We start from the raw sequence: 60,948 nt of genomic DNA, 5'->3' as shown, positions 1-60,948 counted from the left end.
CTGGGGCTGGGGCTGGCCAGGGTCTGCTCAGCCTCTACTTTGAGCGCTCTGCATCTCCAGGGCTCCCTTTCCCGAGGGTCCCGGGTGAGGTGTGGGGGCGGGGCCATGTGCAGGTTCAGGTCTTGCTCTCACCTGCCCTCCATGGAGAGTATCAGAGGGGGTACAGGGTGAAGGCTACCCCAGCTCCACACCCTCCTGGTCTCAGACCCATCTTCTTGCCTGGGCAGCCGCAGTGCGCCACCTCCCCAGGTGAACCCCAAACCGGAGCACTTAGGGAAGGGATGTAGGGTGCTGGAGTGTGCGTCCCGGGACTCCGGTGCTGGAAGCCTAGTGAGGTCTGGAATAAGTGGGGCCCAGTGGGAGGTGGTCAGGTCTCTGGGGGTGCCCTTGGTAGGGTTCACGCTGGCTTCCTGTGACATGGAATGTGACAGAGCAAGGCTGGCCCCTGAATCTCTCCTTGTGATCGCTCCTACTCACATGTGCCCCCACCACAGTGCCTCCCACCAGGCTGGGGAGCAGCCAGAAGACCCTCACCAGAGTCCAGAAGATACGGCTGCTTGCCCCAGGCCTCCCGCCTGCAAGATTAGAACCCCCGTGAGCCTCTTCTCTTTATGAAGTCCCTGGCCTCGGTAACACAAGGTGCACCTGTCCATTGGGCAGGTCTGCTCTGGGCTTCTGCCCACAGCAGGGCCTGGCTCCAGCCTCAGGCCCTTGCCCAACTCCAGAGGTCTGGGAGGAGCAGCCAGTCCCCAGAGATGGTCCCCTGCTGCTTCCCACCTCCTTCATGAACCTTCCTCCCCATGCCAAACCAGGGCCGGGCCACAGAGCAGGGTGGACGCCATGGAGACACCTGAGGCTCAGGACACAGCTGGTGCAGCCTTGGGCCCTTGAATCCCCGGCTCCAGAGGCGCCATACTGGGAGGAGACCCACAGAGGGAGGAACAGAGCCCTGCAGCCAACAGCCAGGCCAGGCTGCCAGCTGTGTGCGTGACCATGGCACACGCAGCCCTCAGCCCAGTGCTAGGGTCTGAGCGTGTCTCCTACAGGTCCATGGGATAGAGGCTTTTAGAGGCGGGGTCAGGTTCTTGCAGACCCCAGTCGGCTCCCCCAGAGCCTGGCTCCCTGCCTCCTCGGGTGCCCCACACGGCGCTGCCTGTCCCGGGAGCTGTTCCTGGGGTGCAGGGTGAGTGTCCACGACCACACCCCCGGGCTGTGTCCCCCCAGTACTGAGTCAGGGAGCGAGATGGCGGGGGGTGGGTCCGGACACATGCACGCAGATTCAGACAGCCACTGGGCAACACCATGCCTTTTTCGTCTTCATTTTAATGAACACTTTACAAAGTACAAAATATACTGTCTTTTTTTTGGGGGGGGGGGACATTAGGTATTTTTTTCCTCTCCATCATACAGTACATGAGTCTAGAGGGTCTGTGGGCGGGCCCGCCAGTTCTCCCCCAACCCGCCCCCCCACCGTGGGCGCATCCTCTGTTGCTGGTGACCTGGGCACGGCAGGTGGGGCAAAGGCCGGAAGGGCGTGGCCAGGAGGTGCCCCGCCTCCCCCCCCAAGACGACTTCCACTTCCGGGGCAAGACACAGGCCTCCCCACCCCCCAAGTGCACTGACCACCCCCTGCTCCTCCACCTCGGGGTAACGGAAATGATTTTGGCATACAGCAACAAGAGGAGGGCTCGGGATGGTTTGGTTTTGTTTTTTGGAGCCAACCCTGCTCAACTCTCTGTGGCCCGTTTCTGAATATGGGTAAACCGAGGCAGCAGAGGGGAACTTGGCCTTTTCATTCTACCCCTACTGGGGTCTGCACCTTTGCTGGCCCGGCCCTGCTGGCGAGGTGGCAACCCCGCCCCACGACCTTGCTCTTCAGGACCCGGGCTCTGGAACAGGGCACGTGGGCAGGCAGGCCTGGCACTGGGGAGCCACAGCCCTGCTGGGCACAGCTCTGCTTCCACCTCTAGGGTCTCCACCCACCACACTCCAGCCTGCGCCCCCACCCCACCCCCTCAACCACCACTGTACTGAGCGAGCCTGGCCCTTAGCTCAGGTGCAAGTTCACGCAAGCACACATGTGCTCTCTCGCTCGCTCTCTCTCACACACACACACACACACATGCTCACACACACCCGCGTTTTTCTAAACATGCACAGAACAGTGTCCTGCCCCTCGCGGGGGACAAGGACCACCTGCACCCACGGCTCCTGCATTCGCCTGTCCACTTACACCAAGCGCCACAGACCCCCGTGGGTGCCCCAGCCCCCGGTGAGGGCTGCCCTCGGCCCCACCTCCCCACCAAGGCGGCCACCTCCCCAGGGGGACCTGGAGGGAGAGTCCCGCTTGTCCTGGTTTGACAACGAAAGAAAAAAGGCTGGGGTGGGCTTCGAGACACAGGAAAAAGGCTGGGCTCCCCTCGCCCCAGCCGCCCACCTCCCTCCCGGCCAGCTGTGGGCGGACCCCCGCTTTGGAAAGCCCCCCTCACCAGGCTCTGCTCCCCAAGCCACCCCAGACCCTAGTACATGCTCTGCTGTACCCCCTGCCTGGCCCCCGTGGCCACATCTGGAGGCTCAGCAAGGTGGCCCGGGGCTCCTCTGGGGGTGGGGGGTGTGCTGGGGAGGTTCATTTCCAAGAGCATGCATCAGGCAGAGGGGACCCTCGCTGGGACGGGGAACAAGCCCCACCAGTCCAAGTCTCCCCAGCTGGTCACTGTGTGGGGCCAGGCTGCCGCAGGCCAGGGAGGTGACAAATGCTGCTGGTTTGGGAGGCTCCAGGGCCCCCCATGAATGTTGGGGAGCAGAGGCTCCTCCAGCCCCGGGGCCCCCGGCCTCCCCAGCGCTGCCCTGTGCCCTGAACTGAGGGCAGCAGCATGGGCTGTGCCTTTCGGAGGCTCTGGAGGTCTCCCTGGAGGAAGGGTCCATGCCAGAACCTTTGCCGGGTCAGGCCTGGGAGCTAGGGGAGCCCCGTGCAGAGGGCTGAGCGGGAGGGGGTCTTGATCACTGGGAGAGGGGGGTCGATGCCCTTTCTGCAGTGTGCAGGGATGGAGCGGGTGAGGGTGAGGGTGGAGCTTAGACCCCTGCAGCTCAGGGAGCAGCTCCCGGCTCAGCCTGCCCTGCCCCTGCAGACTCAATGGGGGGGGGGGTCCCATTTCCTGCCCCTCCCCAATTCCTCACCAGCCAGAGCCAGGAGTCTTACAGGCCCCCTCTGAGGCTGGGGCAGGGCCAGGCGTCCTCCGAGGGGGAGCTGGAGAGACCCTCTCACGTAACAAGCTAGGAGATGGCAGGTGGTACGGGAATAGGACAAGGGCAGCCGGCCACTGGGACAGCCACTGACCACCGCCTGCCCCGACTTCCTCCTAAGTGCCGCAGAGCCCACAGCGGGACCACGCTACACAAAGGACATGGAGAAGAGGACGAAGCCAGCTTTCACACAACCAGGAGGAGGGCACGGGAAGAGCTTGGGGTACACTGTGGCCAAGAAGTGGGGTCCCCAGGGGCGGCGGCTCCCCCCAAGGAGGCCGGAGCATGGTGCTCTCATGCCACGCCCCCTCCCAGACACAACATCAAGGTCACGCGTGCCTTTCTCGGCCAGTCCCCAGGAGACCTGGGAGGAGAACCTGAGGTTTCTAAGCTTGCAGGTTTAAAAAAAAAAAGAAAAGAAAAAAACCCCCAAAACGATGCACAGCCAGCATCAGGGTCAGCAGGTGAAGCGGGGTCCCTGACCGAGGGCGGGGGTGGGGGCTGCTCTGTGTGCAAGGGAAAACTTCCAACCGCTCCTCTCTCGGGACCAACTCCGCCTCCGACCAAAGGCCTTGGCTGGGGAGTGGGGGTACGAGACCCACGACCCAGAGCACGGCGGGTCCCGGATGCTGGCTCCTGGGTTTGCTGGTTTTGTTTTCTCTCCGGTCAGGTCGCAGGGACCCTCTGGGGTTCTCTAGTCATCGTATTGCCTATATACTTGAATGAAAAATAGACGGCAGCTCAAAATCGTGCCTGTGTGCACGGCGGAGACCACGGGCGGGGGCCCCGGCCCACCCCCACGCGCGCACACAGTATATATTAACGTATATATTGCTCAAGTATATATGCTATTTACAGTATAGAGCTCTATCAACATAAAACACAGGTATTCATAGGCGCGTACAAGGGACAGGTCCTAGGAGGTCTAGGGACACGTGACGGGGTGGGGGGAGGGCAGGGGGGCGGGGCCCGGGGCTGCCCGGGGCTGGATGGGGCTGGGAGAGCCACACTACGGGCACCCCAGGCCTTCCGAGGTCAAGAGAGGGGGCTCCCGCCACTGCCAGGGCTCACTCGGCCACCTCTGGGGACCGGCAGACAACGGACAAGATTTGGTTTGTTTTGGGAGCTTTTGTGCAAAATGAATTAACTCAGAGTAAAAGGGGGAGTTCCTAACGAGTGGGGTGGGTCCTGTGCAGTCCCAGGGAACCTAATGGACAGCCCCTCCTGCTGTCCCACCCAGCTGGGAAGAGGGGACAGCGGGGCCCACGGGAGCCCCTCGCGAGGACAGGCCAACACTCCCTCCCCTCTGACCTTCCGGAAAGAGCACAACCCAGCTCACCCCACACAGCAAGATCCTCGCAGGCTCCCCGGGCCCAGCGCACACAGCAGCTCCCGGTCCTCCTGGACAAGAGCCCCCGCCCCTCGCGGGCTGCCACCTGCTGCCCACCTCTGGGCTGGCCCCCGGGATGCCCGGATACAACCAGGCTGGCTCGGGAGGTCCCGTGAGAGCCACCCCCTTGCCTCCAGGGCATTGTGGGATCTGCACCAGATCCCTGCTCCCAGCTGCCACGCACAAAGGAGGGCAACACGGAGCTCCGGGGGGGGGGGGGGCCCTGGCTGAAGACCTCAGCTTGGCCTCATCTCTCGATTTCAACAGCAGCCCGGGCGCAAATACATTAAATAAGAACTAAAACAAAGCACGGTTTCATCTATTAAGGCTCAGTTAAGCTGCCTCCCAGGTCAAGCCAGTCCTGAGTGCCCACAGCCCTGGGCGGTGGGGCAGGCAGGCAGGGGCGCAGAGACCTTCCATGTCCCCTGGGAGTGGGGCAGGACCACGGCGGGAGCCCCGTGCTGGTCTAGGTCTGGGGTGCTGGGGACGCCCCTGCTGGGGGGAAACTGAGGCTGTGCCTGCCCGAGGAGGGGCTGGGGGGAGCAGAGGACACAGGAGCTGGTGCTCCAGGCTGGTGGGTCTCCTGGGGTTCCTTCCTCCCCGCTGGGCGAGGGGCCACACAGGGTCCCTCTGCACAGTCTTGCTGGCCGCCTCCCTAGCTCAAGCCCCGCCGTACGTGCGCACGCGTCCCAGGGAGCCGGCCCTGAGCTGACGGATCCCAAGGCTGCTGAGGGGGGCCTCAGGGGGACTCCGGGGGCTCCCACACTCAGCCCCCCAGGGCGCCGCAGCGTCTCCATCAGCTTCCTTCTTTCCGGGCCGCGTGAGAAGGCGGAGGCGATCCCAGCTCCTTGCCCCCCCAGCTTGTCTTCTGCGGGTGGGGCTGTGGGCAGGGGCGGGTCGTGGCTGGGGGGGCCAGGGGGCTCGGGGAAGGCAGGAAGGGGGGCCTGGGAGAGGCCCTGGCGTGGGCCCCAGTGTGGGGAGGGAGGGGGTGTCCCAGAGGCCTCTGCTTCGGGGTCTCGGAGGCCGTTTTTCCAGTCCGTGGAGAAATACTGCGAGAACAATCTTGGGGTGGGGGCCGGGCCCGGCGCAGGGAAAGGCCCTCCTAGTGCTTGGCGGCCTGACTGACCTGCAGGGCACTGATGACGCCACTGATGTTCTCTTCTGGAACCTGCGTGGGGCAGGAGGCACAAGCCCACGCCTGAGCCCCGACCCCCGAGGCCCCTCCCTGCCCTCTCCAGTGAGCCCGGCCCTGCCCCAGCCCCTCCAGTGAGCCTGGGCCCTCCATAAGCCCCGCCCACCCAGCCCCACCCCTCTCCATGAGCCCCGCCCCGCCCCAGCCCCTCCAGTGAGCCTGGGCCCTCCATAAGCCCCGCCCACCCAGCCCCACCCCTCTCCATGAGCCCCGCCCTGCCCCAGCCCCTCCAGTGAGCCTGGGCCCTCCATAAGCCCCGCCCACCCAGCCCCACCCCTCTCCATAAGCCCCGCCCTGCCCCAGCCCCTCCAGTGAGCCCGGGGCCCTCCATAAGCCCCGCCCCCAGCCCCGCCCACCCCCACGAGCCAACCCCCCCCACCGGGCGCGCACCCGCACTCACCAGCGCGTGGTCAAACTTGAAGGTACTGATGTAGTAGGCAGGAATGTCGGCCGCAGCCAGGGGCTCGGAGATCTGGGCCACGATGCCGCACTCATCTAGGGCACGGGGCACGGGGCACGGGGCACGGGGCGCGCTCAGACTCTGCAGCAGGCCCGCACAGCCTGCCCTCCCCCTGCAGGCTCAGCTCCCCAGGCCCTCCGCCCAGGAGCCCAGGAGCCCCCTAGGCCTCCCTCCCCGGTCCGGGGCTCCCGCGGGGCTCACCGAATCCCAGCGGCTGCCCTCCGATGCGCACCATCTTCCACAGCTCCCGGGATGCGCTGGTGAACAGCAAGTTGCCGGGAAACCTGCGGGGGTGAGAGAGGGGTGTCCCAGGCTGCCCCCAAGCCCCCCCAGAAAGCACCCCCGAGAGGGAGGGGGCCCAGACTTCCAGGCAGCACCTGCTGCTGGCAACCCTGACCCACTGGCCGCGCGGCCTCCTCCTCCAGGGGGCAGGGCTGCAGGGCTGGGCCGCTCACCTGCAAGGAAGGGGCCACAGTGGGGGCCTGCCCGCCCCCCGTCCTGGGCTGAGCCCCCAGCTCACCTCTGCTGTGTCTGAACGTCCATCACCAGGGAGATGTAGCCCTCGATGAGGGAGAAGGAGAAGAAGCGGATGTGGCCACAGTCGTCCCCGCTGGCCGCCATGGGGTCCTTCACTCTGGGGGGGAGGGAGCAGTGAGAGCGGGGCCCGAGGCGCCCTTGCCCCGCCGTGCGTCAGGAAGTCGGCCCAGGCCCGGGCTCTGATGCCACCTGGCTAAGCCAGCCTGAAGCCTTGGGTGTCCTCAGCCGTGTGGTTTGGGGATGATTCCATGGCATTCATGGGGGCGGGCACCCCACTTCACAGTGTGGCACACCCTGCCAGCCCTCCATCACGGCCATGTGTGCCCTTGCTGAGCCGCCGTCCCTATCCCTGTGTCTGCCCGTACCTCAGGGCACAGGCTGGGGTCGCTGCCAACCCACTGGACTCTGCCAGCCCCAGCTGCTCTTAGCTGGGATGGGGCGGGGAGAGCCCGGCTGTGGGCTCCTCAGCTGAGGGTCAGCCCCTGGAGCCTGGGGCTCCGCCCTCAGACTCTCAGACCGGAGCTCTGAGACAGACGCACGTCTCCTCTCGCCCCCCCCCCCCCAGCAACCCTCGCACCCAACGAGGCCCCTACCCATTGGAGTAGAACATGACGTCCATGAGGAGGGTGGCCACAGTGGGCAACGTGTCAGGGTCCAGGCTGGTCACACAGAACCTGTTGCTTGGGCTTGACAGTGGGTGGATGACCGGCCTCTGGACTGTGGGAGAGAAAAGGGATGTTACAGCCGGGACAGCATGGGACAGCCTAGGAAGAGGCCTGGGTTCACTCAGCGGCTGTCCCAGATGTAGGCTTCTCAGCTTCCACTACCATCTATGGCGCTCAGGATTGTCCACCTGGGGTCCCCGGGCCTTTGCACATGCCGTGCTGGCTGCTTGGACCTCCATCCCTGGCAGACAGCGGCAGACGGCTGCACAGGTCAGCGGCCGGAAGCCCACGCTCTCTGAGAAGGGGACTGCCTGGGGCGGGACCTGCTGGCTTCCTGGGGCCTCTCCTGCACAAGCCCCTCCCGCCCCCAGCTCACCCATCTTGGGCTTCACGAAGCCGTTGGTGATGCCCAGGTTCTCGGCCGCCACTGTCTCGCCATTGACGACCCTCAGGATAGTGAACTCGGACGACAAGGTGTGGGTGACGAAGGGCAGGTCTCGCTCGCGTACCTGCGTGCGGGGGTGGGGTGGGGTGGGGTGTGAATGCCGGGGCAGGGCCTGGGGCGGGTGGGGCTGGGAGGCGGCGGGAGTGGCGGGCTCACCAGGATGAAGTCCGTCTGGTAGGTGGACAGCATAAACACCGAGATGTTCTGATCGGCCAGTGGGGCGATGACTGACTTGGCGATCTTGGTCACGCCGATAGGCTGGGAGCTGGAGAAGCTGCCGCCACCGGACACTACGTTCAGGGCCAGCCAGGTAGCATCGGCCACGCTCAGGTGCTCTGAGGAGGGCAGCTCTGCGGGGCGGGAGACAGAAGGCAGCCCTGTGGCTGGTGGAGTCCCGGGCGTCCCCAGCGGAGGCCCGGGCTGTGTGACCCTGGCCAATCCACTCTGGGTCTCAGTGCTGCCATTGGGCTCACGGGACCAGACTTGCTGCAAAGCCCCACCCACCGCCCCTGCTGGGAGGCCGAGCAGGGAAGGCTGTGGATCTCGTGGGAAGTGGTTTATCTACACCGAACCTCAGCTTCCTGAGCTGTAAACCGATGGCAGTCGCCAGCGCTCTGACTTCTTCCTTCTCACAACCCTCACAGGCGCTGCCATCACCCGCACCGGGCCACATGCGCCGGCCCTGTGGTTTGCAAACTGAGCTCCTGGGGCCCTCCCGCGGGAGTGCTGGGTGGTGGCAGCAAAGCCAGGACAAAGACAGGTTGGGGGGGCCCTGGGGTTTCCCTCCACGATGCTGCCAGACCTGATACAGCCACGGCCTGCCCCCCGCAGCCCCCCCCGCATGTGGGACATGATACACGCGTGTGCACATGTCCCCAAAGACACAAGCATGAGTGCAGGGTGCACACGGGACTCCCTTGCATACACACATCCTGTGCCAGGCCCAGAGTGGGGCGGGGAGCAGGGTCCAGGGGGGAGGCAGAACGACACTCCCTTGGGTGTACACAGGCATCCTGGAGCCAGCAAAGGGGACTGGTGACAGGGCCCAAGGTCATGTACAACCAGGACCCAAACCCGAGTCTGACTGCAAAGCCCAAGTTCCAGCCTGAGCAGCAAATGGGCAAGAAGTCAGACCACTTTGAGAAGACCTGGGCAAAGGAGAGGGACTGGAGACTGGCGAGTTGACGGGGCCATTGAGGGGCTGTGCCTGCAAGGTGGCTCTGGGGGACGGGAGGTGGACAGAGGAACCAGCCAGGCTCCCTGCCGCCCAGCTCTGGTCGCCACGGTGGCTGCAGCCTTGGGAGCCCCCTCGGTCCTGCTGGCCCAGGGGTGGCTGCACAGCAGAGGGGCACTCACTGCTTGATGGGCTGGCAAGGCCCTCGTTCTGGGGCTCCCTTGGCTGTCCGCTCCCCAGGCAGCAGCCTCAGGAGAGGAGAACGCCCAAGTGCCCTTTGGATTCTAAAGCTCTAAGCGGGGGCTGTTCCTGGACTGCAGGGCACTGTGTGTGGGTGGCCCTGTGAGCCCCCTTTTGTCTGCCTGTGAGTTGAACAAGGAGCCGCCGAGACCCTGACCGTGAGCCGTGGAGGTGGCTACCCCAGCCCAGGCACCGACTCCAGGCATCTCTGACCATGCACCAAGCCCCTATAGCCTTTTTTTTTTTTTTCCTTTTTAAAGATTCATTTTATTTATTTGAAAGGCAGAGTGACAGGGGGTTAAGGACAGAGATGTTTCATTGGCTGGTTCACTCCCCAAATGGTCACAACAGCCAGGGCTGGGCCAGGCTTCAGCCAGGAGCTAGTAAACTCCATTTGGGTCTCCTACATGCGTGCAGAGACCCAAATACTTGGGCCACCTTTTGCTGCTTTCTCAGGTGCATGAGCAGGAAGCTGGACCAGAAATGGAGCAGCCGGGACTCAAACCGGCGCTCAGATGGGATGCTGGTGTCGCAAGTGGTGGCTTAACCTGCTGCGCCACCTCGGCAGCCCCAGCTCCTACAGCCTCTGAGGGAAAGTGCTAGCAGGTTGTTTACCTCAAGGAACGATCACACCCCAGGACGACGTAGGCTTCTGCAAATTCACCCACTATTTGCCCTGCCTCTTCCAAACTCCTCAGGTCTCAAAACCGCCCAGTGGCTTCCTCTCTTCCTTGGAGCACAAAGGCCCAGCCATGCTCCCAACCAGCACCGCCCGGGTGAGCTCCCTGCAACGCCAGAGCGGCTCTGTACCTGTCCTGTCCCATCCGGGCACTTGACCAGGAATCGGAAGCTTCATTCTCATTCTTTTTTTTTTTTTTTAACATTTATTTTACTTGAAAGTCACAGTTACACAGAGAGAGGAGAGACAGAGAGAGAGAGAGGAGAGAGAGAGGGAGAGGAGAGGGAGAGGGAGAGGGAGGGGAGAGGGAGAGGGAGAGGGAGAGGGAGAGGGAGAGGGAGAGGGAGAGGGAGAGGGAGAGGGAGAGGGAGAGGGAGAGGGAGGGGGAGAGAGAGAGAGAGAGAGAGAGAGAGAGAGAGAGAGAGAGAAGAGGCAGAGAGATAGACACACACACACACACACACACACAGATCTTCCATCCACTGGTTCACTCCCCAGATGGCCACAACAGCCGGAGCTGCCGTCTGCAGTACTGGCATCCCCTATGAGTGCTGGTTCAAGTCCCGGCTGCTCCACTTCCAACCCAGCTCCCTGCTAATGCACTTGGGAAAGCAGCAGAGGACGGCCTAAGTGCTCGGGCCCCTGTGTCCACATGGGAGACCTGGATGAAGTTCCTGGCTCCTGGCTTCAGCCTGGTCTAGCTCTGGTTGTTGCAGCCATTTGGGGTGTGAACCGGTGGATGGAAGATCTATTTCTCTCTCTCTCTTTCTCTATGTAACTCTGCTTTTCAAATAAATAAATAAATAAATCATCTTTAAAAAAAATGAAAAAAAATCTAACAAATAAGGGTTCCCTCCCCCGATAGATGAACCACCGTTCATTTATGAAGAAAGCCAATGTTTTTCTTCAGAGACGCATTAGATAATCGAGGAAGCGTGAGTAGAATGTTTCTGTTAGAGACGCCGGCACGGACGTGTGATGCCACAGGCATGGCGGGGAGGAGCTCTTATTTCTAGCAGAGGCGTGTTCAAGTCTTCAGAGGTGAACCGTGCAAGTGTCTTAGCGTCAAGTGATTCGGAAAACAAATGTGTGCATGCAGGTGGTGTGTGCTCACCAGTGTGTGCGTCTATGTGGGTGGGTGTGCCTGAGTGTGTGCATGCATGCGGGGGTGTGCTTACAAGTGTGTGCGTGTGGGTGTGTTCACAAGTGTCTGCATGTATGTGCATGTATGTGTGCCTATGAGCATGTGGGTGTGTGTTCGTGAGTGTGCACCTGCATTGTGGGCGTGTATGCCCAAGTGTTCATGGAGGAAGACACACATTGTCATTCAAGGACCACAGGCGAGTCTAATTCCAACTGTCCAACTGGAGGGTATATGGGTGGTTTTATTTTTTATTATTAATTTCTTAATAGAGTGGTATTATTTATTTGTTTTCATTTTATTTGAAAGGCAGGGAATCACAGCCAGAGAATCGCCCATCTGCTGGTTCATTTCCCATTGTGGAATTGCTGCAACGGCCAGGGCTGGACCAGGCCAGAGCCAGGAGCCTGGAGCTCCATCCAGATCTCCCATGCGTGCGGCAGGGACCCAAGGACTTGAGCCATCACCTGCTGCCTCCCCGGATACCCCCTAGCAGGAAGCTGGATCGGCAGTAGAAGAGCCAGGAAGAGCCAGGACTCGAAGCAGGCACTACCTGGATACAGGTGTTCCAAGCGGCACTGAAGGGCTGCACCAAACACCGGCTCCTGGATAGGCATTTCCTGCAGGAAGCTTCGCTGTTTTCCAAGTTTGAACATTGACCAAATGTGGGGCCAGCATTGTAGCACAGGTTAAGCTGCTGCCTGCCATGCCAGGATCCCATACAGGCACTGGCTCATGTCCCGGCTGCTCCACTTCCTACCCAGCTCCCTGCTAATGCACCTGGGAAAGTAGCAGAAGATAACCCAAGTGCTTGGGACCCCTGTACCCACACGGGAGACCCAGACAGAGTTCCAGGCTCCTGGCTTCGACCTGGCCCAGGCTTGGCTATTGTGGTCATTTGGATAGTGAGCCAGTGGACATAATCTCTCTCTCCTAACTCTGCATTTCAAATAAATAAACAAATCTAAAAAAAGAACACCTCTCAAAATATAGCTATTGAGGAGAAGCCTGCTTTTGAATGCTATTTGGTATTGACGAATGAAGGTGAAATTAAATAGCAGAATAAAAGACCAAAGTGCAGTTTGGGGCGGGGGGCGGTGAGCATTTGGTGAAATGATTAAGCTGCCACTCAGGACACCTGGGTACTATCAGAGTGCTGGGTTCCAGTCCTGAAACTCTGCTTCGGACCCAGCTTCCTGCTAACGTGCACTCTGGGCGACAGCAGATGGTGGCCCAAGTATTTGGTTCCCCGCCATGCACATGTGAGACCCAGACCGAGTTGCAGGCTCCTGGCTTTGGTGTGGCCCAGCACGTGAGGAAACAACCAGTAGATGGAAGATTTTTTCTTTCAAGTAAAATAAAAAAGTGTGGTGAGCATTTAGCCTATTGGTTCAGACACCCGGGTTCCACCCTGGACACCTGGGTCTCAGCCCGGCTCTGGCTCCCAACTCCAGCTTCCTGCAAATGAAGACCCTGGGAGGCAGGAGACCTGGACTGAGCTCCAGGCTCCCAGGCTTGGCTTGGCTCAGTGCCAGCCATCGTGGGCATCTGGAGGTGGTGTTTAATCAGGGGGTGGGAACGCTCTGTCTACCTTTGTCTCTCTGGTCCCCACAGAAGCAAAGAACTCGATTTTATAAGATAAAAGCACAGACATGCACTGCAGGCCAACTCTGCCCATCCAGCAGGTGTGGGCGAGCGGCGGGGCCTCTCGGGAGATCCCTGCACAAGGCCGGCCTGCAGGGGTCACGGGGACGGGGAAGGACAGGAGTTGGGATGTCGGGCGTACCAGTGCTCACAGCCCACCTGCCTCGCCCCATCCGGGGAAGCGCAGTGCCGGCCCCCAGGCTGTTAATTTCAGCAGCCGGGTTGCCCCTCCTAAACCCGGGCTGGGAGTGACCCCCACTCCTGCTCAGGCGGAGAGCTGGCTTCAGAAGCCTGGAACTCCATCCGAGTCTCCCATGTGGGTGGTAGGAGCCCCAGCACTTGGGCCATCCTCCGCTGCTTTCCCATGCACATGAACAGGGAGCTGAATCGGAAGTGGAGAAGCCAGGACTCATGGGTAATGCCGGCGTCACAGCTGCCTCACTGTGCCTCAACACCGGTCCCCAGAGGTGACTTCCGAGCGTGCTCCCCCCCTCCACCTTCCAACAGGTCACATGCCCTGTCCCCGGTGAGGCACAGGTCATGCTGACCCACGGCTGTCCTGCTTTACATACAGAGGGAGGGGCTACGATGTGGAGGCTGGACTAACACGGGCCCCCTCCCCTCAACTCCAAACCTGAGACTCCTGCCTCCACCTAAAGGCTTCTGTCGCTAGGGTGGGTCCCTAAGAACACCTTGCATTGCACCAGGGCAGTGCTCATTCAGTCAAAGAAAAGCTCCCAAACCCCCAAGCACGCCCCCTCTGCCACACGTGGCCACACAGCGCCTTCTGGAGCCAAGAAACATTTGACAGCTTCCATGTCCAACAGGGACCTCTGCTAGCCCATGCTGTTGTTGCTTATTTATTTATTTATTTATTTATCTTGTTATTAGAGAGAGAGAATCTTGCATCCACTGGTTCACTCCCCAAGTGGCTGCAAAGGCTGGGGTTGGGCCAGGCCAAAGGCAGGAGCCCAGGAGTGTTCTCCACGACTCCCCTGTGGGTACAGGGGTCCACGTACTTCAGCCATTACCTGCTGCTCTCCCAGGCGCATGAGCATGGAGCTGGATTGCAAGTAGAGCAGCTGGGACTCGTATGGCGCACATATGGGATGCAGGCAGCAGCTTAACCCGCTGTGCCACAACGCTGGGCAATGGTACATGGTCTTTATGGTCCACCACCTGCCCTCCTGGGGAAGGCTCACGGTCAAGGACAGCACTCGCTTTCTGGAGTGAGACCGCCTATGAGAACCTCCATGGCAGTTTAGCCAGCCCACTACTGCCAAGCCCCGCCCACTTCTGCCCTCTAAGCCACTGGAGGGAAGGCCCAGCACTCCAAGTAAGGGTGAGGAGCAGCAGGTGTCCAGTGGGGGGGCTCACTCTGCAGCCCCTCTCTGCCCGCAGCTCCAAGGTGAGAGAGCTGCGAGGGAGACCCTCACCCACAGGTCAGGCCATCCAGAGGCACTGGCTTGTGTCCTGGCTGCTCCACTTCTGATCCAGCTCCCTGCCTGAACAAGCGGCAGAAGATGGCCCAAGTGCTTGGGCCTCTGCACCGGTGTGAGACCCACATGGAGCTCCTGGCCCAGCCCCAGGGCTGCTGTGGTCATCTGGGGAGTGAAGCAGTGGATGCAGCATCTCTCTCTCTTCCTAGTCTAACTCTGCCTTTCATAAATAAATCCCCCCCCCCCAAAAAAGAAGAAAGAAAAAGGTTGGAAGTTCCCACGCTCGGACAATGTCAGCTGGATGAATGAATGTGCGAATACGTGAATGACGGGATGGTGCCTGTGATGGTGGGACAGGGCCTCCCTGTGGGTAACCTGCTCTCTCTCTCTCCTTTTGCTATGGAGTGGGAAGCCCTGTCTGTGCTCTGGCTACAGCCACTTCCTTGGAGGTGGGGAGGGAGGGTGAGACATGTGGGGCACCCGCCCCCGTCTGCAGGCCAGGCAGGGGCTTCTCCCCAGGCAGCAGGGTCTGAGGCGGCCTGCTGTGCAGACCCAAGGTGAGACCCACACGAGGGTCCCTTCCAGTGCCATGTCTCAGCCTGTTTCAGGAAGCAGCCGAGTTCCATATCCAGCTGTCATCTTGAGCAATCCCCGAAGCAAACAAGAGGAAGGAAAAACGCTACAGTTACTGAGTTGTCTCTGGGTGGTCCTGCCTGTGGCTTTTAAAAATGTCCCACTGGGTACATCTCAGGGACAAAGTAACTCAGTGGTTCCAGGCCAGCATCCCCTGTGGCCATCTGGCTTAGCTGTTGAGACATCCCTGTCCCATGTCAAAATACCCGGGTTCAACACCTGGCCTGGCTCCCAGGCAGACTGTGGGAGGCAGCAGGTGATGGCTCAATTATGTGGGTCCCTGCCGTCCACCTAGGAGACCTGGATTGCGTTCCAGGCTCCTGAGTCCAGCCCTGGCCCACCCCCAGCTGTTGCAGGTGTTTGGACAGCGAACCAGCGGACAGGAGCTCTGTCTGTCTCTCTGTGTCTCACTGCCCCTCAGATAAGTGAAGAAAAAAAAAAAAAAGAAGAACCAAAAAACCTTCCAAGAGTCTGGGGTAGGGGCGGGGGCGGGGGTGGGGGAGTGACACAGCAGGTACAGATGTTCTTTCAGGGGGCATGGAATGTTCTGGAACCCCAAGGTAGAGATGACCGCATACCTCAGCGATATCAAAAGCTGGTGAACTGTATACTTAAAAGCGGTGGATTTTATGACCCGCGAAGCTGTAACTCAACTTAAAAAGTGGACAAATGGGGCCGGTGTTGTGGCACAGTGGGTTAAGTCACGGCCTACAATGCCAGCATTCCACACGGGAACGTAGGTTCAAGTCCCAGCTGCTCTGCTCCCGGCTCATGTGCCTGGGAAAGCAGCCGACTATGGCCCAAGTGCTTGGGCTCCTGCACCCACCTGCGAGACCTGGATGGAGTTCTAGGTCCCTGGTTCCAGCCTGGCCCAGCCCTGGCTATTGTGGCCATCTGGGGAGTGAACCAAAGATCTCTCCCTCTTTGTCTGTCTATTTCTCTGTGTGTGTGTCATTCTACCTTTCAAACAAATAAATCTTAAAAGAAAAAGTGGACCAACAGCAAATGTAAATAATAAAAGGTTCATAAATGAGGCTTCTGAACTAGGAATGAGGCCTGAGGGCATTTCAAAGCTCATAGTAAGTAGGTGCTCAATAAAACATGCTCCTCTTCTTTCCTGCTGGCGTGAACTGGTGGTGGGGGAACACTGTGTCCTACTGGCCGCGCCCTGCTGAGGCCGTGTCGGGGCGAGTGGGGCTGGAACCCAGGGCGACGAGGACAGAGACGGTCGGCTGACTGTCCAGCAGAGCAGCCGACAGCCCGGCGCCGGGTGCGAGAAACGCTCACCTAGGAAGCCCTCCTCATCCACGATGATGGTGTAATCTTCCGGCGTCTCCGTCAGGCTGAAGAATTTGCACCTGGGCGGACAGACACACAGACACAGGGCGTCCCGTCAGTCTCGGCAGGCTCCCGTGGCAGCCGTGCCCACCCACGACCCGGAGGGAGCCGACTCAGTCTGCCCGGGGCTCTGACCCCGGGGGGGTGCCGGCAGCCTCGGGGAAGCTGCCGGTCTCTCCTCCATCCCCCTCACCCCCCAGTTCTGACTCAGAGTGTTGTACGCAGGCCTGAAGGTGCCGATCGTCCTGCTGCACCCCCTCACTTTCGGGGGCCCGAGCCCGCTATCCTGCTTCTCTCAGAGGGGGACGGGTGGCTAGGGCAGGGGCTGGGCAGATCAGATGATTCCTCTTGCCGTGACCTCGTAGTCTCTGTCCCTGAAGGCCTGATTCCCTCCCACGCGACCCATCCAGCCCGGCCCTCGCTGACTTCCATGTGGAAGATAGAGGTGTGGCCGCCGGTGACTTTCTAGGGGGCCTGGGTCTCCACACTGCCACTCGCCGTCACCCTTGGCAATGACTTCGCCTTATTTCCCCCACAATGAACCCATTACTGCCCCCAAAGACAGGGGTCAGGACTCTCTGTTGCCTGCTGGTCTCAGTAGCGCGCGTGCTCTTGGGGCCCAGCAAACACACTGGGCGGCGTGGTCCCAGGTCCAGGCAGCTCCTGAGCTGGGGTATAAGAGCTCTGGTTCCCGGCGCTGGGAGCTCATCACCCTGTTCCATGCTTGTATCTGCTCCCTGCCCAGCCAGAGCTGCCCCCTGCAGGGCACCTGGGGTGCCGCAGAAGGAGTCGCAAGCCTGAGTGTGCACCCATGGCGGCTCGCAAGAAAATGGCCTCTGGTCACTTCTGGGGCATCGCCAGGTTCGGGCTCTGTGCCCACTGCACGAAACCCATGCATCTTGGGAGCCATGACAGCAGGGGACCCAGCAAGCCACCCAGGCAAGGGCCAGATCTCACTTCCCCGAAGAGTAAAGGGAAACTGATGGGTGGTGAGGACAGTGCGGAAGGGGTCAGGGTGGCCAGCAGGTCCCTCTCTCAGGCCCGGCCATCCTCGCCTATCAGCCGCCCTGCAACTCTGCAACTCCACGGCACCCTGCAATGAGTGCATCAGTTGATCTATGCAGAGTGCCTGGGTTCAACTCCTGGCTCTACTTCTGACCCAGCTTCCTGCTAATGCGCACCCTAGGAGGCAAGTACTTGGGTCCTGGCTACCTACATGGGAGACCTGGATGGAGTTCTAGGCTCCTGGTTTCACCCTGGCCCAGCCCCAGCTGGTGTGTGCATTTGGGGAGTGAACCAACAGATCTAAGATTTGTCTTTGTCTTTCAAATACATGCATTTGGAAGGCAGAGTGACAGAAAGAGAGAGAAGCAGACACAAAGAGATTTCCATTCACTGGCTCACTCCCTGAACGGCTGCAATGGCTGAAATGGGGCTAGGTTGAAGCCAGGATCCACAAACTCCATCTCGGTTTCCCACGTGTGTGCAGGGGCCCAAGCACTTGGGCCCTCACCTGCTGCTTTCCCAGGCTCATCAGCAGGGAGCCAGATGGGAAGCCGAGCACCCAGGACTTGAACCACCACTCTGACACGGGGATGTCGCCATTACAAGTGGCTAAGGCTTAACCCGCTATGCCACAATGCCAGCCTTTCAAGCAGATTTCTACAGAAGGGTGACTGTGTTAGTGGTTGCCAGGGGATGAGCAGGGGCTGGGCATCGAGGGGTTCTGGACAACTCTGAGGGGGATGGGCCTGCCTGGTCTCTCGGGGACAATGTTGGTTACAAGTCTTGGTCACACACGTTTGCCAAGACTCAAGGAACTGCCGGCTCCAAAGGCTGAGTTTTACTGGACGTGAATGAGACTTTGATAAACCCGACTTCACGGGGAAGCTGTGGCAGCCGGTGCTGAGGCGGCTCCTGGTCCCCTCTGACCTCCTGCTCAGCCAGCAGCACAGACTCTCGCAATCCCATCTCCCTGTCTGCCTATCCCGGATCTGCAGCCTCTGTCTGGACAGATGCAACCTCTCACTGCATGGCCGTCGCCAGCTGGGCCTGGCTCTTTCCTAGGGACCCCCGTGGGCTCAGAGCACCCCCAGCCTTCAGAGCCTCCTCCAGCCGCCCGAGAGTCCTGTGGGTATGCGCAGATGCGAAGCTTGTTCCAAGGACTGTCCTGGCTGGGCGGGCTGCTCTGGGTGGAGAGCCCGGGAACCGCTCTGGCCGTGGGACATAAACACCAGCAGATGGCAAGCGCGCGTTGGCTGGGCGCATGGGGCATAAATAAGTAAGCTGTTGAAGTGACCAGTCCCCTGGGGCAGGTGGCCCTGGGGCCCCGCCAGCTGCCGGATGCCTGTCCTGAAATGTGCACCTTGGCGTGGGCAGGCCCCGGAGAGGCAGACCTGCCAGAGGTGACCTGCCACTACTCTTCTGGTCACCGTCTCGGTCTCCCGCTCCTGCTGCCCGCTCGGTGTCACACCGAGATGTTTTCTCTCTCTCCAACCCTGCCCCCAGTGGAACCCTGGCTGGGAAGACTACATCAGCTTCATACCATCTTCTTCTTCTTCTTTTTTTTTCTGTAATCTTTATTTATTTATTTAAAAGGCAGAGTGACAGAGAGAGAGAGATCTCTTTCATCCACTCATTCACTCCATAAATGGCCCCAACAGTCAGGGCCAGGCCAGGCTGAAGCCACGAGCCAGGAACTCCATCCGGATCTCCGACATGGGTGGCAGGGGCCCAGGTCAACAGCAGGAGGAGGCCCTGAGGCACCTGTTGTGGCTGTGTGTTGTGCCAGGGGGGACGCAGCAGCCAGGAGCAGCCAGTAGCAGGGTGGGTGGGGTCTCGAAGCACATCAAGCCCTCGTCCCTCTGTCACTGTGATGGGAGCCCCACTAGCTGCCTCCAAGGGTGCGCATTAGCAGGAGGGAGCCGGAGCTAGAACCAGGCACTCTAATAAGGGATGCAGTCTCCCCAGTCCACTGCAGCACAGAGCCCACTCCATGCTTCATGCCTTGCCTTGCTCTTTTCTTTTTTTAAAGATTTATTTGGAGCCAGCGCTGTGGTGCAGTTGGTAAAGCAGCCATCTGCAGCACCAACATCCCAAATGGGCACTGATTCAAGTCCTGGCTGCTCCACTTCTGATCCAGCTCCCTGCTAATGTGCCTGGGAAGGCAGCAGAAGATGGTCCAAGTGCTTGGGTCCCTGCACCTATGTGGAAGTTGAGAAATTTATTTATTTGAAAGTCAGAGTTACAGACAGAAGGGGAGATAGAGAGAGAGGTCTTTCATCTGCTGGTTTACACCCCAAATGGCTGCAACAGCAAAAGCTGGGCCGGTCTGAAGCTAGGAGCTTCTTTCGGGTCTCCCACATGGGTGCAGGGGCCCAAGTGCTTGGGCCATCTTCCACTGCTTTCCTAGGTGCATCAGCCGGGAGCAGAATAGGAAGTGGGGCAGCCAGGTATGAACTGGAGCCCACATGGGATGCTGGCGTCACAGGTGGCAGCTAATACCTGGTACGCCACAATGCAGGCCCCCAAAGCTGCTTCTTGCAAAATCTCCATCAGGCCTCTTCCCCTAAAGGGAGAGCAGATGGAGCCCGCTTGCTCCTCTGAACCAGCCGCCACCTCTTCACCAGTCTCTCCTGGGTCCTCCACAGGTCTCTCCCGCTATTGATATTTCATTCTTCCCATGAGAAGCCGGCAGCCATGTCAAGCTGTTGTTAGCAGAAAGCCCTGTAAGGGTTTTATGCTTAGAAGGAAGACCTCTTTTGCGCTAAGGTGGGAAATAAGACTTGTTGCTGTCACAGGCTACCAGGAAAATCCAATCTGACCGTGAGGGTGGTGGCATTGGGGCAGATTTCGGGGTGAGACATGGAGGCGGGACGGCCAGAGGAGGAGGCTGAAGGTGGGGACAAAGCCGGGGGAGCTCAGGCTCTCTCCAGGGGATCTCGCTGCCTTCTGTTGTGGGCTCCTAGCTATTCTGGCACGAAACGATCGCCGATACCAGGTCTGCCCCAACCCACCTCCGCAGGCAGCACAGACTCCTCCCGTCCCAGTGAGCAAGCCGCACAGTAGGCCCTCTCCCAGGACGCCGAGACCCGCCCCAGCACTGCCATTATCCACTCCCAGGTCTGTGTGGGTCAGGGGGCCACCTGCTCCTCTGGCAGACAGCTCCGTCTCTCCCGCTGGGGTGCCCAGTCCCTAGCACAGGTGCGTAATCAGTGCGCACCGAGTGACAGTGTCGACGTGGTCCCTCGGTACCTACTGGGGATGGGTGCCCACACCCCTGCAGACACTAACATCCACAGATACTCACATCCCTTCTGGAAGATGGCACGGAATGGCCTCAAAGCTACCCACACCCTCCTGTAAGACCTTTAAAATCAGCTCCCCATGCCTCAGAAAACCCAACCCCAGGCCGACACATCCCTGCATTTGTGTGCATTTCAGCACAGGGCTCAGCAGCTGCCCACGTCCAGTTTGGCTTTATGGAACTTTCTAGAACTCCTTTTCCGCTCTGCAGTTGATTGAATCTGGGACGGCAGAACCCGTACATCTGGATGAACAAATCGTGCTGTCATTCAGCAAAACCGAGGCTCAGCAGGTAAAGGCAGCACCCGGCCCGGGCTCCCGCACAGGCAGCGGCAGCCTGCAGTGTATTCTGCGCGGCTCACGTCTTCCACTCGGAGATGTCCGCCCTCTTACAGGTACGTAACAGGAGCACTCACACTGGCCGGTTCTCCGTCACCCAGCCGGCTTCAGCCCAGACACCTGTCAGCAGGAGCCAAGGGTGCGAGGCAGATGGGCAGTTCCTAGAAGGCGACACCTACATGACTGTGAATCCCCACATACTGGTGATGTCTGCTGTACCGAGCTGCACACAGCTACCAGCAGTGAGCACTGTGGAGCGGCAGGCCTAGACACCCCACATCTGTGCGGGAGTCCTGATTGCTCCACTTCCCATCCAAGCTCCCCACCAATGCGCCTGGGAGGCGGCGGATGATGGCCCAAGTGCTTGGGTTCCTGCTACCCACGGTGGGAAGACCAGGATGGAGTTCCTGGCTCCTGTTTGGATGGAAGATCACTTTTATTTCTGTTGCTATGCTTTCAAAGAAGTAAATCTTCAAAGAAAAAGCAGCTATGATAAAAAAAAATATATTTGCCTCAAGGACTCCATCAGTTGTTAAACTACTGCATGAAGAAAGAGCGAGGGAGGGGAGAACAGGGCTTCTCCTGGGCGGGCAGGTGACGGTGTCGGCCGCTGTCCAGTCTGCTTCCCCGGTGTGGGGTGTGGATTCATTGCTAACACTCACTAGGCAGAGGGATGCATCAGGGCAGGCCACGTGAGCGCTGGTGAGGGGTCAGGAACCTGGCCTCAGTGAGGCTGGCAGGTGGGTCCTGCTCTCTGGGGACCTTGGGTGAAAAGGAAGTAGAGGCAGCAGGGGGTGGGGCTGGGATCTGGCAGCAGGGCGTGGGGACCCAGCCATCGAACTGGAGCTAGGGTCACTCTGTAGGCCGCAGAAAGAGGCAGGAAATGACACGGGAGGGCCACTTGGAGGAAGTGGCCAGAGAGGGCCCAGGCACCAGAGTCAGGCCAGGATCCTGGGACGGGCCCTGGGACTGCATCTCCTCCTCTTTCCATCTGGGCTGGTCAGAGATATGTCTATACACACACACACACACACCCTTAACCTCAGGTAGAGAGTGAACGCCCCAGAAAGAGCCATCAGCACTTAGGAGTGGGAGGGCTTGGCCTTAGCCAGGGGTGGGGAACCTTTCTTTTCTGCCCAGGGCCATGTGGATATTTGGAGCATCATTGGGGCCCTGCAAAACTACCAACTAAAAAAAAAAAAATGAGCCTGCTATAGACGTATTGAATTTCAAGTCCCACCTGTGGCTGCGCTGGCAGGGCCAGGCCAAAGGACGTTGGCCTTACGTGGCCCTCGGCCTGGACATTCCCCACCCCTGCCTCAGATACTTGGATGCTGAGCCTGCCCCCTGACCCTTGGGCTCCCAAAAGCTACCTGCTGGTTCCCAGCTATTAACTGGGAGTCAGCACTCCCCAAAGGGCTTGCCACCGCAGGGGGCCCTGCCTGGAGCTGTGTCCCGTCACCCACTGCCCACTCCAGTGCCACTGTCCACACTGGCCCGAGGAGCAGGGTGACCTTGGGCTCACCAACAGCCCTGACCCCTGTACGCCCTCCCTTGCTCCCATCTGGCCTACTAGGCCCCCCAGCCTGCACCCCGGATTCCCCAAGACACACAGGCCGGCCCCCCGCGGACCGTCCACCCTTGCGCGCTTTCTCCCTGGCCAGCTCGTCCCCTTCCCTACTCATACAAGCGCCGTTTCCTCCTTGGCTTCGTCGGCCTCCAGGCTCAAGTTTCTTCCATCCTAAAATAAAGCCTTCACTCAGCCCCATCTCCCCCTCCTCCTCCTCAGGCCACCCCCTTCTCGCCTCCCTGCCGATCTGGCTGGCCCCCAGCCCTGCAGAGGCCCTGGCTCAGCCCACCATGACCTCCAGTCGCCAAACCAGCTGGCGTCTCCCACACGCTCTCCTGCTCTTGACCTGTCAGTTGGGCCCCACCTGGCTGGCCAAGGCCTTCTCCTGGGGTCTCTCCAACTTCCCCCCAACAGAGGCTGCTCCTCTCTTTGTCTCTGCCACGCGGGAGCTCTTGGAAACACCTCAGCCCACATGATACACTCTCCCCAAATTCTCCCACCTCTGGGTGGTGGTGGTGGTGGTGGTGGGGTTCCAGCCCTGGGGGCCCGGGCTCCTGCTTCCCACTTGGGTTTCTCCTCCTGTGCCCTGGCTTCGACACTCTCAGACTCCTTTCTTTTCTTTTTTTTTTTTTGCCAGGCAGAGTGGACAGTGAGAGAGAGAGAGAGACAGAGAAAGGTCTTCCTTTGCTGTTGGTTCACCCTCCAATGGCCGCTGCGGCCGGTGCGCTGCGGCCGGCGCACCGCGCTGATCTGAAGGCAGGAGCCAGGTGCTTCTCCTGGTCTCCCATGGGGTGCAGGGCCCAAGCACTTGGGCCATCCTCCACTGCACTCCCGGGCCACAGCAGAGAGCTTGGCCTGGAAGAGGGGCAACCGGGACAGAATCCGGCGCCCCGACCGGGACTAGAACCCGGTGTGCCGGCGCCGCAGGCAGAGGATTAGCCTAGTGAGCTGCGGCGCCGGCCTCAGACTCCTTTCTGACACCAACTCTCTGGAGATGAGACTGTGGCTGCCCATTTCACAGATGAGTAAACTGAGGCTGGGGAGGGGCAGCGGCCTCTTGACACACGCCCTCATCCCGATGGGATGAACCGGAATGGCACTCCAGTCCGACTTGAAAAACCCACTGCGGCTCCCTCCGGCGCTTGGCCTGGAGCCAGCCACCAGGGCACAGCCCCTCCGTGGGGGCCGAGGAGCTGAATCATCTCCCAGAGACGCATTCTTAGCTTCCCTGGCTGTGGCTGCCTGTTGTGCACAGCCCAGCCGGCGCTGGAAACTCGATCTGTTTACTGTCGGATGCCTGACCCAGCCTGGAGCGAGGCCTCGCCCCGCTGCCCGCCCGTCCGGGGATCCTGGGCCCCATCTGAGCCCTCTTCCAGCCAGACCTTTGAACCACAGGGCAGAGGGGGAGGGGGCTCGCCGCGGTGAAACCCACGCGTGAGAGCAACCAGCAGGGGTTTCTTCGTTCAATCTGTGCATCCCAAGTCCCCATGAAAACCACAAGGGAGCGACCTTGCTGGGACGGGCCAGCCGGGGTGGTAGGGACGTGGGGAAGTGTGGAACCGAGGCTGGAAGGCCGTTCTGGGCTGCCTGCTTTGGGGTCAGGCGTCTGGGCAGGTGGGGGACCTGCCCTCCATTTGCACCCCCCGGATGGATGGATGGGGAGCGAGCTCCCCGTGGAGTCAGGAGGCTGACTTCCGGATGTGGCCTCCTTGCAAGTGACGCCTGGGTGCGCAGCTGGTCCCCTCAACAACGGCCAAGTGGGCAGGGAGCCTGGCAACGCCACGGCCGTCCACTTCAGAGCTGCCCAGGGAGCGGGCCTCGGGGGCAGCATCGCAGCCCAGACTCCTAGCCCTCCAGCGCCTAAAAGCACTTGCTCTCCTGCCCGGCCGCAAGCCCCTGAGGCGGGGAGCCGGGGTTCGGGAAGCAGCTTCCTGCCCAGATGCTGGGTTCCCGACGAGGAGCTGCATTGCCAGGCTTTGGTGGTGTCCCCCCTGCCCCCTCGCTCCCTCCTGGGGGCCGCCTCAGGCAGGTTTAGTCCACTTCCAGCCCCCATTCAAGTCCTGGCTGCTCTGCTGCCTGCTGATGCACCTGGAGAATCAGCAGAAGACGGCCCGAGTGCCCATGCGGGAGACCTGGAGGAGGCTCCTGGCCCTCGGCCCTGGTCTGGCTCCTGCCCTGGCTGTTGCAGCCATCTGGGGAGTGAACCAGCAGATGGAAGACCTCTCCTCTCTCACCTTTCAAAGAAATCTTAATTTTTGTTCATTTCTGTGACTATTAAACCACACCTGGGGGCCTCTGTACCCTCAGTTACAAGCTGCAGACTGTGGCCCTGTTGGCTGTGTGGCTGCAAGGCACAGGCGGTGTGCCTGGTCTCCACGGTGCCAGCAGGTGGAACCCCACGGACAGCGGCCGTCCTGGGTGGCCTGGGACTTTCCTGTCTTCAGTATCAGAAGTGCCCTCAGGCCCAGGCTAGCCAGGAGGGGTTGGTGCCCCAGAGCAGACAGTCCACAAGGACCCCTGGTCCTGCTGACTGGCCCAGGAGGAACCCCAGCACTGATGCACCCATCTTCAGACCAAACCCGAGAAGAGCAGGAGGATGTGCTCAAGGTCATACAGTGACCTTGCAGCCACCAGAATGAGAATGCCTGCAGCATGGTGACCTCAAGCTGCCCGCGCCGCTGAGCCCTCTCTCTTCCTGGCGTCAGTCTGTTTTGTGTGGCTGGGTTCAGCAGCCGGCGGGGCCGTGCAGGCAGGCGGCCGCAGCTCTCGTCTCAGCTGAGGGGCCCAGGCAGAGCCCCAGCCTCCCACAGTGTGCAGGAGAGGCCTGGGTAAATGCTAGGCTCCTGCCTCTGATGGCCCCCGGTACCCTGGTGTCTCCTGGGGTTCAACCCCCAGCTCTGCTGTGTAACCTGGACCAAGCTGCTCACCTTCTCTGAACCTCTCAGTTCAGGTATAGGCGGAACGGGGCCAGTCACGCCTCCCTGCTAGGGTGGCTGTGGACAGGAAAACAGCCTGCAGGCGTCATACGTGTGGGTTTGCACAGGAAGAAGGGCCTGGGCTGTGGGTGCTCAGAGGACAGTGGGCCTTTGGGGAGAGCTGGCACCAATCCTCCCCGACAGGTCCTCCTGTCCCTGGTCCCTGGCCCCCAAAGTCAAACTCTGGACTCTCCAAGACCACCAGGGGAGCTCAGATCTGGCCCTTTCCAGGCCCACTATCACCCCCCTGTCCCGCCCAGCCCTCCTCCTGGGGCTCTTGTCTCTGCCCCTGTCCCTCCACTCCCTACAGTGCAGGCAAGGACAGTTCTTCAGACTTGATGCTCTCACCGCTCGGGTCACACACCTCCTGTGGCTCCCTAGCACCAACACCGTAAGCCTTGGCCTTGGCTCTGCTTACAGGGCAAAGCCATTTGGGCTGCTCCTCTCCAGCCCCTGCTCAGCCACGGTGGGCTCTGACGTGGCCACAGCACTTGCAGCTCCTGCGTGAGTGCTCCCGTGTGTGAGGTCCTCCACACCAGACACTGCCTCTCTTCTCCCCGCCCTGCGTGCGGAATCAGAGATGAGTTCCTGTCCCTCTGCCCTGATGCTGGGTGCCTGGGCGGGCAGACACCAACGCTGCACCCTCACCATGGCCCCTGCTGTGTGCTGGGCCTAGGCAACATTTATGGACTGACTCCGTCACGGGTCTCAGGCAGCAGGGGCCTGCTTCCGGCCTGGGGGCCTCCTGGGGGCTGGACGGGAGGGTGCTGTGGAGGACAGGGGAAGCACCCTGGCTCACACGGCCTCAGCGCCTTCAGCCACACTGAGGTGACGGGCTTGGGCCATCTCTCTGGTCCTCACAGGGGTGACAGCCAGCCACTCCCCACCTCCCTAAAACCAAATTACACTTGTTCTTCCTAATCCTTGCATTTCCTTTCCATGACTCCAGCCTTCCATGAACAACTATCATCCAAAAACATCACATGGGAAGTTCCAGAAATAAGCCTTCCCACATTTGAAATTGAGCCAGGCCGATCACCCTTATATGCAGTGGATCCATGCAGTATAGGCTACCCGCCCCACCCCGCGCCGCCAGTCCCTAAGCCACCGTCTGGGTTATCAGCTCATCTGGCTTGTGTTCAAGTCACCTCTATTTCACTGAATGATGAAAAGGCCCCAAAGCACCCAGAGTGGAGACACTGACATTTTCATTCTGGGTTGAGGGCACCAAGTCCGAGGCATCCCTCCCCCCGGCCCAAGCCCCAAGAGCCAGCCTGTAGGGTTGTGTGGCTACTGTCATCACTGGTTCTATTTTATTATTGGTGATTGTGAATATTTTACCTTGTCTAATTTATCGACTAAATTTTATCAGAGGTACATACTTTTTACAAAGATGTATTTAATTATTTGAACGAGTTACAGAGGGAGAGAGAGAGAGAGAGAGAAAAAGAGAGAGAGAGTGAGATTGTTCAGCCACTGGTTCACTTCCCAAATGGCTGCAACTGCCTGGGCTGGGCCAGGCCAAAGCCAGGAGCCAGGAGCTTCTTCTGGGTCTCCCACGTGGGTGCAGGGAGACCCTGAAGCACTTGGGTGCTTCTTCTACTGCTTTCCCAGGCACATCAGCAGGGAGCTGGATCAGAAGTGGAGCAGCCAGGACACAAACCAGTGCCCATATGTTGATGTTGCAGACGGTGGCTTTTACTTGCTTCTCTACAATGCTGCCCCCTATCACAGGTATGTGTGTGTGTGGATAGGGAAAACATAATATATACAGGGTTCAGTACTGTTTGTGGCTGCAGGCACCCACTGGGGTCTTTGGTGTCATCCTTCCCACAGGGAGGGCTGGATAAAGGGCAAATAACTACAACTTTAAAAAAAAAAAGATTAGAATAAACTGGATGAGGGGCCAGCACTGTGGCGCTGCGGATTAACTCCCTGGTCTCAAGCACTTGCATCCCATATGGGTGCCAGTTCAAGACCCGGCTGTTCCACTCTGATCCAGCTCTCTGCTGTGGCCTGGGAAAGCAGTAGAAGATGGCCCAAGTCCTTGGGCCCCTGCACCCACGTGAGAGACCCGGGGAAGGCTCCTAGCTCTGGATCGGCACAGCTCCGGTCACTGCAGCCAATTGGGGAGTGAACCAGCGGATGGAAGACCTCTCTTTCAAATAAATAAATAAATAAATATTTTAAAAAAAGAATAAACTGTATGAAACCTGAAAAAAAAAAAGAAGATGCCCCTTAGAATTAACCAGCATGGCTCTATTTATTGTAGTTCACAGAGGGTACCCACGCGAGACTGGACCTTGAATCTGGCTGGCTCAGGGCAGGCACTGAGGACGGTCAGGAGCCCCCTGAAGAGGTGTCCCAGCTGCCACTGTCACAGAGCCAGTGGCTGTGCCTGCACTCCCCCAGGGAGAGGGGCTCCAGCCCATATGCACCTGTGTTCCCCCAGTGGGAGGCAAAGGACCCTAATCTGGGTGGAGCCTGGCCATGTCCAGAGCAGGGCTTCCCGCAAGCTTGCAGTGGGGGCGGCTGCAACACGTGGGTGAAGGGATGTGTGTGTGTGTGTGTGTGTGTGTGTTGGAGGGGGGAATGGGGAGGCTGCCTGAGGACCCCTTCCTGCTGCAGGGGGCGCACCTGCTCCTCACACACCCCTAGACACCTGCCATGAGCTCCCCGGGCTGCCAGACTTTCCAGTTTTGCAAGACAAGACGGAAACCCAGACTTCGCTGTTGCAATGTTGGTGTCGCTCTGTGGGCCCAGCCCAAGACACTGATTTCCCTTCCTGGACGCCCTCATCCCCGCTGGGGGCCACCCAGAGCGGCTCCGTAAAGGTCCAGGGGCCCCGGAGCTTCTGGGGGGATTCGGATCAAACCCTGCACTTAATAAAAGGATCCCCCCAGGCCCCGTGGCTAATTAGGCTAATCCTCCGCCTTGCGGCGCTGGCACACCGGGTTCTAGTCCCGGTTGCCCCTCTTCCAGGCCAGCTCTCTGCTGTGGCCCGGGAATGCAGTGGAGGATGGCCCAAGTGCTTGGGCCCTGCACCCCATGGGAGACCAGGAGAAGCACCTGGCTCCTGCCTTCGGATCAGCGCGATGCGCCGGCCGCGGCGGCCATTGGAGGGTGAACCAACGGCAAAAGGAAGACCTTTCTCTCTGTCTCTCTCTCTCTCACTGTCCACTCTGCCTGTCAAAATAAATAAATAAATAAATAAATAAATAAATAAATAAATAAAAGGATCCCCCCAGGCCCCGTGTGACGGTGGCCCAAGTGGAGAGGGCGAAGGAGGCCTGGAAATCTTCAGAACATGACGATGTGAAAACACACCACGCTCACACCATGCCCCTATTCTATAGATGGACCAACTCAGGCCCAGAGAGGTCAACACTCTGTAGCCGGCCCCCGGGAGAGAACGTGCCTCTTGTGACGGGAAGTGAGGCAGGGGACGCCCAGGGCTTCAGGGGCTCGGGCTGCCATGGCCACCAGCCTCTCTGCCCACACAGGAGCTGGGGACCTCATGGGTGACAGCCACCTAAGGGCTGGCGCAGTCCTGGGTGGGGCGGGAGGAGTTTCAGGCTGTCTGACACATTCTGCCTCTGAGCCATTGTGAACTCCATGCTCCAAGCAGACCCGGGATGGGGCTGTTGGGGCCCAGCTGGTCCCAGAGCCTGAAGACCCAATGTTCCCAGAGGGGATGGTTCTGGAGCCGGAAGGGGCTGCCCCTGGTTGGGGGGAACCCAGCTCCAAGCACCGGGCACACTGGGGCTCCCTGAGTGCCAGTCAGAAATGAGCTGGAGCAGGTGCAACCTCCAGTATACACCAGAGGCCAAAGACTCTGAGGTCCAGCAGCTCCAGGGTGGAGGCCGGGGGGCTGCCCAGCAGTGGGGAGGCTGAGAATGTGGCAGAGAGCCCTCCAACAAGAGGGCAGTGGCAAGAAGCCGCCGGCTGTGCTGGGCCCACCCATGTGTGCACAGACACACAGAGGAGGCCCTCTTACCCTGGGTGGGCTGCTGGGGCTGGGGTAGCAGCCTGGGGTTGGCTTATGGGAGCAAGGGACTCCTATGCAGGCGTGACCAAGGCTGGCATGCTCCAGGCTGGTTTTTGCTTTGAGACATTCGCCTACAAACACCCAGGCACTGCAGAGTGTTTGTGGAAAAATGCAATTAAAACTTAAGATTTCTTTTGGTGAAAAAAAAAAAATAAATAAATGAAATCCAAGCACAGTTTTTCAGAAGGCACGTTCTCCATGAAGTTTTCTGAAGACCCTGTACACATGCCCACGTGTGCAAGGGAAGGTCTGTGTGGCGAGTTACATATCGCGGTTGCGATTACAGCATCACAGCAAAAAAGACCAGGAGCAAATGCCCATCCATAGGACACATGTTAAGAACATCATGAGAGTGGTGGGCATTGTGGTGCAGAGTTGGGCTGTTGCTTGGGAGCCCCGAATTCCATGTCAGAGTGCCTGGCATCAAGCCCCACCTCCCTTTCCAATCCAGCTCCCTGCTAATGCACCTGGGAGAGCAGCAGAGGATGGCCCAAGTGCTTGGGCCCCTGCCACCCCACATGGGAGACCCGGATGGAGTTCCTGGATCCTGGCTACGGCCTGGTCCAGGGCTGGGTGTTGTGGGCACTTGGGGAGTAGGTTATACTGCTGCCCAAGTCCCAGCTGCTCCACTTCCCATCCAGCTCCCCGCCAATGCGCCTGGGAAATCAGCAGAAGACAGCCCAAGTGCTTGGGTCCCTGCCATCTACATGGGAGACCCGGATGGAGTTCCAGGCTCCTGGCCTCAGCCTGGCCCAGCCTTGGCTATTGTGTTCATTTGGGAAATGAAGCACTGGTTGGACGATCTCTGACTCTGCCTTTCAAATAAATGAATAAATTTTTTAAAAAAGAAAACCAGATAAAATAAAGAGTATGGAACTGCTGTCAAGATGAGGATCCTCTGAAAACGCCGAGGGGAACGGAGTTTAATACAATTTATGTAAAACAAAAGAAAGAAGAAAAAGAGGGACAGTGACACACACAGACACTTGAACACAGATACACCAAGTAGCACCGCCAAATTTCCCCCAAGTCTGGCTGTCAACAGGGGCGGGCACTGGGGGCCGATGCGGGCACGATGGGGAGGGGGTTTGCACTGAGCTCCCCTTTGTGTCTCTCTGGAATTCTGAGCCACGTGACTTTGTATCTATTCGGGAATTTTAAGAAAAAAAAAAAAAAACGAAAAGCAGAGAGGCAAGGAGGCCTTCCTGCAGGAGGTGGCAGGACTTGGAGGGGAGGGAGAAGCAGAAGAGCAGGCTGGGAAGGTGCAGGAGGCAGACAGAGGTGGTCAGAGACAGGGGGTCAGGTCAGATGGCAGCCGCGCTGCTGCTGTCCCCCTGAGCTGTCACCCACCCAACTCTGCACTCCATGGCCCTGCACATGCGGGTCCTCCTTCCTGGCTGTCCCTTCCCTGCCTTAACACTTCACGCCGGGCTCAACCCTCCCTCCCCCAGACCGAGACACCTCCTTCCTGGAGTCTGCCATCACGCTGCAGAGCTGCCCTCCCCCACGCAGACAACAACTAGAGTCCAGGGTCTGGGTCTCCGAGGGCACCTGCAATCAGCATGGGGGGGCACGAGTGGATAAGGTGGTCTCGGGGGCTTTGGGCAGACCCTTCTGGTGCCCAGCCTCTGCTCCACGGGCCCAAGTCCCCATCGGCAATGACAGATGAGCCTTTGATGGGCATGTGCTTCCTGGGCTCTGCACCTGCCCGGGTCACTCCCTCCGGCCCTCTGACCTCATGCTCCGTGTCCTCTGTGGGAGGAGGGGCGGGCTGTGAGAGTGACCGCAAGGGCCTCCACCCTACAGGAACAATTGGGGGTCCGGGGTCTTGAGTGGTCCTTGGGGCATCGACCCCAGGGCAAGCTACTAACAGTCTGATTTTCCCCTGGCCACTCGGGGAACGTGCGAAGTTAGCAGGGTGGCGCGTGCAGCACAGATGGACGCTACTTCTACACTGGCCTTGTCCTCCCTGCCTGCATCCCAGGGAGTGGCCACTGAGCAGCAAGCAGGTGGCCCAAGCACTACAGGCTAGGGGCAGGGCCCCTGTGGGCTCTGGAGCCGCCAATGTCCCAAAGACGGCACCGAATCTGAGCGGGCGGCAGAACTGGCTGCAGGGATTCAAAACAAACGAAAGCAAGGCCGCCGTGGTGGGGCCTCTGTGAGCAGGGGCCTCCTGCCAGGCCCTGGTGCAGATGGGGAAACTGAAGCCCACTCGGGGGAGGGGTGACTAACGCCCGCGACCCCACGGCTGCCAAGGCCCAGGGCAGCCTTTGGAGCCCCTGACTGTGAGTGTGGTTCGAGGCTCTGCTGCAGGTCCTTGGGGCCAGACCCCGATGTTCCCGCAGAAGGATCCTCTCTGCATGGCGCGAGGAGCACGGCTCTGAAACCAGGCTGCGAGCCCACGCCTGGCTTCTCCACTGAGTGATCCGGCGCCGGGCACACCCCTGGCTTTCTGGGGCCTCAGTGTCGTCCTGTGTAAAATGGGCACACCTGGCTTGCAGGAAGCGGGACCCAGGGGAAGTGCCCCACCAGCAGCATCCCCAAAGGCAATGGGGAGGGGGGCTAGCAAGAGAGTGGGGGCACCGGGACCTCTTCCCCCAGGGGTCCAGGTGCCCTGCCCAGGGTGGGGGACAAGAACGGCTCCTTGTTCTGTGCCTCCCAGCCAGGTTTCCCCCTCCCTGACCTCAGCCTCTCCAGTGGAGTTCAGGTCCCGCTAACCACAGCCCACCTCCTGGGACAGCACCAGCCCCGCGTTTCTTCCCGCAATTCCAGTGCCTCTGGGGGTCAGTTTCTTTCCGAGTTCCAGTGCCCAGAGACTGGGCGAGGACTCGGTTATCCGGGACCACGTGGGAGCAGGGTGCGAGGGCCTCCCTGTGGCGCCTTAATCGCAGGGGCTCTCGCCTCACAGGTGAGGGTTCGGGGATCAGAAGGGCCCGGTCTCCTGCCCAGGGACACACGGTGGGAACAGTCGGGGCCCCGAGCAGGTGCCTGAGAGATGACGCGTCCCTGCTGGCCGTGACACGGGAGTGCCCAGAAATGATGGACGCCAACCCTGGGGAGGGGCCGGGCGCGCCCCTGGGCGCACTATCAGGCCATCTGTATCCTTAGGGCGGTATGAAGCCAGATTCACTGGACTGAAGAGCCGCAGGGGAGGGAAAGCTGGAGGAGGGGACAGAACCAAGTCTGCAGAGCGTCTGCAAAGAGCAGATTAAAAAAGAAAAGAAATACAGGTTTTACTGCTCATACCCAGGAACCCCCCACCCCAGCCCCGGTCCAGGGACTCGGCGTGGGGCCCTCTGAGGTCTGGCCCCAGGCCCTGACGAGGTAGCCTTCTCCTTCTCAAGTGACCATCAGCTTCCTCACTGTGATGCAGCTGGCCCAGCCTCAAGACACTTAAGGGGCCCACCTGGCGTGGGAGGGTGCAAACGAGTCACCCAGGTAGAGGGACACCTGGACACCTGCCTGGGGTGACGCTGTGGATGCTGGGGCGGTCACCTAGAGGCCCAGGAGCCAGGTGGGCGTGACTCAGAGACCCGGATCCTGGGGGGCAGGGGTGGGGGGAGTGAAGGTGAGGGTGGGGAGGGGCAAGAAACCTCCTCCCCCCGCCCCCATTTCTGTTCCAGATCCCAGAGCCAGGCTGAAGCTGGGAGCCCACAACTCGATCCAGTTCTCCTGTGTGGGTGACAGGGACCCATCACCTGCTGCCTCCCGGGGTGCGCGTTAGCAGGAAGCTGGATCAGAAGTGGAGCTGGACTGGAAACCAGCGCCGTGCTCTGAGATGAAGGCATCCCAGGGGCAGCCTGACTGCCAGGCCAATCGCCTGCCCATGATTCTTACAGGTCAGGACCGAAGGACTAGAGATGGAAAGGAACTCAGCCGAGGCTGCACAGCTCACACCGGGCGGAGCTGGGACAGCTGTGGCAGGGGCCAGAGACGTGGGCAAGGTGCACCGCAGGGGAGGGGCAGCAGGGAGGCGGGAAGGCTGGGTGGGGGCTCTGCTCAGGCCTGGCTGGCACCCTGGAGCAAGCAGCAGCTCACAGGTGCACAGGATATCAGATTTCCAAAGTGAGCTGGAGCTGCTCTGAACAGGAGGGGCTGCCGGGGAGGAGACTGCCTGGGGGGCCCGGGGTCAGGCGCCAGGAGTGCAGGGGGCCAAGGGGGAGCAGGTGATGTGCAGAGTGGAGCTCAGAGAATGATTTTTTGGGGGAAGATCTATTTATTTATTCATTGGAAAGACTTAGCAACAGAGCAGGAGAGGGAAGCCGGGAGAAGGACAGACAGGCAGGCAGGCAGAGAGGGAATGTTCTATCACTCTGCAAATGGCTGCAAGAGCTAGCTAGGGCTGGGCCAGGAGCTCCATCAGGTCTTCCATGTGGGTGGCAGGGGCCCAAACACTTGGGCTATCCTCTGCTGCTTTCCCAGGTGCATTAGCACAGAGGTGGATCAGAAACAGAGCAGGTGGGACTCAAACTGGCACTCTGATATAGGATGCTGGTGTCGCAAGCGGTGGGCGTAACGGGATTTCCCACGACACCGAGGAGCTATAAAGGTTTGGGGGTGAAGCAGAAAGATGTGGCACAGGGCTGGATGACAGCACACTGGGGCAGCAGCGTGGGAGCACTGCGCGGGCCAGGCCTGGTCCAGAGTGTCCACGCCCCCTGGACCTTGCCTGGAGCGGCCACTGCACAGCTGATGGGAGGATGTGACAGCTCCGGACTCGGCTCTGCCTGCAGGGCTGCCTGCGGCTCTCCCGTCTCCCACTCCTTTCCTGCTGGCCGCACCCTTCCCGGGGCCCGCAGCGCACACCAGAACAACCAAACCAAAAAACCTGCCCGACTCAGTCGTTCCATCTGTAGCCATCAGGTAGGTCCGTCCAACGACTCTATAGCGGCACGGGCTGTGGGCGCTGCAGGGGCTGAGGCCACCACACTGAGGCGTGCGTCTGGGGCCCTGGACCCAAGGGTCTGCCCGAAGAGTGAGAAAACCAGATCACTGGGTGTTGGATACCTAAGGAGTCCTGGGCATAAAACTTCCTGCTGGATTCTTACAACCACCCAAACAGGCTATTAGCACCCGCCTTACAGACAGGAAAACTGATCTGCCTTTGAGGTTCTTACAAAGTCGGCCGAGGCCACAGGCTCCGTGAAGAGGTCGCCATTTGAATGAAATGCGTTTTCCTGACCGCTGTGATCCTGACTTGGCACGGGGGCTTCTGTCTGCAGCTGCAGGGCCCATGAGGGAGGCAGGCACAGGCAGACAAGAGCTGGGGCTGGGGGGCCCAGGTTGACCCCCAATCTGCCCCTCCTCTGCTGGGTGCCTTGAGGCAGGTGAGCCTGTGCTGCCTCTTCTGAGCTCGGGGGGGTGGGGGGGGACGGGACACAACCTCCTTTTGTGGATGGGCTCCCAGCCGGTTCTGGAGGAAGACCTGCGGGGGCCACACCTGGCTGGTTCTCACCCATCCCATCAGATGCGGCACTGGTGGCTGGAGCTCTTTGGGGTGAAAGAACCCAACTTGGAAGATGAGTTTTCCCCTGGGAGTGTCTGGGTTCATGTCCCAGCCGCTCTGCTTCTGACCCAGCTCCCTGCTAATGTGCATCCTGGCTCAACTCCTTCGGTCTTTGCCACTCACATGGGAGACCTGGACTGAGTCTGGGAGACCTGGCTTTGGGTTGGTCCAGCCTTGGCTATTTCAAGCATTGGAGGAGTGACCCAGTGGATGGAAGATCTGTCTACTGCTGTCACTCTGCCTTTCAAATAAATAAACCTTAAAAACAAAAAACCAGCAAAACTTCACTTACTGGTCTTTGTGGTCTTGCACAAGTAATTCAAACATCTAGTGCCTCAGTTTGCTCACCTGTAAAATGGGGCTGGAGAGCGTACCTATCTGATGGAGGGTGGCTGTGAGGACTGGATGAGCTCATACAACAGGCTTGGAGCAGCCACCTCACGGGGTGCCGCCAGCTCCTTCTCCTGGTCCGAGCCTCCGCCGCTCGGACCTCCTTCCTGGCTCACGCCTGTGCACACAGCCCTTTAGCTCTGCACACCTGCCAGGCTCCTACGTTGGCTTTTTATTTTCTCAACTGCAGCTAAAACACAAGCAACGTAAAGTCTGCCGCCATGACCACTTCTAAGCGTATGGTTCTGCGGCACTCAGGACGGCCACGCTGCTCTCCACCGCCGCTCTCCGGGCCGCTTACACGGTGGGGAACTGGAACCCTATCCCCTTAAGCAGAGCCTCCCAGCCTCGGCCCCCACCAGCTCCTCTTTGAGGCTGTCTCCCTGACTGTTCTAAGGACCATGTCATGGCCCCGATGTTCCTCCACACCAGGGCAGGTCTTGGGATGTCCCTCCTCTCTGAGGCTGTCTCCCTGGACCTGCAGGTGTGCATCACCTGGGTCACTTCCGCCACCAGGCGGCTGTGAACCTGGCTGTGCGTGGATTCCTTTGAGGGCTTCCTCTCCCTGTTCTGGGGGTGCACCAGGAAGCAGGAGGCCACGCTGGGCCCTATGGGAAGTCTGCTCATCTCCCCACAGTGGCAGCTGTGCCGCGATCTCGCCCCGTCCTTGCTGACACTTGTCATCCTCTGTTTCTGTTGTTTAAGTAGTGGCCACTCGAATGGGGAGGGGGAGGCTCCCCCCGCCCATTTCCCACTCGTCACTCGGTGGCAGCTCCTACCTCCACCGCCCCTGGCTGAGTGGCATCAGCCCACTTCATTACTCTCCGCAGATCTGGCCCGTTTGTCTTTGGCCACAACGTGAGAAGCCCCGGGATCTCGGGCACCCTTCCCTGTTCCCTTCTGCCATCACCCAGGGTCAGGACAGTGCCTGGGGAACATCAGACAAACAACCAGCTGGGTCAGGATCAGGATCGAAACCTCAGTCTGTGTAGACCCAAAGCTCATGTAGGTCTCGAGGCTGCCAATCACAGCTGTGGTCAGGAACAAAAGCTGCAGACCCCACAGTCGCCTGGGCCACGGTGTGTAGGGGCCAATGACCCCGACACCTCCAGACCTGGGACGCGTCACCACCTCAGAGAACCCAAGCTTTGAAAAAACAACTCATTGGGCCAGCGCTGTGGCATAGCGCATAAAGCCACCGCCTGCAGTGCCGGCATCCCATATGGGTGCTGGTTCGAGTCCCGTTGCTCCACTTCTGATCCAGCTCTCTGCTGTGGCCTGGGAAAGCAGTGGAAGATGGCCCAAGTCTCCCAAGCCGTGTGGGAGACCCGGAAGAAGCTCTTGGCTCCTGGCTTCGGACCAGCACAGCTCCAGCCGTTGCAGCCAACTGGGGAGTGAACCAGCAGATGAAAGACCTCTCTCTTTCTCTCTGCCTTTCCTTCTCTCTCTGTGTAACTTTCAAATAAATAAATGACTTATTTCTGAAAATGTGGTAAGATGCAGAACATGAACCCTACTCCCTTAACCTCGCCTAAGCACCTGGTTCTGCGGACTTCAGAACCCATCTCCGGGCCTCTTCCTCTTGCCAAATGCTGAAACTCTGTAGCATTCAAATAATTATTTAAGAACCACAGAGAAGGGCAGACACACGGAGAGAGCTCGCAGCTGCTGGCTCACTCCCCAGGTGCTCACCATGGCCCCTGGCTGGCGCTGAAGCCAGGAGCCTAGAGCTCAACCCAGGTCTCCCCACGGGTGTTGGGAGCCCGGTCCCTGGAGCTGTCACTGCTGCCTCCTGTGACGGCCGTGGGTCTGCACTGGCAGGAAGCTGGTGTCGCGAGTGCAGCTGGGTGAGGCAAGAAGCTATGCAGGCATCCTAACCCCCAGACCAAACGCCTACCCCTCCACCAGCTGGAACAATTACTGCCCAGCCCTCGGCCACCAGCCCTCCGCTTTCTGTCTCCAAGCACTGAGCTGCTCACACAGAGGGACTTTATTATTTTTTTTTATTTGAAAGGCAGAGTTACAGAGAGGGGTGGGGGCAGATACACACACACACATACACACACACACACAATCTTCCATCTTCCATCAGCTGGTTCATTCCCCAGATGGCCACAATGGCCAGGGCTGGGCCAAGATGAAGACAGGAGCCAAGAGCTTCATGCAGGTCTCCCATGTGGGTACAGGGGCCCAAGCACTTAGGCCACCCCTCGCTGCTTTCTCAGGTGGATCGGAAGTGGAGCAACCGGGACTCGAACCAGCATCCATACGGGATGCTTGAGCTACAGGCCTGCTGGCACTGTGGCGCTGGCCCCACAGGACTTCTAAAAGTTCACCAAATACAGAATTAAATAAATTTACTTTGGATCAAAACATTTTTTGAAATCCACATGTAACTTTTCCATTATACAAGTCTTCCATGAAGGCTGCAAAGGTCCCTGGTATGCGTGGATTTCAATTTTTTTTTTCATCAACTTTGTCCTTTTGGGACTGGCTCATTTCGCTTAGCATGACTGCGCCAGCAATGAGGCAGCAGGTGGCATAATTCTATCCCTGTCTGAACGTGTCTGAATTTCCTTGTTTTCCCAAGTCCTATTCTACTGTGTCTGTCCCTTCGTCCGCTGGGGGACACTGTGGTAGCTACCACTTTTGGTTCCTGTGACTAATGCTGCTATGAATGCGGGTGGACATACAGGATCTCAGGTTTTTAAAGATTAATTTTATTTATTTGAAAGACAGAGTGACAGAGAAAGGAGAGAAGAGAAGACAAAGATATCTTCTATTCGCTGCCTCACTCCCTAAGTAGCTGCAACAACCAGGGCTGGGCGAGGCTGAAGCCAGGAGCCAGGAGCTCCATGTGGGTCTCCCACGCAGGTGCAGGGGCCCAAGCACTTGGGCCATCTTCTGCTGCTTTCCCAGGTGCATTAGCAGGGAGCTGGATCGCAGCAGAGCCGCAGGGCCTTGAACTGGCGCTTTGAAATGGGATGCCGGCATCATAGGCAGTGACGTAATCCACCGCACACAACACCAGCCCTTTTTTTCTTTCCTTTTTTGAAGGATCCATTTATTTATTTGAAAGGCAGAGTTAACACAGAGAGAGCTCTTTTATCCATTGGCTCTCTCCAAATGGCTACAACAGCAAGAGCTGGGCCAGGCTGAAGCCAGGAGCTTCACCAGGATCTCCGATGTGGGTACAGGAGCCTAGCCGTCTGCTGCTTTTCCCAGATGCATTAGCAGGGAGCTGGATTGAAAGTGGAGCAGCTGGGACTTGAACCAGCACCTATGTGGGATGCTGGCACTGCAAGTGGCGGCTTAATTCACTGTGCCACAATGCCAGTCCCCCGTTTTTCTTTTTAAAACCACTGATCTATTTTACTCGAGAAAAAGAGACAGAGAAAGCAAGGGAGCACACTCCTATCTGCTAATTCACTCTCCAAATGCCTGCAACAGTTGGGGCTGGGTCAGGCCAAATCCAATCTAGGTCTCCCACATGGGTGGCAGGGACCCAAATACTTGAGCCATCAGCTGCTGCCTGCCAGGGTGCCCATCGGCAGGAGGCTGGAACTGGGAGCAGAGTCAGGGCTTGCACCCAGGCAGTCAGGCAGGATGCAGGCGTCCCAACTGGTGTCTTCACTCCTAGGCTAAACACCCACCCCAGGGCCCAAGAGCTTTAAGCCCAGATTTAGCCTGGAGACTGGAGTATGTGCAATATATTATATCCAGGGCGAGGATGAGAATAAGGCGCTGAGACATGAGCTTCTCCATAGAAGTTTTAGTTTCACAACAAACTGGGTGGCTAAAGGTGTAAGCCAACCTTTGGGAGCTGCGGATACTGAGGTGGGCGGGGGGATCTGTTCATGCCCAGGCCCAGCACTGGAGGAAACCAGGGTGTTCTGTTTGGGGCGGCTCCTCAGATCAGAAGTGTGCAAGGACGAAAAATCCGGCCAGCGACTTGCGGGCTCAGAAACAACCCAACCTCTCGTAACTGCCCTTCTGGATCCCTGGGCGATGCGTCAATGCCGTGGAACGCGGGTGCCGAGGCCTGGACATGCACCTGCGCTGAGGACAGAGGGTGCAGGCAATCCCAGCCCTAGGGCTGGCTTCCTGGAGGCGGTGATGTTGGAGCTGACCCCGAGGGGCCGCGTGAAGAGTGATCTGGCTGGACTACAGATAGGGCGGCCACACGTTCTGGTTTGCCTAGTTGTCCGAGGTAGTTATTTTTAGTCCTTTTTGCAATTCTCAAAAGATGTCCCCATTTGGATGATAAATGACACAGTCATTTCGTTACTTATCTATTGCTACATAACAAATTACCCCAAATCTTGGGGGCTGGAAGTAGTTCAATGAACCAATTATCACTCCCGGTTCCCATGGCTTAGGAATTTGGGTGTGGCTCAGCTGGGCAGCTCTGGTTGCAGAGTTCTACCCCTTGCCTGGGGCGGGAGGACGTGTTTTCCAGGGGGCTCGGGCTCAGGGCTGGTGCTGGCTGTTCACTGTTCACTGGTCGGGGGAGGCCTCAGTAGTCCTGTCCACTGCGGGCCTCTCCCACGGGTCTGTTCCAGTGTCCGCACAACAAGGAAGCTGGCTTCCCACAGAGCCAGGGGGGCAAGAAGGAGAGCACCAGGTAGAATCCACTCTCTCTCTCGCTCTCTCTTTTTTTAAAATTTATTTATTTAGTTGACAGAGTTACACAGAGAGAAAGGGGATGCTGGCACTGTGGGTGGCAGCTTTACTTGCTACGCCACAGCACCAGCCCAGGGGTTTCATCTAAGTCTCTCATGTGGGTTGGCAGGGACCAAAGCACTTAGGCCATTAGCAGGGAGCTAGATCAGAAATGGAGCAGCCAGGATGCGAACCGGCACCCGTAAGGGCTGCCAGCATCGCAGGCAGTGACTCTACCCTCCACGCTACAATGCTGACCTGGGCTACTGCTTCTGCCGCCTTCTAGAAGAATCACAAAGCTGGACACTTAAAGGTACGGGGGAGGAGTGGGGTGGGGGCTCTGGCTTTTGAAGCAGAGTGTCAGGCTTTGGGGTATTATTATTATTATTATTATTATTTTTAAATTTTTGACAGGCAGAGTGGACAGTGAGAGAGAGACAGAGAGAAAGGTCTTCCTTTGCCGTTGGTTCACCCTCCAATGGCCGCTGAGGCCGGTGCATGGCGCTGATCCGAAGCCAGGAGCCAGGTGCTTCTCCTGGTCTCCCATGGGGTGCAGGGCCCAAGTACTTGGGCCATCCTCCACTGCACTCCCTGGCCACAGCAGAGAGCTGGCCTGGAAGAGGGGCTTTGGGGTATTTTTAAACCATCATGGTGAGGCTGTAATAGGGCATGTGTGGGGCAGGAGATCAAGGAGTATTTACAATGTGGGACAGAGTGTGTACCAGGAGCAGGGGGCAGCGTGAGGATTCTGAGCCAGGCAGGGAACCAGCACATGTAACCTACCCCAGCACCCCTCCACGGTGCCTCCTTGCGGACCCACGGGCCTCCCAGTCCCCCTCTTTGCTGGGAACCCTGCATCTCCCTTCCCACTGGATAGAAGCTTCTGTGACCCTCACCGGGCCGCAGGGAACGGCGCAGGAGCAGGTGTGCGCCGCAGGGCCTCTGCAGGAACAAAACTCACCAATTTGTAGCGACCCCAGGCTGCAGGCGCAGGCCTCTAGGCCTTTGCTTGGGCAGCTCCCCCTGCCCCAGGCACCTGCCCTGGAGACAGATGGAATCCCGCAGTGCAGGCTGCCTGCACGGCTGTGGGGCTCACTTGTGCCCCCCGACCCATCTGCACCTTGTCCGTCCCTGGCACTTCCTGACCTCTTTCCACGCCAACCTCATCTCGGCTCCTATGGTGGTGCCACAGCCTCCAGGAAGCCTGCCTCAGGTCTGAGGCCCTCCCTTCTCCAAGACGGGACCCCCCCCCCCCCCCAGTGGTGACAGAATCTCTATGATCTGGAATCACACAGCGATTGTTTGTGAAAGGAGCCTTCTGAAGTCCAAACTGCCTCTCAGGCTGCAGCTGGCCGGCTCAGGTGGACACTCCGCCCCTCGCAGCAACCCAGGCAGAGGCACGATTCTGATCCCTGTTGTACGGGTCAGAAACCGACAGCTCAGAGAAGGCAAGCGACTTGTCCAAGGTCACACTGCCAGGCTGAGATGCCTACCTGCCCAAGCAGGTGAACTGGCCACTTAAGCCTCTCTCCTGGGGATTCCTTGGAAGGTGCTCGCTGGGGCCCTTGGCCAGAAATCCTGCAGGCAGCAACACGAGGACACTCATGCAGGCCCGAACGGGCCAGAGTCCGGCAGATAGGCAGGGCGGAGGAGTCCCGGGGCAGGCACTGACTGCACACTCGCCTACGGGGTTTCTTTGCCCATCCAGTGAGACGGGCTTTCGGGGAGGGAATTTAAAGATGTCAGCAATTTAAGGGAAAATAAAGAAGAAGCCGTGGCCTCTTGCCTAGCCAAGCGGTTACGGAGACGGGTTCCTCGGCCATGCGTCCTGGGTCAAGCCACGGCTCTGCCTGGTCTGTATGCCCCTGGGCGCTCAGCTTCCTCGGTTTTCCCATCTGTACGATCGGAACCATCCGGCTCCTACTTCGCAGGGTTGCTGGGAGGGAGTGAGCTGGCAGATGTGTGGTGACTGGGAGAGTTTCTGGCGGCTGGCGCCGTGGTGCAGAGGGTGAGGCTGCTGTTTGTGACTCCGGCATCGCACATTTACAGCGTCAGCTCAAGTCCCTGCTGCTCTACTCCTAATCCAGCTCCCTGCTAACGTGCTCTGGGGAGCCAGCAGACGGTGGCCCAAGTACTGGGGTCCCCGCCACCCACGTGGGAGACCCGGATGGAGTGCCTGGCTTCCGCCTGGCCCGGCTGTTGTGGCCATTTGGATGGAAAATCTTTCTTTCCACTTTTCAGACACGTGAATGACTCTTAAAAGGAGAAGGAGAAGTGCCTGGGATATACTGAGGCTTTAGAAGTGGGAGCTGTCATTGTCGCCACCTTAGCAGTTCTTCCGGGACACTTATTTATTATCTGTTCTCAGCGTTGCCTTGCAGGTCTCCCACGAGCCTCACTACACACGGGAGAGCCAGAGGGACTCCTGGCCCTTGAGCCAGCTCCCCAGTTTCCCAGGCCCCCTCGGCCGGACCCCCAGACTTGGGCCAGCCTGGCCCATGGCCCTGACTGCAGCAGGTACCGGTTCTGGTAGGATCCAGGCAAGTCAGGTGGAGGGGCAGTACTGTGACCCTTGTGTGGAACTGGGCGGGGTCCACACTGCTGTTCTCCACCTCCCTGGGGCCAGAAACCTCCAGGGGGCTGGGAGCGCCCCTGGGAAGGTTTGTCTTTTATTTCCAGGGTCACACTGGAGGCTACAGCCCTTTTCTTTGCTGGGTTTCCTCCTGCCGACCCGTGATGCCTGGTGGTGCCCTAGCCAGGACACAGTGCTGTACAGTGCCACACCAGCCACGGCCACACAGAAAGACGGCATCATCAAAGCTTTAAGTCACCCAACCCTGGGGCAGACCACTCATAGCCTCTTATCTCACCAAGTTCAAGCCTCTTATTGTCTGAGTCAGTTAGGCAATGCCTTCTTGTTACTTCCAGCCTAAGGCATCTGGGTGAGATTCCATGGTTAGATTTCATCTCCTTGAGATTAAGTTCATCAAACCAGAGGCAGGGTCTGAGCCCAGCCCTGCGTGCAGGGGAGGCTTCCTGGAGGTGGTGGAGAGAGAGAGAGAGAGAGAGAGAGAGAGAGAGAGAACCAGGAACCTCAAAGAGTGGGCAGGCAGACAAAAGGGGTGGGACCAGGGACAGGAAGGAGTACGAATCCAGAGGGACAGAGGTGTCACTGGGGACGCGGGGGCTGCCAGGGGGCCAGGTGGGCTGGGTTGAAGAGGTTTACATGAGGGTAAAGAGGAAGGCAGGCTCACAGAGGGTCTTGCCTTCCAGCTTTGTGCCCAAACAGAAGCCTACTCAGCCTCCCTCCAAGCCTGAGTCCAGCCTGACCCAGACAAAGTCCCACATGTCAGGGGCAGAAGCCTGCTCAGCAGAGCCAGGGCCGGGGTCGCCAGGCCCTGCTGCTGCCAGGTGAGCGACTCCTGGGGCCCCCAGGGCACTTGTCAGAAACTCCCAGCCGATACCAGGCTGAAATCTGGGTCACTCTGTGCACGGGTCGGCCATCCATCAAACCGACAGTCAGCTAAGCGCCGACAAAGCAGTGTGCGCGGGACCTGGTTCAAATCCCAGCTCGGTGTCTGCCCAGACGTGTGACCTTGAGCCAGCCGTTTGATTTCTCCAGACCTGGTGTCTCCAGCTCTTGGCGGTGGCGATGGCTACAAGGCCCAAACCTTCGGTTTCTGGTGGAGCCAGGAGGGCAGGACCCAGGCAGAAGCTGAGATGTGAGGCAAGGGGAAGGGGAGGGGTGGAGGAAGGCGGGTGGAAGGTGCTGACAGACAAGCATTCCTGGGTGGGCGGGCAGGAACACAGAAGGCCCAGTGGTTCAAATCCGTGCTCCTGAACTTTCCAGTTCGGTGTGCTGCCAACAGAGGGCCTGAGCCCTGGCATGCTGCAGGTGCCCGAATCCCGGCTCCAGGCTCCTGCTGTGAAAGCAGCTGCAACAGTAGCCAGTTCACAGAGCAGTCCTGTGCGTGCTGGGGGTCCCGATCCCCTCTGCCACTCGGCCAACTCCTATTACCACCCTAAGATCTGGTGCCACCTCTTACAAGAAGCCGCCAGCACCCTCAGGCAATTCCTGAGCCCTCTCCCTCCCCGCTTCCCTGCTGTATCCTGGGGGCCATGGCCTCTTCTCTTTCTTCCCACCAGCGTCTCTCCCCCTCACCCCCTGCACGGCATGGAACGGGTCTCTCCCAATGCCTTCCCCTTCCCACGCCTCCACCCCAGGTAGATGCGAGGGAGGAAGTGACTAAGTGCGCTGGGGAGTGGAGAGGAGGGGGTTCAGGCAGGTTTCAGGGTGATATCACCAGATGTTAAGGGCTGAATGGGAATGTAGTGGGGGGTGGGGTGGGGTGCATTCCTCCCGCAGGTGCAAGGGTACAGAGGTGTGAAGGGAATGACCAGGTGAACCGGAGAGGGTCCCTGCAAGATTATTCTGGGGAGTGGCTTCCGACCAGAGTCCAGCGTCCAGGTCCCAAAAGGCCTTGAATGCCAGGCCAAGGATTCAGTCTTCCGGAGACCGGTTGAAACACTTTTCACAGGCGGCACAGAGACCCTGAGAGGACCTTGTGCTAAGTTTAGGCTCTTGGGAGTGATGACAGAGCCACAGGCCACCACCTGGGGGCAGGCACTGCAGGAAGAGCCGGGGGGACCGAAAGTTGTTCCTGGATGACCAATGATAGAATGGAAAACAGCCTAATGAATCCATCTGACACTTGCTAAAAACTCACTTCTGACATCACTTACACACACACACACAGCAGCAGCTCTGGGCCATGGGGTGCACTGTCCATTCTCCAGCGGGACAGAGTGACACCCAGAGGAGAGGGGCCTTTCCCGGGCCACTCGGGCAGAGAGAGCCCATGACAACCGAAGCCTGGCCTGAGATCACTGGGCAAACGTGCCCAGCACCCTCCTGAGCCAGATCCTGGAGACAGGGAGCTAACCTTTGACCTCTGAGTCATCTGGAGGTTGGACCGGTCACTTGGGCCTCCTGCAGCCGCACACAGGCCGGCAGAAGCTCCCCGCTGGGCCGTGCCTGTCTAGGAGTGCTCAGAACTGGATCCGGCGTTGGGGCTGGAAGTCCCTCCACCGAGAGCCCACCTTATGCTGCCTTTCTGAGAAGCCCCCAAATGCCCCCTCCTCCCAGCGCCCAGGCACCGTGCACAGCCGCAGCCTGAGTCATCACCCTCATCTGAGTGGTTGGTGAGGAGGCAGCCAGGGGGCTGCGGGGGGCTGAGGATGCTCCAGGACCTCGGCCCTGCAGGATCGGGTGGGGGTGGGGGGCGGGGACCAGAGGGCAGGTGGAGGCAGGATGCCAGGGGATCCGGTTAGCCAGGGGGCAACTCTGCAGGGGCAGTCGCGACTCTTGAGCTATGGGCTTTTGTTTTCAAATGACCTGTTTAATAATTACTCTCTTGCAATCTGAGGAGCAAGGGGTCAGTGAAGGGGAGGATTTCCAACCTCGGGACCCCAGCGGGCAGCCCCAAGCTGCCGGCAGAAGACAGTAAACAAGACGCCCCTGGCAGATCTGGCTCCATCTCCAAACAATGGCCGGACTCAGCTCCCGGTTCAGACACACACACATCAAAGTGAGATTTCCCAGCGAGAACTTTCACAGGCAAATGACAGACTCCTCCGACTCCACAGAGCTCACAGCCACAGGGGCTGCCCAGGAGGAGGGGGTGAGGGGGGGAGCTGTCACTGTACCGCTAACCTTGACCTGTCACGGACAGCCGGGGAGAACGGCGGCCACCCCGAACCCCGAAACTTCAAACCAATCTCCTGGGACCAAGAGTGTCACAATGGTGGCAAACCAGAGACTTAAGTTCGGGCAGCCGGCTGGCACTTAACACTGCACGGGACTCCTTAAAAATAAAAAAAACAACAGCCATCCCATCCCACCCCAAATCCTGTCACCTACCTTTACCTGGAGCTGGGAAAATTCAAGTTTTCCCCCTTTCCTTTTGCCTTCCAAGGCCTCCAAGTGCCCCCACCCCACCCCCCAACCTTGCAGCACCCAGGCCCAGCCTCGGGGCAGCTACATAAAAACACGCCAGCTCCTCCCCTTCCACGGTTCGGCAACCCTGGACCCCCCTACCCCTGGCCCGGACCCCCAGCAGGAAGTACCACGGCGACTCTTCCCCGACCCCTCCCCCACCACCCCCGCAGGCACCCCGACAGCAACACCCACGAACGATTTTATGATTTTTCCTGCTCCGGGGAGCGGCGCTCGGCGGCACCCCCACCCCCACCCCGCATCATCCCGCCCCCGCCGCGGCCTCGCCGGGGGGGGCGGGGGGGCCCGGCCCCACCGGGGAGGGGGGTGGGGGGCGCTAGTGCGCTTTTCCCACGTCCTCACACCTGTTTTTCATTCATTCGTTCGTTCGCCCGCTCATTCATCCGCGAGTTCGCCCTGCCCCCTACTCCCCACCCCACCCCCAGTCCCGGCCCCCGACCCCCCCCTCCCCGCCCCCGGCCCGGGCTCTCCGCGGGGAGCCCCTCCACCCCACCCCCTCCCGGGGGCCCGGCTCTGCGGGCCGCTGCGCTCCGGGCCCGAAGTTGTTTTCCGAGGCGCGGCGCCCGGGCTGCGCCTTTGTCTGTCCCCGGCCGGCGCCGCGGCCCCGCGCGCTCACCTGGTCTTGGAGGACAGGAAGGCGAGCTTGACGAGGCCGTAGGTGAAGAGCGGGAGACTCTCCTTGGCGACGCTGGCAACTTGCAGCCGGTGCTCCAGGATGTGGAGTTCCATCGTCCGCCCGCGCTGCGCGCTCCGCGGCGGCGCATCGGCGGGGGGCGAGCCGCGGCCCCCGCCCCCTCCGCGCCCAGCCGGCACCGAGCCGCCGCGGGCAGCCGGCCCGGGGGGACCGGGAGCTGGGCGCCGGGCCGGGCCGCACCCACGGGAGGCCTCCCCGCCAAGTTGCGAGGGGGCTCGGCGGGCGCCGGGGGCAGCCGGGCGGCGGAGCGGCGGCGGAGCGGCGGCTCGCAGCGCCCGGCGCGGGGAGCAGCTGGTGTTCGCTGGAACAAACAACTTGCCACTCAAACGCCGGCCGGCGCGCTGCGCGTGCGCGGCCGCGCGGCGCCTGCCGGGAGTTGTAGTCCGAGTGCCGCCGCCGCCGCCGCCGCCGCCGCCGCCGCCGGGCGGGCTCCGGGGATGGGGGGGCGCTGGGCACGCGCGAGACGGGGCGGCGCGGGCCCGGCGGGGCCACGGAGGATCCCGCCTGGGCCTGGGATCGCGCTGTGTCGCTCAGGCGGAGCCCGGGACTCGGCGCTTTTTATGGGGTGTGTTGTGGCGGGGGGGTGCCGAGCGACACCCCAAAAGACTGCGGTGTTGGGGGAGGCCCGGGTTCTGGGTCCAAAGGGGGCGCGTTGGGGACGCCCCGGGATCCTGGAGGGCTGCGGGGCGAAGGCGGGGCGGGGACCCCCGGGCTGGGGTTAGGGGGCCGGCTGCGGCCTTCCCGTCCGGCCCCAGGCCCCGGAGCGGGAAAGCCCCCCTAGCTGCTGCGGGAAATGTGCGGGAGGAGAGGCGGGCGCGAGGACCGGGAGTCGGGGTGCGTGTGTGCGCGCAGGGAACGAGGAGGCCCCGGGGGCCTTGGTCCCGCGGGGGCTGGACTCGGGCCCTCCACCTGGACTCCCGCCCGGCTACCGGGTGCTGACGTTTTCTGGGTTAAAGTTGCCGGTGCGGTGCCCTCCGGCGAGGCCAGGGGTCAGATCTGCCTGCACTGACGGACGGGCTGGGCGGGCGCTGTGCCTGTTGTGTGCCGCCTCGCCACAGCCACCGTCTCTGGTGGGCACCGTGGAGATAAAGCTTGGAGCGCACCTACCCCCCTCCCCCACTTCATTTTTTACTAAGGAATGTATCACCCTCTAATAATTTCATTGATTGATTGATTGATCGATTGCTTCTCTGACTCCCTCCCACCCTCCCCCGTAGAATCTCACTGATTTTTTTTTTCCCCTTTCTTGTTCCCTGCTGCTGACCCAGGGCTGGCAGTCAGGAAAACACACGTTCAGTGTTTGTGTCGGCCTTTGGAGTCTCACGATCTGCAAGGCTCCAGGAGCAAGGCGTTCCGGGCCAGCCACATAGCGTGGGTGTGTGCAGCCGCCGGGTCCCAGCCGGTCAGAGGCATAGCATTCAGGCTACAGGCAGGATTTGGCCAGTCTGCTGACTTCTACTCTGGATGGCCTGTTAGTATTTTCCAGTCTGCAGGCTATGACCCATGAGCGGCTGGGGAAGTCCGTTTAGCTGGGGGTAAACTGCAGATTGCAGCGACGCCAGTTCAAATCCCAGCTGCTCCGCCTCCATCCATCCAGCTTCCTGCTCATGTACTCGGGAAGGCAGCAGCTGATGGCCCAAGTACTCGGTCCCCTGCCACCCACATGGGACACCTGGATAGAGTTCCTGGCTTCCTGCTTTGGCCTGACCCAAATCTGACAGCCACCTGGGGAGTGAACCAGCAGATGGAACCACCACCCCCTGCCCTGTCACCCCGCCTTTCAAATAAATGAATTTTTTTGAAGACTAGAAGATAGAGATTCTTGTAAGGGCAGATTATTGTTAGTTTTACATGCATGTGTGCATGTGTGAACACCTCTAAAAGCCTCCACCCCCTCAACACTGCCACAGCAGAGACCAAGCCTCAGGTGGAACCCAAAGAGGAAGCAGTCAGCCAGTGCACAGCCGTTGACACAGTCACTGGTGGTGGTTTTCAGCTTCTAGCATTTGGAGTGGTTTATCGCACAACAATGGACAGCTAATACACCCCCTCATCTTCTCTCCCTCTGTGGGGATGCCCCAGCCTTCCCCCAACACCACGGTGCCCAACCTGGCTGATGTTGGAGCCCAGGCATCTGTAATCTGAGTTCCCCAGTTGATCCCCCGTGAGCATCTAGAATTGAAAAATTACCACCACTGGGAGACCTGGATAGCACCGTGCTCCAAGTGTGTCATCAGCATTACCCGGGAACTTAGAGAGATGCAAACACTCAGGCTCCATCCTCAGGCGGCTGAGACACAGAACCCCAGAGGCAGGACCCTCGGGTACGTTGCTGTTGAACAAAGCCTGCATGTGACCTTGAGGCCAGGTGACCCAGAGGTGGAACGTGGGGGCTGAGGTCACGTCTGCAGTAGGCTACTCTCTATCCTCATTTGGTTTGCCCTGGTGACCGTCTGTCCACGGAGGCCACCCAACATGTAAGTTGCTTTCTCGTGTTGTGAGCCCTGTGTCTTCATAAGGTGGAAGTGTCCACTGCCTGCCTGTGGCTCAGGGGCACGCACCTCCGCCTCGGCTTCAGGGTGAACAGCAGGTGCACTTGCACTGAGAGCTACAGAGGTGTGGGTCTTTCAGGAGAGGCAGCCGGAGTTCACTCTGTAGAGCACTCGACCCACACTTCATGGAATCCAATGACAATGACTTTCTGTGGTCAGCGATTTGGACGGGGCACATGGGACTGGCTCACCTCTGCTCCCTGATAATCCGGCCTTCGCCTGGGAGGACAGGAGTGCCGGGGTGATTGGAGGTTTCCTGGCTTGGGGCTGCAGATTGGAGCATGTCTCCACATGGCCTGGGCTTGTCATAGCATGGTGGCTGCCTCCCAGTGGGTCATTGCAAGCAGAGTCCAGAGATGGAAGGTACAAGAGAGTCAGTCTCAACCTGCATAGCCTTTTATGACCTAAGCTCAGAAATCACTGGGACATAGCATTCTTTGTAGGAACAGCCACTGGCCAAACTTGAAACAAGGGGAAAGGTCACCTTTTTTCGTTTGTTTGTTTTCCAAAGATTTATTTAATTATTTAAAAGAGTGACAGAGATAGAGATATAGAGAGAGAGATCTCTTCCATCTGCTGGTTCACCCTCCAAATGGCTGCAACAGCCAGTGCTAAGTCAGGCTGAAGCCAGGACCCTGGAACCCCATCCGGGTCTCTCATGTGCGTGGCAGGGGCCCAAGCACTTGGGCCATCTTTTGCTGTTTTCCCGGATGCATGGACAGGGAGATGGATCAAGGAGCTGGGACTGGAACCAGTGCCTATATGGGATGCAGGTGTCACAGGCGGCGGCTTAACTCTGTCCCACTACACCAGTCCCAAAAAGCCACCTTTTGAAGACCATGTTGGGTGCTGTAATGTTATTGTAGCCATCTTTTTTTGTTGTTGTTTGTTTTTAAGATCTATGTATTTGAAAAGCAGGGAGAGAGAGAGAGAGAGAGAGAGAGAGAGAGAGAGAGAGAGAGAAAGGTCTGCTGTCCTCTGATTCACTCCCCCAAATGTCTCCAATAGCCGAATTTGGGCCAGTCCGAAGCCAGGAACCAGAAATGTCATCTGTGTCTCCTACGTGGGTGCAGGGGGCCCAAGCACTTGGACCATCCTCTGCTGGTTTTCCGGCCGCACCAGCAGGAAGCTAGGTGGAAAGTGAACTGCCACTCCTATGTGGAATCCCAGTGTGTCACAAGCAGTGGCTTAACCCACTGAGTCACAATTGCCAGCCCCTGTTGCAGCCACCCTGCCGCACCTGCCACCTAGTAACAGGTGGTCCTGGAGAAGGCGTGGCGTGCAGAAGCAAGCAGCTTTGCTGCCTCATCAGGCCAGTTCTGTCCCAGGGAGCTGGGCAATGGTCTTCCATCCACTGGTTCAGTCCCCAGATGGCTGCAATGGCCTGGGCTGGGTCAAAGCCAGGAGCCAGGAGCTTCATCTGGGTCTCCCGTGTGGGTGCAGGGGCCCAAGTACTTGGGTCATTTTCCACTGCTTTCCCAGGCACATTAGCAGAGAGCTGGAGGGGAAGTGGAGCAATCGGGATTCGAACTGGCGCCTATATGGGATGCCGGTGTGGCAGGAGGTAACTTAACCTGCTGCACCACAGTGGTGGTCCTAGGGCCCATCTCTTAATGCTGTTGCACTGGGGATTAAGAACTTGGGCGGCACCAGCTAAGTGCAAAGACACGTGGCTCCCTCATCTGAACACACGCTGTGTGGTTGTGAGTGCTGAGCCCTTTCCATGCGTGTCTGGCACACGGGCCCAGGTCCCTGCTCTTCAAGGTGGATTCTGACAGTGTGGGGTCAAGGGCTCTGCTGGACACTCTGGGGTGAGCCCGAGGCAATTCTGTTCTGGAGGCCCAGAAATGACCCTCGGGGTGATGGGTGAGGGGTCAGATGAGCCCGCTGGGGACATCAGAACTGAGACTGGGTGATAATGCAGACAGTTCTAGGTGGAAGGAGAGGTGAGCCCCAGGGCCTAGGTGCTGGGCCACCTTCTTAGGTAGTGAGCTCCCCATAGCTTGGAGGGAACAAATACTGGCCAGCAACTGGCGGGGGGAGTTTCCAGGGGGAGGTTAGATAGGAGAAATGTGTGTGTCGGGGAGGTGGAGCAAGTTGTGCGGAACCATGAAAGCCTGGGTTTGGACTTGACCAGGAGCCCAAAGAATTCCTGAGCTTTCTCAGGGTCCTAGGAAGTGCTGAACACCAGCATGGAAGCCAGGAGCCGCTCAGGCAGAAGTCGGAGCAGAAAGAGAGGGGGCAAGAGGGTCAGGACAACGCCATTTGGCCAAGGGGATGTCTGTTTCTGGGGCTCGGGCTCTTTCTCCAGATCCTCTCCAGTCCCCCTGTGAGCTGACTTTGAGGCTCCTTCCGTGAGTTTGACAGACAACGCCAAGGGCCGTGGGGAGTCATGGAGGGTTCTTGAGCAGAGGAGGAGCCCGTGGGCCTTTGTGAGGGGTTCCAGGCCCCAGCAGCCTCCCCCTCCCACACTTCCCCAAGGGCAGCAGGAAAAGGAGATTTTTCTAGTGCTCTGCTTACATGGCCTCCTCCCTCCCTGCTGGTTCCCAAAGTGCAGGGTGCCGGATGAATGGAAACAGGCGTGGCTTAATCCACACCAGCTGAACCCTGACCTCGGGGAGAGGGCCCATCTGGCCTTGCCACGAACCCCAAGGACCAGACGCCAGTCTCTCTGCTGCGGATCCACGTGCAGGGACCTGGCCTGCAGGTGCATCCGTGGTCCCTCCAGGGTGAAGAGCGTGGCACACAGGAAACTTCCCAGCTCGTGGTCTCCGCATTGCAGGAGGAAGGGGAGGAAGAGCCCGTGTCAGTGTTGGGGCCTCTGTCCACATGGTCACATTCAGTCCTCTGCAGATGTGGGGATGCGTGTGCCCTTTCTCCAGATGAGGAGACTGAGGTGAGGCAGGAGGAGAGTCTGGTTTTCTTTGGGTCTCCTAAGGGCCCAGTCCAGGGCTGAAGAGGCAGGGGCAGGAGTGATGACTGGGGTGGGTTAGGGCCAAATGCGAGTGTCCCACATGGGCAGCAGGGACCCAAGCATTTGAGCCATCACCTGCTGCCTCCCAGGGTGCGCATTAGCAGGAAGGTGGATCAGAAGCAGAGCCAGCCAGGGCTTGGGCCCAGGAGCTCAGCTACAGAATATGTGTATCCTAAGTGGTGCTTTATCCCCTGCACCCAGCCCCTGCCTTTGCAACTCCCCCTTGAGATAGCAACTGAGTGCCCCTGCTGGATTAGTCTTGAGAAAAGCATTAATACCTCTTAAAAGGCCCAACACTGTTACCCTAGGGAACCAAGCTTCAGTGGGCACAAGACATGTTCAAACCATGGCAGTGACCTTCCCCGAAGTGATGGTTAGTGAGAGCTGTGGAATGACTTCCGTTCTCTGGCTGTTGATTGGCAGGTATAGGGAGCTGGGGGGGCTGGAGGAGCAGCCCCTTCCGAAGCAGCCCTGGCGTCCCTTCCCAGTAGCTACCAGCAGAGGGAGCTGTGCCAAGAGCATCTTTTTGGATGCCGCAAATTCTTTGTGGGTTGGGTGTGTGGTGCCGTGGTTGTCGCTGCTTGGGATGCCCACATCCTGAATCAGAATGCCTGAGTTCGAGTCCTGGTTCCCCTGCTTCAGATTCCGGCTCCCTGATAATGCTTACCCTAGGAGGCAGCAGCTGATGGCTTAGCTGTTGGAGTCCCCAGTGTCCATGTGGGAGACCAGGATGGAGTTCTTGACTCCTGGCTTCAGCCTGGCCCAGCTCTGGCTGTTGTGGGCATTTGGGAGTGGGGGGCTGGAGGCAAACAGTGGATGGAAGAACTCTCTCTGTCTCTCCCTTTCAACTGAAAATGAAATCAACACTTCCATATTTTAAAAGATTATAAAACATATTTAAAATGAAGCTTCTATCTTAAAGCTTTCATTGAGTCCCCCCCCCCCCCAGGCCCTGTTGAGTGTCTCAGGCTGTCTCCAAGGCAAGGAAGAGATGGCAGCTGTTTTGGGCCAAAAAGGAGCATTTTCACCTGTCTGCAAATACCAAGTGCCTGCCCTTTTGCCTGAAGGTTTCTGTTGCTCCAGTGAGGCTAGAGAATTAACCCTTCCTGCAAATGTGCGCCCTGGGAGGCAGCAGGTGATGGCCCAAGGACTTGGGTCCCTGCCACCCTTGTGGGAGACCCAGATGGAGTCTCTGGCTCCTGGCTTCGTCTTGGCCCAGCTGTGGCTGTTGTGGGTCTTTCGGGATGTGAACCCAATGTGGAGGAAGATGTCTCTCTGCCTTTCAAATGCAATGAAAATGGATAAATTAAAAATCCTATGGGGAGCCGGCGCCGCGGCTCACTAGGCTAATCCTCCGCCTTGCGGCGCCGGCACACCGCGTTCTAGTCCCGGTCAGGGCACCGGATTCTGTCCCGGTTGCCCCTCTTCCAGGCCAGCTCTCTGCTGTGGCCCAGGAGTGCAGTGGAGGATGGCCCAGGTGCTTGGGCCCTGCACCCGCATGGGAGACCAGGAGAAGCACCTGGCTCCTGGCTTCGGATCAGCGTGATGCGCTGGCCGCGGTGGCCATTGGAGGGTGAACCAACGGCAAAAGGAAGACCTTTCTCTCTGTCTCTCTGTTTCACTGTCCACTCTGCCTGTCAAAAAAAAAAAAAAAAAAAAAAGGCTTCCTGATTTCCTGATCTTATTTGAGAGTGGAATAAAACACTCTGGAAAGGCCGGTGAGGCCATAGCAGTCATGTGCAGGAAGGCTCTCGATGGCCAGCAAGGACAGCCAGTGACAAACTTGCCTTTTTCACACCCAGACGCGGCTTCTGTCCATCTCGTGGGCAACACCACTGAGACATTTGCTGCCTCTTCCCATAGGATTTTTTTTTTGACAGGCAGAGTGGACAGTGAGAGAGAGAGACAGAGAGAAAGGTTTTCCTTTTACCATTGGTTCACCCTCCAATGGCCGCCATGGCCAGCGCGCTGCGGCCAGCGCACCACGCTGATCCAATGGCAGGAGCCAGGTGCTTCTCCTGGTCTCCCATGGGGTGCAGGGCCCAAGTACTTGGGCCATCCTCCACTGCACTCCCTGGCCACAGCAGAGAGCTGGCCTGGAAGAGGGGCAATGGGGACAGAATCCGGCGCCCTGACCAGGGCTAGAACCCAGGGTGCCGGCGCCGCAAGGCGGAGGATTAGCCTAGTGAGCCGCGGCGCCGCCAATCAGGAAGCTTTTTAACTGACTGCATAACTCTCAGATGGGGTGAGTGGGTCAGGCAGCATCCACACCCCAAGCTGGAGGAGACAGAAGGCTGGGACCAGGCTCTGGAGTGTACACGGCAGCCAGAGGCTGGCTGGTGGCCTCCTCCACACTAGGGTCCCTCTTGCCCACTGTCCCATGGGAGCATTGCATGGGTCCTGTGGGTGTGACTGGATGTCCTCTGGACATGGCCAGAGCTTATTTATTTATTTGACTTCAAAGTGTTTATTGGGGCTGATGCTGTGGCATAGTGGGTAAAGATGCCACCTGTGATGCCAGCATCCCATATGGGTGCCACTTTGTGCCCTGGGTGCTCCAATTCGGATTCAGCTCCCTGCTAATGGTCTGGGAAAAGCAATGGAAGATGGCCCCAAGTGCTTGGGTCCCTGCCACCCATGTGAGAGACCCGGATGACGTTCCTGGCTTCTGGCTGTGGCTTGGCGCAGCCCTGGCCTTTGCAGCCATCTGGGGAGTGAATCAAGATCTTTCTCCCTCTTTCTCTCTGCAACTCTGACTTCCAAATAAGTAAATAAATCCTTATAGAAAGTATTAACAATTATTTTTTTGCGAGACAGAGAAGAGAAGGGGAGGGGGGAGAGAGCGAGAGATTTTCCATCTGCTGATTCACCCTCCAAGTGACCGTGACAGCCAGGGCTGGGCCAGGCTGGAACCAGGAGCCAAAAACTCCATCCTGGTCTCCCCTGTGGGTGGCAGGGGCCCCAGTACTTGAGCCATCATTGTTGCCTCCCAGGGGCATTAGCAGAGAGCTGGATGGGAAGTGCACAGTAGGAGGGACTCAAGCCAGACACACCAATACGGGAGGGACATGGGCAACCCAAGCCCCAGTTTAACCTGCTGTGCCACAGTGCCTGCTTCTCTTTTGAGATTTCAGAATCCAGAAATAGGTCCACGCATACACCGTCAGTGGATTTTTGCAGAGGCAATGAGAACTCTGTAGGGGAAAGGGTCATTGTAGCAAATGTATTGGAAACAGTGGATGATGTCTGAGTGCTAAAAAAAAAAAGTGATCACTCGCAACTTATACCAAAATGGTTTCCAAATGGATCCTAGGCCTGGCAAACTCTAAAATTAAATTACTTCCAGAAGGAAACATAGGAGGAAATCTTGGTGATCTTAAACGAGGCAAAAATGTTTCTTAGATATGACTTCCATACCCAAGAGCCCATTAATGAGAAAATATGCTCGATTAGATTTCATCCAAATTAAAAAACGTCTCATTTGCAAAAGGCACTCGTAGGAAAGTGGAAAGTGAAGCCACAGACTGGGAGGAAATATTTGCAAAACACATATGTGATGAAGGACTTGTACCCAGAATGTGAGGCCTCCTTAAAACTCAGGAAAACAAACAACGCGGTTACAACTGGCCAAAAGATTGAGCACACCCTCCGACAAAGAACATATCTGAAGTGCTCAAGAAGGCACTTGGCATCACTAGCTTTTAAAGATGCCAATTAATTACAGCGACCTAAAGAGCACACAGGGCTGGGTGCTTGGCTCCTGGGTTCAGAGCTCTTGCAGCTGGTGTACACCCTGGGAGGTGGGAGGTAGGTGATGGCTTGGGTGGTTGGGGGTCTGCTACTCACAAGGGAGACCTGGACTGAGTTCCTGGATGCTGGCTTTGGCCTGGCTCAGCTCTGGCTGTTGTGGGCGTTTAGGGAGTGAACCAGTGGGGGTATGAGCTCTGTATCTGTGCCTGTATAACAAACAGATAATCAAACAAACTTGGCAATACCAAGTGCTGGGGAAGTTGTGGGTCAACTAGAACTCCCTGCAATTACATAGAAAAACTGATAATTTCTTATAACAGTAACCATGCTGGGCTGGCATTTGGCACAGTGGTTAAGAAGCTATTTGGGATGTGTATATCCTATAACAGGGTGCCTGGGTTCAAGTCCTGGCTCTGTTTTCTATTCCAGCTTCCTGCTAATGTGTCCCCTGGGAGGCAGCAGCTAATAACTCCAGTGCTTGGTTCCTTGCCACCCATGTGGGAGGTCCAGATTAGGTTCCAGGTTCTTGGGCTTCATCCTGGCTCAGGCTTGGATGTTGTGGGCATTTGCGGATCTCTCTCTCTCTCTCTCTCTCCCTCTCCCTCTCCCTCTCCCTCTCCCCTCCCTCTGTCTGCTTCTATCTCTTTTACAAATAAATGAAAATTAAAAAAAATTTTTTTAAAAGCAATCATATACTTACCACATGATCTAGCAATCGTATTTTAGGTATTAGGGGAAATGAAAATTTATATTTGCACAAAAACCAGTCCACACGTATGTACAGCAGGTTTATTCAGAATTAACCCAAACTGGAAGCAACTCAAATATCAGTAGTGAATGTATACATTAGTGCATCCACAGGATAGAATACTACTCAGCAATTTAAAAGAAAAAAACAAACAAACAAAAAAACCCTGTTGCTACAGTCAGCAACATGAATGAACCTTGAAGGCAGTTTTGCTAAGTAGAAGAAGAACTCAAAAGCCTGCATACTGTCGAATTACAGGAGATGTGGAATAGAGAGAGAGATCGACTCTGAAGTGGCCCTAGGCCGTTTATGGGGATGATGGAACTCTTCTCTATATTGATTGCAATGATGACTACACAATTATAAGTATTTGCTGAAACCTACAGAACTGTGCATTAAGATGAGTAAGTTTTACTCTTTGCAAATAATAGCTCCATAAACCAGACCCCAAAAAACCTAAATCGCAAATATTTTATCTAATTGGTATCATTTTATATCTCATTCTGTAACCCATCTTTTCTCTACCTCTCCAGTGAAGGTGTTTTGAGATTTATCCCAACTAAAGCTTTGTAGAACACATCAATGCTCATATCTCTCATTCATTCATTTTTTTTTTTTTTGACAGGCAGAGTGGACAGTGAGAGAGAGAGACAGAGAGAAAGGTCTTCCTTTGCCGTTGGTTCACCCTCCAATGGCCACCGCGGCCGGCGCGCTGCGGCCAGCGCACCGCGCTGATCCGATGGCAGGAGCCAGGAGCCAGGTGCTTTTCCTGGTCTCCCATGGGGTGCAGGGCCCAAGCACCTGGGCCATCCTCCACTGCACTCCCTGGCCACAGCAGAGGGCTGGCCTGGAAGAGGGGCAACCGGGACAGAATCCGGCGCCCCGACCGGGACTAGAACCCGGTGTGCCGGCGCCGCTAGGCGGAGGATTAGCCTAGTGAGCCGCGGCGCCGGCCACATTCATTCATTTTAATGGAAATAACATTATACCTTAATGTATGTAACCATTTCATATTGATGACATTTACTTTGTATCTGTTTTTTGTTGTTGTTGTTTGGCTTTTTTTTTTCTGGTTTTCAATTTTGGTTTTAAACAATGTTGCAGTTACCATTCCTGCACATGTATTTTGCATCTTGAGTGCAGGGATGTCTCTGTAGGATATTTACCTGGAATAGGGGAGGGAAGGCGCGTATAACCAGCTGACAGCCAACATAAGAGAGAGTTTCCTTTCTCTGCATCCCACTCAATCATCGGCGTTAACAGACCTGGACTTCCGCTAAGGTGACAAAGGTAAAATAGCATCTCACTGCTGTTTTCTTCGCAATTTCATAATCACCAGTGATCACCGCCATCTGTCCACACATTTGTGGATCATTTGGGTTTTTCTCTGTGAATGACTTATTTTCCTTACTTATTCTCATTGTGTTCTATGTATTTTCTTCTTTTAATTTTTGTTTTTATTGATTTTCACTTTGTTCGAAAGGCAGATAGACAGGGAAAGACCGATGGAGAGAGAGACCTTCCCTCTACTGGTTCCCTCCCCAAAGACCTACAACAGCCAGACGGAAGCCAGGAAGCCGGAACTCTATCTGGGTCTCCCGTGGGGTTGGCAGGAACTCGAGCAGTTGAACCATTGTCTGCTGCCTCCCAGGTGCATAGCAGGAAGCTGCATCAGAAGCAGCGTAGTCAGGGTTCAAACCAGGACTCTGTTATGGAATGTGGGCTTCCTGGGTGATGACTTTAACCTCTGTGCCAGATGACCACCACGTTTCTTCTTGATTTATGTGAATTCTCCCCTCCATCCCCCAAATGCTCCTGGGTTACAATCCTTTGGATTGGATAGGCAACAAATATCTTCTCAGTGTGTGGGTTATTGTTTCACTCTTTTTATGAAAGCTTGTTGATAGAAATTTGTAATTTTAGGGGCCAGCGCTGTGGATCACTTGGTTAATCCTCCGCCTGCGGCACCGGCATCCCATGTAGGCGCTGGGTTCTAGTCCTGGTTGCTCCTCTTCCAGTCCAGCTCTCTGCTGTGGCCTGGGAGTGCAGTGGAGGATGGCCCAAGTGCTTGGGCCCTGCACCCCATGGGAGACCGGGAAAAAGCACCTGGCTCCTGGCTTTGGATCGGCGTAGCTCCAGCCATGGCAGCCATTTGGGGGGTGAACCAACGGAGGGAAGACCTTTCTCTCTCTCTCTCTCTCTCACTGTCTGTAACTCTACCTCTCAAATAAATAAATAAAATCTTTAAAAAAATTGTAATTTTAATGTGATTGAATGTCTTAGTCTTTTTTCTTTATGGTTTATACTTTTTATTTCCCTTTCTTTTTTTTTAAGATTTATTTTGTTTTATTTATTTGAAAGATCACAGAGAGAGAGGGAGAGCCAGAGAGGGAGGGAGAGAGATCCTCTGTTTACTGGTTTACTCCCCATATGGCCAAAGCCAGGAGCTGGGAGCTTCATCCAAGTCTCCCACATGGGTGCAGGAGCCCAAGCACTGGGGCCATCTTCTGCTGATTTTCCCAGGCCACAGCAGAGAGCTGGATTGGAAGTGGAGCAGCTGGGACAACACCTGGCACCCATATTGGATACTTGTGTTGTAGGCAGTGACTTAACCTGCTGGTCCTGGAATGGATCAAATGTATGCCGTTGAGATCCAATTTTATTTTTTGCATGGGCAGAACCCTACATCATTTATTGGAGAATCCATCACTTTACCACTGACTCAGATAAGCCTGGATTCTATTCCAGTTTACAGGTCTACTTGTCTGTACTTACACCTACACACCACCATCTTAGCTGGACTGGAAGGAAGAGGAGCAGCCAGGACTCCAACCGGCCCCTTATGGGATGCTTGTGCTGCAGGCAGCCGCTTAGCCTACTACACCACAGCGCCAGCCCTTATAATGGAAAAAATCTTAAACACTCACAAAAGAAGAGAGAAGAGAGTGGTGAACCCTCACAGATCCTCCGCTCAGCTTAAATAGCAGCCTGAATAGTTTGCCAGTGTGCTTCCTCTCTTGGATGGAATGATTTAAAGCAAATCATAGACATGTCATAAAAAGAAAATTTTAAAATAAAACAGAATAAAAATTACAACCCAGAACATATTTCCAAATAAGATCCTTTCTGTTCTGCTGGTTCCCTCTCATCGAATGGCAGGGCTCCAGCCATTGGTAGGAAAGGATTTTATTTTTAAAGTGATATTTCAAACAATTTTTCAAAAATCATATACTTGAGAGGTAGAGAGATGGAGGGAGAAAGTACTTCTATCCACTGGTTCACTCTCCAGAGGCCCACAGAGCCAGGGACTCTGGGGGCTGGGGACTTGATCCAGGTCTTTCCCGTGAATGGCAAGAACCCAACTACTTGAGCCACCATCACTGCCTCCCAGGTGCTGCTATGGCAGGAGGCTGGAGTCAGGAGCTTCCACTGGGAACTGAACCCAGGCTCCCTGCTAGGCAATGCTGGCACCTTAACTGACACGTTCAAGGCTAGGCTATGCACCTGCTCTTAGAGTGATGCAAGAGCATCCTGCAAAACCCTGTCCACAAAGAAGTTGCATCGTCAGAACGCCCTCTTAACTGACCTAAACATCTCAACCCACTCCCTTCTGATCCCACTCCCTCTGTTTTTGTTTTCCTTGGAGAGAGTAGAGACGCATGCTGATGAATGCTGGCTGCCCACATTCACATGGATTCATTAAAATACCCCAGAAGAAGGTTGATTGCTGCTTACGGTTTTGGAGGTTTCCAGTTGGAGATTGGGCGGCCCTGGTGCTTCAGGCACCTGGTGAGGCTGGAGGAGGGTAGAGGGAGGCAGGGGGGCCATACAACCAGGTGGGATGTCGAGACCCAGGGAGCTCTTTTCCCCTATGCTGTACGTGGCCTCTCCTGTGAAGTCACACCCTCTGCCAGCCTTCCATGAACCCAGCCCAGGGCTGAGGCCCACCTGGCTCATGTCCTAGGGAAAAAGACTGGGCAAGGTCCACCTTGTCCCACAGGCCTCAGGGCCAGCAGGTGCCTTCAGAGGGGGTCTGGGCTGTTGGCTGGGACAAGGCTGTTGCTGAAAGATGGAGAGGGTCCCTGCTCCTGAGGAGTGTACAGAGCAAGGCAGCAAGACTCTGGTGCTAGGGGAGGCAGAATGATGCTTCCCTCCCCTGCCCAAGGACCCCAGCTTTCTAATCTCTGGGACCGCTGGCT

The 60,948-nt window shown here is 58.1% G+C and overlaps 1 protein-coding gene and 1 long non-coding RNA gene across 2 annotated transcripts; one reads left to right on the top strand and one right to left on the bottom strand.

Annotated features, from left to right (window-relative positions):
* Positions 1-4,058: 4,058 nt before the first annotated feature.
* On the bottom strand, positions 4,059-47,049 carry CASTOR2 (cytosolic arginine sensor for mTORC1 subunit 2). The gene is made up of 9 exons (XM_070064501.2): positions 46,648-47,049; positions 16,170-16,240; positions 8,089-8,282; positions 7,864-7,996; positions 7,416-7,539; positions 6,806-6,919; positions 6,487-6,569; positions 6,226-6,320; positions 4,059-5,801 (listed from the first exon to the last, which is right to left on the bottom strand). The coding sequence occupies exons 1-9, from the start codon at positions 46,758-46,760 to the stop codon at positions 5,736-5,738; spliced, it is 993 nt and encodes a 330-aa protein (XP_069920602.1). The 5' UTR covers positions 46,761-47,049; the 3' UTR covers positions 4,059-5,735.
* Positions 47,050-47,151: 102 nt separating this feature from the next.
* On the top strand, positions 47,152-48,536 carry LOC138846915 (uncharacterized). The gene is made up of 2 exons (XR_011384420.2): positions 47,152-47,290; positions 47,994-48,536. It is a non-coding gene; the product is annotated as an uncharacterized LOC138846915 (long non-coding RNA).
* The last annotated feature ends 12,412 nt before the right edge of the window (positions 48,537-60,948 follow it).

This window comes from Oryctolagus cuniculus, chromosome 19 (assembly GCF_051225735.1).
Source record: "Oryctolagus cuniculus isolate XC-2025 breed Fujian yellow rabbit chromosome 19, ASM5122573v1, whole genome shotgun sequence".
NCBI lineage: Eukaryota > Metazoa > Chordata > Mammalia > Lagomorpha > Leporidae > Oryctolagus > Oryctolagus cuniculus.
Note: the sequence above shows the minus strand (reverse complement) of the source record. Positions and strands in the feature narration are given on the sequence as shown.

What these genes read in the sequence shown, in the direction of transcription:
- CASTOR2 (XM_070064501.2), bottom strand. Translation starts at nt 46,760, where the DNA reads ATGGAACTCCACATCCTGGAGCACCGGCTGCAAGTTGCCAGCGTCGCC. An exon ending in GTCATGTTCTACTCCAATGG is followed by an intron (nt 6,920 to 7,415) that starts GTAGGGGCCTCG and finishes CCTCCCCCCCAG; the next exon opens with AGTGAAGGACCCCATGGCGG. An exon ending in GACGTTCAGACACAGCAGAG is followed by an intron (nt 6,570 to 6,805) that starts GTGAGCTGGGGG and finishes TCACCCCCGCAG; the next exon opens with GTTTCCCGGCAACTTGCTGT.